Here is a 70643-nt window from a genome sequence, read left to right on the forward strand (position 1 = left end):
TTCTCCAAATCAAAGGGCTTAATTAAAAATTTCTCATCAAACTCTATTTCCACTTGCATATGCCCTTGTAAGGTCTGATCCAAACATGTCAAAGTCATCTGGTGGATCCTTCTAAGCAAACACTACCCACGTGCAAGCTGGATGTTTTATCTAAGTAAAACTTTTAGGTTGCTGTTCTGGCCTATGAAGAGAGAAGCAGCCATGCATACTGGTATGTGTGGTTTAGGTGCCAGTATCAGAAGTACATGGATATTCATTGGGATTTCTCATAGTCCTATTCCCAGGAGACTGTGTTTCTCCATGAGGAAAGAAGGTACCTAGCTGGTTAGCTACAATACAAGTTACCTAGTTGGTAAACTACACCAACAAAGGTTGGAGAGATTAGTTCCAGTATGTCTCGATGTAGGTTTGGGTTACAGGCAAGATCCTTCAATTTCCATTATAAAGAGCCACTACTATACTAAATTAAGACAGAAGTGAAAGCTACTGCAGTTATAATTGCTCCCATTAGAGGAGCCTGAGCTTCATTTGGGAGGCCAAAACATCATCTGAAAACCATAGATACAAAGCTGTCAAAATGGCATTCATAAACATGCAAATTATACCTGCCCCTTCTCTTCCTCAAACTCTCCTCTACTGAAAAAACTCTCTGTTTGCAATTTTGGGGGCAGAAATGTTAAGAAATATTTACCTGTGCCAAAGCTTACAGCCTTGCTTATAAAAGTATATCACCAAATGGCCAAGTGTAGGAGAGGTGCACAGGCATTTATACTGCAACATGACTCTTAAATGAGTCCTCTTAAATGTTTAAGATTAGTAATTCCAGTCAATTTTGTGCAACATTGATAGTTTTTCTAGTTTTTAGTAGTAATGGACAGTACATCATTACTAAAATCGTAATATTTTTGCACCTGGGCTCTTTTATGATAGTGTTACTCCTGTGCAAAATTAAATGTCAGCAAAAGAAGAGTGATTCTGAAATGAAATTTTAAATAAATGCATTATTACGCTGAGGAGGTAGTATAGTGATTTAATACGGTGACTAGTCACACCTGAATAACTAAAGAGTTTGTTTTCACAGGGAAGCGCTAAGTTTGCTAAAGCGAAGGGAAAGTATTTTATTACAAATAGGTTATCTTAGCGCTTTCACTCAGTTTGGGGCAAAACTTCATGTGGAAACTGGTATTTGACAGAAGCATAGCTAGGGAAAAAAAAAAATAAAAGAAAGGAAAAATAAGTAAAAAGTTATCAAAGCAAGGTCCCTAAACACAAAGTGCTCCGGAAGACACCCAGAGCAGGCAGGGTCCTTCCTCCGCAGCTGCGGGTCTGAGCTCTGCAACGAGACCCCAAATCCTGGTTCCCCACTCCTCCTGTGGACTGCTGTAGGCATGGAGCTAGGAGAAGGGTCAGGATGGGTCCCTTGCTTCCTGGGTAAAATGTGCAACTGCTCAGGATGACTCCATCTCCCTCTCCATGCTACACATGGTTCAACTCCTGCCGACGAAGGCTGTTCTCCACAAATTATAACTTATAGGGCTGGAGAGTTTAGTGTAGCTCATTTGTAAAGCTGCTCAACAAATGTACAGCAGGTGCTGGAGGAATGCAAAAGACTGTTGTACTTCTTCATCAAGTCATTAGAAATTTTGGAAGGGGTTAAATTTCTGGGCTATCTTCAGATTCATGAAACCTATTTCACAATTGAAATAGTGAAGGAGTGTTCAAACCGTGAGGACAAAATTCATAGTCTTTTAGGATTTTTTTCCACTTTGTCCTGGAAAAATAGCTTCCCTGCATTTTTTTGTAGCTTCCTTGTTTTCCTTCATTGCAGTTTCCTTTCAGTATTTCTTTGCTGAGTTCATGCATCAGCCTATTCATTAGATATAAGGATGAAAAAAAGAATGAAAAATAAAGCAAAAATAAGGATCTGTTCCCAAAGCCAGTGAAAACAATGGGAGTCAAAGGAACTGGCATTGACAAAACATTTTATTTTCCTCGGGAGAGTAAGAATGATTCTAGCCAAAGCTTTGGAGCACAAAGATCCCAGTAATACATCCAGCACAACAAAATGTAAATTGATGTCTTATTTAGGTTCTTACCACCTTGTTAATCATGGCACTCACCTCATATTGCGTTTGAGGAGCAGAGTGACAGTCGTTATTATTGCATTAACTGCACACGGCAAGGTCTTTTATCTTCCTATGGGATTTTAGGTTGACTACTGTAAGTACAGTTTCTGACTGCTGAAAGCTGAGGGTAACCCCTTAAAAAGATATAATCTCTCTCTTTTTTCTTTTTTTTTAAACTTTGGAAATTACAAACAGAAGAGCCTGCGATGTAGAGACACACACAGAAGGAAATGATCTGAGAGAGGAGCCTTTAATAAGCTAAATAGGTTCAGCTTAATGTACATTCTTGTCTTCATTAATTTAGCGGATGATTTTCAGAAGAGTGAGCCTCTCTTTCTCTGGTGTAGGCAAAGTGCAGCTGAACTCACCCCCCTGCTGATGTGCTATGGGTAAAATCATCTAGAAATCACTTAATCTGAAAGGAAAAATCCTCTTAGGTATTTTCCCAAAGATTTCCTTCAATAGGCTCAGCATAGGCAATCGTATAAGGAAGAAAACAGTTTAGCTGAAGATTTTCCTACAGCACAGCTCCCGCATTGCTTCGCTTCCCCTCTCCGGCAAAAGATGGCCCTCCCTCTCCTAGCTTTGACAAATCTTTTTGGGGCCGCTGGCTGACTTTTTAAAACAGTTGTTGTGTCTGCTGTGTACTGCAAGCTGCGAACCTCACAAGGAGCATCACACTGGTCTGTGCCCCAAGTAGCGTACAGCTGGAAGTCAGATTTCATAAATCAAGTCCGAGGAAATCTCATGAGAGGGAGCTGTCACATGGGGTCACGTAAATGAAAAACCAGCTCTTAAGAAGTGGGCACGTCTCAGCACATTGGTGCCAAAGCACTCCTCATTAGGAGCTGACTGAATGGCAAGAACAGCTCTGTTTCCATCCCATCTGCTCCATGGCGCTCATTCATCAACAGAGAACCACCACATGCCAACTGGAACTGGGATCCAGCAGCATGCAGGAGAAGTCGGAGAGTGAAAGAAAGCTGCAGCCTAATGGGTCACCCAGCATCCCACGGGCTGCAGAGGATGCGCTGGGGCTGCAGGAGGCAATTCAGAGTTGTCAAAAGCTCTTAAGATTAAAAAAAAAACAACAAACAACACGTATTCTAGTAAGACAATAACCCGCTTCACTTTGGCTGAGGACAATTTAATGTAAAAGAACAGTTTGCTCAGATGCTTTTTTTGGGGGAACTATTGAGGTTCTGGGAAATAGCTGCCTTTCCAGCTTGCTAGCTCTAGGGTAGTGTTGGTTTTGTCCAGAGGTTGTGGTCAGGGAGCTTTCATTCACAATTGCTGTATCATAGGTCTGGAGAGAATCATCTGGATAGGGAACTTCAACATCCTCATTGTGCTTTGAGAACAGAAAAGAGATTAATCCAGAAGAATTATCTTTAATAAATAGTGCCTTTTATCTCGCTGGCAATCTAAGCGCTGTGAACGTTGTTGCTTAACACCATCCTCACTGCAACCTACATTTTTTGGGGGAACTTGCTACCAGACATGGATTTCAACTTCCCCAGTAGCAAATTTGCTCTTGCAATTAAATACTTATCCCCTCCAACCTTGCCTCCCCTCAAGCTGTTTAAAAGACCCCCTGATTAAAAGGCATCACATTCCAATATTGATTATCCATGCAGCTTACAACAGATATTGTGCTTTGTGGTTTTAATTGTGTGCTTAACCTCTTTATTTGAAGGCTCACAACATTTCCAACTTCTTATCTGACCGCCATGATCTTCCTTCTGGTTTCTTATTCACTGAAGAATTCATGTCCTTTGTTCTAATCTGATATGGCAATATGCATGAGTTGATTTCTTTTTGGTCTGTGTTGCTCAAGTGTTAAACCATATTGGGAAAGACTTTGTACCCTTTAGTGGCTCATTTGCCTCTGGAAACTCTGCATCTGCTGGCAGTAATATTGGTGCCATGGATGGGCTAGTGAGTTAGTATTAGGCTTCATCAGTGAAGGATGAGACATTCTTCCTCCTTTCCCAGACTCTGAGTGATGTTGCTGGTCCAAATCCATTAATGTTTTTGCTACCATCCTCCAGCAATGTGGGAAAACAAAAGACAAAGACTATTCATGTCAACAAGAAATCTGGAAAAAAAAACAAAAACAGGCTTTCATAATCAAAGAAATGTTTCTGTCCTTATACAGCATAAAGCAGCAGAAGAAAAATAAAAAAGAGAAAAAATAAAAAAAGAAATACATTTATGATGCCCCAGCAATAAACATGCCTGCAGCCTACAAAACAATATCAATATAACACAGGGATCATCAACATGCCATTGTGGATGAGCAGATTGCACACTTCAGTTGAAAAACAAATAGCTTTTTCAGAATAGCTTTCAGAACTCACTGAAAAAAAAAAAAATACACTCCTAATTTTAGGCATAGAGAGCATGTGTTAACATTGCCACATGATGAATGCATGATAGTTTGCTCCAGACAACCAACCTTAAAATATCTGAGACCTTATTGTGTTATTGGTGTTTATAATTTGTACTGCAGTCAAGCCTAAAAGCCCTAGGGCATCAATTGTGCTGTGGATGGCATAAACAGAGCAAAAAGACTGTCCCTGTCCCCCAGATACTGCAGGCTAAACAAAACCTTGTCTGTCACCTGCTCTTCCCTCTCACCTATAGCTTGAGTTTTCTCTAGCTTAGGTCTTCAGCACCTAACCTCTCTAAGGTAGGAACAACGTGGTACTGGCGTGTCTGGATGGCACCCGTTTTTGAATGCTTGCTGCATAAACAGTGCACTGAGTAGAGCTTTATATCTGCCTCCTTTATTTATTTATTTATTTATTTATTTATTTATTTATTTATTTATTTTTGAGAACAGACTCCAATGGCTTTTGGAATATTTCCACTGAGACTGTTTATTTGGAACCCACAGAAATACAAACCATAATAACTAACAAATTTTATTTTCTGAGCTGTTGTGTAATTCCATTGTAATTCTCTGGAATTCTATTGAAATTCTTCTCGCAGATGCCTCTGTCCTCTGCTGGATCTGGCCAAGGAATTGAATGTGGGCTAGTGAGGAGCCTTAATGTGATGGTGGAACATGTCCATCTACGCTATTGCGATTCTAGGCAGCCAGCTTCTTTGTCAGTTCCTTTCTCAAAGGCTGTGGCACTGAATGAACCGGCATTAGACTCAAGCAGAGCATCAGAAGCCAATAATTTTTCTGTTATCTGACTTGCAAAAAATGTTTTCTCATACGTTTCTTTCTGCCATTGTTTATTTTTAAGAAGATGAAGGTCTATGCAAGGAACAATCCTAGTACTGTGGATCAGTTAGGCTTCCCAGCTTCTTTTCTTTTCCCAGGCAGATCCACCTGAAAACTAGTTGATCTCAGCTGTGTTTTAGCACATGCTTTGAATTAAAATTATTTCCTCCATGCTTTGCACCTCCCAGAGCACTCTGAGGCCAGCAGGTGGTTTGAAACATCCTCCTCTTGTAGCCTTCCAAGAGCCCGTCCACTTTTGCCTTTGCTCTTTGTCTCCTTCCAGCCCGTGTGGTCACCTGCAGCCTCTTGCTAGGCTCACCTACAAGGAGGTTTCCTCCAGTGGAAATCCTGAGGCTGCAGTTGGCCCACAATAAAGATGTGTTTCCTTCCCTGCACCAGGCAGAATGGCATTGCTGGGCTCTTGCTGTCTGGCCAGCACCTCTGCAGCTCCATCTGCCTCCCCAGAGGTGGATGTCCAGACTGCTTCCTGGGCTGGAAGCAGGACTGGAAACCCCAGCTCCACATTAGGATGCGTGTGAGCATCCTAATTGGGAGCAGGAAAGCTGTGTCCTTATGTCCCTGCTGTCCCTCCAGACCCCCAGCTCACAAAGAGCACCGAATTATCTTCTGCACTCAGGAAGGGCTCCTGCTGCTCTGCCAGAAACCTTTCAGCATGGTGCCAAGGATACTGTCGTTGAAGGAGGGAGGACATCACGGCTGAGATCTGGTCCCATGCTCTCTATGAGGAAGTGATCATCCCAGACGTGTGCCAGGAGGAGCCTGGTCTTATAGACAGGAAAGCTCTGACCTGACAAGGGGGCAGGAGCCCCGGTGATGCATGGGTTCTCATTCTCCATCATCCCTGGGTACATGCAGGAGGGAACTGCTGGGGCCTCTGAGCCCTCCTGGGCCAACTCAATGCCATAATCTCTCATCCTGAGGGATGTTAACACAAAAAATTGCCAGTGCCTTCACAGTGCAGGTGGTTTGAGTGTGGTGGTCAAGGTTAAAGATCCAGTCACTGCATCCAACCCGAGTCTGCTTTGTCACAGCCACAGGTGTCCACAGCCACAGCCAACAGGGTGTCTGACCAAGAACCTGAAAAATCAATGCACGAGAGAGCCCTCTTGCCAAATCTAACCTGAGGCTTGCATTCATTACCAGCTGTGATCTGGTAGTATGTTTGTCCCCCTGGATAAGCTCTCACTGTCCTGCACCATGCCCTGGAGCCCAGCGGAGTGGCCAGCCCCATGTCTCCAGCCTGGCCCAGGGGGCCAACACAGTCGCAGTGGTGCTGCTCCAATTTGTGCTGCCTGCTTCTGCCCCTGCCCACTCGCTTCCTAAAACTGCCTGCGAGTTGCTCAAACCCTCAAGGGAACGGTTTTGTTTCTTCACCCAACCCTGTCATGATCAATTGTTCCCACCACTTTGCGATTTCTGCAGACCGTGTGCCAGTTTTATTTCCAAGAATGCAGCCGCACCAACATTTTTCAATTATTCAGATAGGTTTTTAGCTTGTCATCGTCTTCAATTCGCTGGGAGGAACTGCGCCCGCCTGCCCTACCTCAGCTCTCGCCAGCGCTGATGTGATGACATTGGCTCTGCAGAGGTCGCTTCCTTCCCTTTCCAGCAGGACGGGGAGCAGGATCTGTCCTTCGCACGCCGCCCCTCCTGCCATGTGCAGCAGCGCTGCCTCTCTCGCTGCATCTGGTTTCAAAACAAACCCTCTACAACAGACAAATATGTTAAACCTTTGAAAGCCTCATTTCCAGGTTTCAACAACATTCTCTTCAGAAGCGAGCACTTAATGGAGTTCATTTAAGGTTGTCGAAGCCACAACTTGCTGTCAGCACTATTTACCACTTCAGTGACTCGGCTAGAGCCTCAGCTGCTGTGAGCCAGTGCAGCGCTAATAACGGAGCCCTCCTGATTTACACCAGCTGAAAATCCGGCCCAGCCTCTGCCAGGCCGACAGCCGCTGCCTCCCAGTAGCGGTTTGTGCACGCACTCGCTGCAGACAGCACTTAGAGACGTTTTTCTTCCGACACCCCTGCCTCCGCCCTATTTTTAATGTCGGAGCAGCATGGCGCAGCGGATGATCCCGCACGGAGCCTGGTGGGCGCCAGGACTCGCTCTGACAGCCCCAGCCCTGGAGTGGGCCCCGGAGGTTGTCTTAGGACCCCATTCAGGATGTTTCCTCCTCAGTCCTGGCTTCTTCTTGGGCTCTGATTGAGTCAGATCTCACCTCATGGCAGGTTCCTTCTCCTTGCTTGTTCCTAATGGGGCAGAGGAGAGGGACCTTCCTCATCCTACCCATCACACAGTAATTCCCTGTGCTTTTTCTGGGCAGAGAAGCTCAGTTCCTCTACAGCCACGGGGCTTTTAGCTCATTGTTTCCATCATTTTTACCCCTGCTCCTTTCTGACTCCTCTAAACCCGCCTCCCACAGACCCAAGTCAAAGAGCCCTGAACCTCCCCAAATCTGTCCACCCTTTCCAGTCCTACAGATTAAAATTATCGACATTTTTGTATTCAAGCACTCCACCATCTCCCAGGCTGCTGCACCGGTTAATGTCGTCTCCAGAGCCTGTAGGGAAGGAGCTGCCAGCTCCCCCAGCCAAAGCCCCCAAATGGCATCTGGTCCATCTGCTCCATGGCAAACTGGCAGCACAACAATGACTTCCAGTAAGCTGAGAAGCGGCTGGTTTCAGCGAACGAAACCGCTGCGCCTTCTGTCTTTTATTTCGATAGTAAATTGAATTTTATTATCTTTCCCCCACTTTGCCGCAGGATTGTGCCGAGAGCCGTCGTGACGGAGTTGCAGCACGGGAGGTTTTGACCCTCCCCGCTACTGGACTGATAAAATGCAGCTTGCAGCTCCTGCACGAGCCTGGCTTTAAAACAGGCAGGGACCGCTCGCAGCGAGACCCAGCCCTCCTCTTTTGGGAGCTGCCCACAGCACCCTGACACACACAGCAGCCATCACACACCGGGTGGGGAGCTGCAGTGGGTCCCAAAATTGAGCAGGGGGCACTGGGAGCTTGGGCAGGTCGATCTGGTGGCCCCATAAGGCGTCAGGAGCTGCTCTTCTCACTTTTCTGGAATCTGGGAATTTGCTGGGGAGCTATGACCATTTCTGTCATATTTTAAGGTTATTTTCCTCAAAAATAGATTTTGCTTTAATTACAAAAATCTGAGACATTCTTACGCATGCTTTCAGCAGCTGGAGTGTTAAGAAAAACATTGTGTGCATCATGAAGAAATTGTGAGAGCTGACAAGACATCTCATTTAAAAGAGAGCAGTTCCTACCAGAACATTCGTGATTTCTGAATTTAATCTTAATGTACACATCTCGCATTTTTGTGCTTTTATGAGCTAATTTTAAAGGGCATATCAGGATATTGTGCTCCGGCACTGTTTGTTAATAGTTTCCTGTCTCCCTCAAGGAAAAAATTGAATATTTCTCCTCTGAGCTTTCGCACAACCTTCTGCCAAGTCAAAGCAGAAAGGAAAAACTGTGTGCAATATTTTACTAGGCCAAATGTCGATTTGTTTTTCTGAAATCTTTACCAATCTTCCTGGCATTTAATATTCAAACAGATAGGGGGAAAAAAAAAAAAGGAAGAAAGAAAGAAAAAAGCCCCAAAAAATAGAGCTTTCATTTCATGTGGCAGTGCCGGGAACATCCACCAGGCCGTGATGCACAGAGCCGTGTTTCTTTCCTGCCTAGGAAAGGGGCAATTAAACGTGCTGGGGAAGGTGGAGAGCAGCTGGGCACAAAGGAAAGGGATGGAATCACTTTGTTTTTCTGAGCCTTTTTAATCAGATTTCATTAATCTCCGCCGAGCCTGGCTACAGACAGCATACCTCCCGTTTTGCCAGGCCTTGGCCTTGCCCACAAACGACAAGCTTTTTCCACATGCACAAAAGGCTTCGGTTTCCACGCCGCTCGGAAGGCTGACCGCGGCTCCAGCTCGGCGTGGCGCTGCTGTGAGCCCTCGGAGCCCTGCACCACTTACCAGCAACATTCCCAAGTGTTTGAGGAAAGAGAACTAGATTTTAATCCAGATTTTTCTTTTTACAGGGACAGCTCTGTACCCACAGTCATACCCACAAATACCTATTAGTAAGACTTGTGCCATACTGAGAGTAGGTCCAGCAAAGCTCAGTCTATCAGCCATGAATCCAGATGACTTCTGTGAGCTGGAGCTCATGTTGCCAGTCTCACCATTTATAAGCATCCAAAGGAGCCCAGGTTTTACTTAAAACACCATTACCCCAACAGCTTGGTGTGTTAGCATCCTCTGGGTTCACTTCTGCCCCCTGGGCATTACAGAGGGAATCAGTTTTGAAATCTTAGCCCATGTCAGGGATGTGTCTGGGAAACACAACACACCCTGTTACTAGGTTGTGAGCATCACACTTTTTTTTTTTTTTTACTTTTTTTTTTTCTTCCTTTTTTAACATATTTGTGACATGCCCAGAAGAATGGATTCTCCCAAATGCCCTATTGCCAGTGGGCTGTTGGCATCCAGTGATCTGAAAATATTCTTCCTTTACCTACCAAATGTCACTGCTGTCTCCCCGTGTCTTTCTCCTGAGTCTTTTTGCAGGGCCATACAAGCAGCAACTCCTCAGAGAGGGAGCAAGAGGTACTTGGAAGTCGGAAATCCACCCAGGGCTGCAGAGTAGGTCAGTAGAAAGCCCACATGCTGGCTTGAAAGCTCCTTCAACATATTTATTTCCATCATATAGTATAAATGGTTACTTAGAAAGAAATTTGAGTGTTAATATGCATCCAGTTATATGAGAACAATCATTCCCTCAAGAAATGCAGTTGGCTTGATGATGCTGAAGGATTCCTAAGTCTGACAGTCAGCACCTACAAACCTGTGAAGCCCCTGTAGGTGCCTCTCCTGCCTCCTGCCCATTGTGGCAGCCAGGGCAAGGCCCCTGCTGCCTTTGTCTCTACCAAAAGCCCAGCTGATGCTCTGCAGCTCCACGCTGTTAGGTTCTTCCAAGTTCCTTGGGAAGCATGGGGCAGCAGTGGGATACAGCTGCCAAACCAAAACCACTGGGGCGTTTCCCTTCCCACACGTTCCCAGTCCTCCCCCTGCCGCAGCACTGCCCCCCTCCAAGCTCAGCAGAACAGCACGATTTGAGACTTTTTCCTAAGAGTGGCCCGCGGGACCAAACCTCATCAGAGAAGGAAGGTTTTCAGAGTGCTAGAAGGAACAGGCATCACTGACACCGCAAGTAATAATTCACAACTTTCCCTTTGAAGTATGGCAAAAATGTGTCCAAATGGCAAGATGCTCCTTCGCCTGGTGCTCTACCCTTCTGAAAAGGTTTTGCTTAACAGCACAAAGACTTTCAACAAGGAGTTTTTTGCCCAGCTCAGATCTTTTCCATCTGGTGTGGTCTGTGCAGGATCCATTAATATTTTAACCTCTTTTACTGTTAGCTCGCTGAAGCTATTTGCTAGGATAAAAGAAAAAGGTGAGATTATGTTTTCCCCTCTTGGCATCCTAACACTCTTCTGTTTTTCAGAAATAATCCAATTTACAGCAGATACATTACTAAGGAGCTTCTGTATGTTAGACATAGCCAAAAAATTAGTTACAGGAAAACAAAACAAAACAAAACAAAACAAAACTGCCTTGAAAGTGTTTTTCAGCAGAAGTATATTATTTTTATTGAACTCAAAAAATACTTGCTTTCTTCCATGTCTTTTTGAAAAAAAAAAAAAAAAAGCAGTTTGGGGGGAAAATCAGTTTTAGCTCAAATCTTTTTGCTTTCTTCTAAAATATTTCTGAATTTGGCCAAAAGAAATATATATATTTTAACAGAATGTCAGCAAACTCTCCTGTACATGGATAAGCAATAAAAGGATGGCACATGGCCCAAGCAGTATGCAATCTAAGTGATCTTCGGGCATATTTGAAGCCTCAGCTACCACAGAAGTTGATTCATGCTCCCTTTTATCTTTTTTATTGTATTTTTTTTTTTGTGCCTTCAGCCAGAAGCTGGAGGATTATTGCAGATGACTCAGGGCGGAGGAAGGAAAGGTAAGGCTTACTGGGCTCTGGCAGTTGCCTCCATTCAAGAAGAGCTTTTATGGGATGCCCCAGTTGCAGCAGGAGATCAAACCCGAGCAGGCAGGGGATGGCGCCGAGCCCCCGAGTCCTCCTGCTCCCAAGGCTGGCGTGCTGGTGTGTGGTTTTCCTTCTGCCTTCTGCAGAGACACTGGGCTTGGATGCAAGTTCAGTACTTAAATCTCTCCGGGACCTGGAAACATGAGGATCCTGTGTCTGGGTCGAGCCCTGTTTAAAATCCACTGTCATTGCTTTTGGTAAATGGTGCTCGGTGCATGTTTTACAAACCACAGGGAGCCGCGCAGCTCTCCGCTGCCTTTCACTGCAGGCTCCCAGAGCACTGCACAAACAAGTACCCGAGTTTTACAACAGCTTTATACTCCAGCTTTTCTGGATGGTAGGGAGCTGACATCGAAGTGACTTCCCCATTGCTGTACAGCAAAAGTGCACAAATTTAGGGACAGGCCATAGGGGTTCTGAATTCCAGCTCTATTTTCAAAAGCAGAATTTGGTATTTCTCCACTCCTTTCTGGCAATTCACCCAAGGTTCCCATCACATCTGGCCAGAGATATGAATGATCATTCACACCACTTATTATTCTCTTTAAAATGAATGCATGAAATCCCCAAACTTGAGAGATCAGAAGAGATGCTGTGCGGGGGGAACAAGGAGAGCTCTTTAAGGAGCGACAGGTTCAAGCACACACCGAAATCAGCAGATGCAGGTGCTACACCTGTTGTGAGCAGACGATCCACAGATGCTGCTCCTGGCCTGGTGTACCCCTCTGCAAACATCTCTGAGGCTTCCCTGAGGCATTCATGTCCCGGCACAGGGGGATGCTGCTGTGGAGCTGAGCGAGGGGAGTGCTGGCAGGATGCCATTCAGGGTGAGAGGAGCAGAGCCCAGCCCATTCACAGCAAAAGTGTTGCTGCTGCTCGGGTGGTGCTCTGAATTTCTGCCCTGCCGTGGTGGAATGAGGTCTTGGGCTAAATGCTTATTAGCGATGCTTACTAATCGATAACAACATCAGCCCAAGTGGAAAATCTCAGGTCCCACACTCACAAGTCACAGCCGAGCTACTCGCTTCCCAAACCTACTTCTAAAATTAGAAACAAACAGGCCCCTTCTAAAAGCAATAAACAGCACTTTAATTGGGCTAAAACCCATAAATCTGTCAGCAGCTAGTTACTCTGCCTCCATTGTGTGACCAGCGCCTTTGAATCCCCTCCTGCGCCTTGCACCGTGCATGGTGCTGGGATCTGGAGTCAGCAGAGGCACGGTGTGATGGGCCCGGGTGGCGTGGTGTGGGACAGGGGTGCTCCCCGGCTGGGTGCCATCACCCTCGGGGTGGGAGGGAGCTGCTCATGCTACAGGCGGCCAGCTCTGTGTGTCCTGTGAGTACAGTGCCATGAAATGGTGGGTTACACCCTCCAGGTACCTCTCAAATCTGCGCCTCATGAAATGTGCATTAAAATGCATTTTGCTTAGCAAAACCAGCATGTTTTCATCTATATATATATATATATATTATTATTTTTTTTGTATGTGTGTGTGTTGCCAGTGTTTTAAAGTAAATCCCACTTGACTTGAAAAATTTCAAGTATTAGCATCATGGTTCAGGAGATTCCATCCAGCGAACAGGTACCGATGCTATGGCCACGTCTCCCCTAAAACTAACCTGCTCATGGGAAAATAAATACAGCAGCTGCTATTTCAGATTCACCAGCCGTCTTGGAGGGGAAAGAAGGGTGGCAGCCTTGTGGCAAAGGACAGGACCTGGAACTTTTTAGCACCACCCTGAGAACAAATCATGAAAGCTTGCAGAGAGGTATTATTAAGTAAAAAACACAACATGCTCACATTGCAAGAACAGGGCGTGTTTCCCCAGTGAGAGGGACATGCACATTGTATGGGCAGAGTTCCCAAAACTGAAGGAATAATTCCCAGTCTCAGAGGACCTGCAGAGTGTCTGTGACTGCGTATCATTGCGTGGGACACCTTTGTTCATCATGATGTTCTTTAATTAACACATCTGCCCAGTCTTCTACTGCAATGGCTGGGGGTTACAGGGAGCACAAAACCAGCATCATCACCACCTGGAGCTGGGAATTACTGGTGGGGTTGGGAAATGGGTGAATGGCAGCCAATATCACCCAGTGTCACCCTTTTGATGCCCAAAATACCAAGGCCAGAGGCCCAGCAGCAGTGAGACAGATCTGTGCCTTCCTTGTCCTGTTCCCTCTCCATGTGGCTCTGTTAGGACTTGGGAGGTGTCTTGTCCTCAGTAGCAGAGGGCATTCCCTTGTCCCAAATAAATTCACATAAAGAGAAGATGGAAAAAGAGAGCTGATGCAGCAGGAACTGTTTAGTGCCACCTAGCCTTCCTCAGATAAATAAAAAGAAACAGTATTACATACACATTCACAATATATATGGATACACACAGGCACTCAGTAAGGGTATATAATGCCAGCTCCCATGAGAAGAAAATGCTGGCAGCCTTTCAGCAAGCTATCCTCAACTGCTAGGAACAAGCACACGCTGCCTTTCTGGAGGTGTGTGGCACTCTGTGAATACATTCACCTCCTTCCAATGGAGTGATTGCTCTTAAAGTCCTTCAGATGCCTTTATACCTGGGTAAAATGTTGCTACAGACTGAGTGTAGGGGAGAATGGTAAATCCCACTGCTGTAACAGCTGCCATGGTGTTAGCTCTAGAAACCATGAACTGGCTACTTAAAAGCCAGAGTCTACCTTAAATAATCTTAAGATTTAAAAATAAATCACATATCCAAGACTTTATTTTTGTTCTGTTTTTAGACTCATTCACATCTGCAAGTATTTTCAGTATTTTTCTTGCCTCTGACAATTAGCACAGTTTCCAAAAGCTCAGAGTTTCCTAAGTACCAAACAGAGGATAATACTGTTGCTCCTTTACACCCCCCCAACTCTCAGGTTTATGAAAAAATCTAGTACCCATCCCAGGAGACCTGGGATGAAATCTTGACCCTGCAACGTTGCAGGTTTCTTCTTCTCTCCCCTACGTTGGCCTCCATATGCAGGAGCTCGTGTGGGGGACACAGGCTGCAGGTGATGGGGAGAAGTGTGGCCAGGGCCACTGCCGTGTGTGTGCATCACATATTCAGGCTCCAAAACACAAATGTGAAGAGAGGGGGAGATGAACCCTTCCAACAAGGAAAAATCATTGTACAAGCTCCAGAAAACACGGAATAATAACAGTAGCTGCAGACCCCCACTACTGTTTGCACTTTGCTCACTTTTTATTGCTTTAGTTCTCAGTAGAGGGAAGTCCTGAAAGAAAAAATAGCAATATTTCACTACGTGGCGCCGAGTATTTCAGTCTGAAATACCTTGGGTTGGGGCTGCTGTGCAGTGCAGGAGGGAGCAACCTTTCCTCTGCTCCCCCACAAAGCTGGTCCCCAAGTGCAGCCATGCTCTAGAAAGAAAAATAGTAATAAATTTCAGCAGCGTGCCTGTGAAAACAGCTGATTCTCTGCACCATTAAATACTCTGTATTTATAAACAAAATGGGGTTTTAGCATTTCTTCTCCTATAAAAACACACTGGAACATTTCACCACAGTTTTCTGTCACTTTAATTAGCAAGGAAAGAGGGGGAATGCCAGAGAGCAATTATAGAAAAATATATACTGTGCTGATTAGGGATCTCTTTTCTGTAGCATGGAGAAGGCAGCTTAAAGTTCACGGTAAATCTCTCCCCCTCTAATGAGATACGCCTTATCCAACCCAGCAAGATACAATTAACTCAGGAAAGAATGCAGCGGCTTTCTCAGGGAAAATAAATAAATAAATAAAACTGGGGAGGCAGAGGAGGAATTCGTGCCAAAAGGTGAAGCACAAGGATCCTGCATACTCTGGCTCTCATCCTGGTCAACTCCAGAGCCCGAAATGAGCTCACGGCCTATCCAGGATGGCTCCTGGCTCCAGGCCCTTGTGGGATCCCACCACGGAGCAGCTCTCCTTCACCTCAGCAAGGGCTGCACTCGCTCGCCTTCCCATGAGATTTTTCCTTTATTTATTTATTTATTATGCCTCTTTCTGTCCCGTGCCACTCGTTATGACTTGGGTTAGCGGAGGCAGGCCATCTCCCCAGCTGGGCGTGCGGGGCAGCCGGCGGGGCTGTGCCGGGGTGGGGGCAGCGGGCCCCCCACGCCCCTCCTCGGCCCGGAGCGGGGTCAGGGGGAAAACACCCGGAACATAAATTGGACACAGCAGGGCAGATGTAGACTGAACAGGAAGCGCTGGCCCTAGGCGAAATGAAACAGCTGTTGCCATTGTTCTGCGTTTGCAAACTCCGCACGGCTCGGGCTGCGGGAGCAGCTGGTAGCAATTACCGCACATGAAAAGAAGGGCACAGGATTAGGCAAGTGACGAAAAAGCGAGGGGACCGCTAGATTTATCACTGGCGGAGCGAGGCAGCCCCTGCCCCTGCCCCACGGGCGGGGGTCACAGCGCTGGGAGCCGCAGGAGTGGATCCAGTTGTGGGGATCTGCCCTGGGATCCCCCGGGATCCCATCTCCACTGTGCCTCGTCCCCTTCCCTTGGGTCTCACCGGGACTGTGGAGGAGTCGGGCAAAGCCCACAGACAAATTTCATCTCCTCCTCTCTGTGCAAGCGGGAAAAAAAAAAAACAAAACAAAACAAAAAAAAAAAAAAAAAAACAAGCAGACATGTCACGAGCTTTGCATTCCTTGAGAAGTTTCTTCAGCTCTTCCATATTGTCAGCATTGTAAAATAAATAATAAATAAAAAAATAAAAATCCCTCACAACTTTCTTTTTGCAAGGAATGACGAGCGTAAGAAAGGTTAGTCAGAAGGTAAAGCATGTGTTTGCCATCTTAGCTCCTGATATGGAAACCATATGCTTAAATACACCACCAAACATACTCAATATAACACTCTTTTTTATTAAAGGTGGTTTTATAAAAGCTATCCACCTTCCATCCGCTGGTGACTCCCAAAGAGGTCACATATTCCTCATTGCAACTATCAATACGTATTTGGGGTAAATTAAACTCCAAATAGACTGTTTCTGATTATTATTGCAAAGGGAGCAAGAGGCCATTTTATTTTCCCTCACTGATAAATTAAAAGAACTGTAATGGGTGATTTCTGCAACCTGTAAAAGGCCAAAACCATCTGTAACTCATTTAGTGTCACTTTAAAGAAAATTTATTTGATTAATTCAGGCAGAGCATAGAAAGAATATCGATTTTTTTTTAAAAAACTCTCTTGCTCAAGAGGAAAAAACAGCAGCAGAAGAAAACCCTGACCCAAAGTAAACATTTCTGGGAGTGAAAAAATGCTTAATGTGTTACTGGGAATGCAGAGGCTGCTGCCTTGCCCCTGAGTTAGAGGATTTTTGCTCTGTCAAGGGAGACCCCAGCATGAGGTGGTTGTAACAGTGCCCGTGTCACAGAAGGAGGAATAGGACAGAAATATGGAAAAATGCAGAACCGAAGTTTGGGCTGCTTCCTTGCCCTTCTCCTTTGGAGCCAAGCAGCAAGCCCACCAGACAGACACTTGCAAAGATGTGCACGAGATTATGTCCTTCATGTTATGCAGCCAGGAACTGCTCCCTTTTGTCAAACGGGCTGTTATTTACTGCAGCACCTGAAAAGACCTGTGATAAAGAGGAGTGGACAGAAACAATCGGAATAAACGATGGCAATTTTCCATCCTCCAAACCCGAATTGATGGTAGCAACCCAAACTTCACCACCTTTGTCTGGCCTGACAAGCAGGAAACAGAGAAAAGATCAAAAGAGAGTGGAAATCAAACAGCTTCAGATATTGAAATTCTTCTGTTTTGCCACAGGCTGTCACCCTAGCTCCACGCATCGCTCAGCCAGCCAGGAATACTCCGTGGAAAGCAAGGGAAGAGAAACAGCTCCAGAAGTTCAGAAGTTTGCTCCTCCTGAAATTTCATTGGCCTGCAGGTTACCCACAGTCTCAACTCCCCTGCTGACAATTTGGAGAATAATATTAAATGGTAACTATAATATATACTAATAGATTAATCTTTATAAGTCATGCCAAGTTCTGTGGGGCCGGGGCTTGGCAGGAGTGGTCTGCCTCAGATGTGGAGTATCTAATGACGTCTTTACTGTTGCAGGATTTGCACGTGGCAGCCGGAGATGTCATTTGCACTCTGACACAGGCTAAGTCACTTACGACTATTGATCCCATCAGAGGCTCGCACCGGGCCAGCCTGGGCCCTAGCCAAACCTTGTTTAAATCAAAAGCCGAACTTGCCTTGCTGTCTCTGGGCTGCTCGCCCCGGGAGGAGGCAGGAGGCAGGCAGAGCTCCAGCCTGCTCAGCTGGAGAGTAAAGCTCCAGGGCTGATCTACTGGAATCGTGAAGGATCCTTTCAGTGACTTCAGTGAGCCATATACCTTGGCAAGCCTGGTGCTTGGTGGGGTTATTTGCACGTGGTGATCCCATACTGACCCTCGTTCCTCTCTTCTGGGCTATCCAAAAGTCACCCATTGTATTATTTTTGTTGTTGTTGTTGTAGAGGTTGGAGTCCAAGGCCTCTGCTCAGCTCTCAGATCTACAGGGGGGCGTGTTACAGTGACCCCCCTGCAATTATTGCAGACCCCCTGCAATCGATGGCCGTTACATGCCTATACTGCTTCAAGGACCTAGGACCGATGGAGTCAGGGACTTTTGAGGATCTACATCTTCCTTACAAGCTGTGATTCATCCAGTTGCACTTACTCACCACTAACATTAGCTCTGGTGTGATCCCACGGGAAGCTCTCCATCATGCTGGGACTGACACACCATCGAGCACGTGCCTCGTCTTCCCCTGCTGAATTCCTCGTGAGTTGGTAGAGCTGCATGCCTACAGATAGCCTTGTGGCTCACTCCGCTTTGGAGATCTTAGACAAAATCACCCTCTCCAGGAGAAGGAAAGTGCTGGTTTCATAACTTGCAGTGGAAAACACAGACGGACCTTCACACTCTAAAGAAGAGCAGAAAAAGTGTAAATTTTGGTAGGACATTTACTGAGAAAATGGCAGAAACCTGACAAATACTCATAGCGATATTTTATTGTTGAAGATTTATTTTGTTAAGATACTTCTCATAAAATATGTTGGTTTTCCTGGTTAAGCAGTAGCTGTGCCTAGTTTACAAGCAATTAGAGCCACCCTAACTTACCCTGCTAAGGTCAAATCTTCTCCCCAAATTTCTGACCTTGCTGTGATTCCTGCAAGGAAAGATTGGTACTGCTTGTGTTCTCTACACCAGATATAAAGAGAAAGAGGTCCACTGGAGCAAGAGAAAACACTTTTCTTAGTGCTCAGCTAATTAGGGTTTTCCAAAGCACCATCAGAGTTGCTATTGCAGCACACCATGCACGGGGAAGCCTCCTGGCTCATTTTTGCCCAGAGCCAGTGCCTCTCCAGTGGAAGATTATTGATTTCTGAACTGACACAGTGACACAGTGCCTCGGGAAACTCTTCCTTTTTCCGTCCTCTTCTCTCTCCCTTTTTCTATTTGCTTTATTTTGTTTTGTGCTATGTGAGCCTTTAGTCAAATATCCCACATACACACTCATCACTTGGACGGCTTTAAGCACAATCCATGGGCAAGTCTGGGCACTGCATTAATATCTCTTGTTGTTGTCTCTCTGTAGATTATCCTCTGTTACTGTAATTCGTAAATTCAGCCCTTTGTGTACATGCCTCCTTTGTGAAAATGCAATATCATTACTAATTAAACAGGGTTTTAATAAGTTGGCTGATAGCTCCCCACAGCATCTAGGAATTAACCTCACCTGGGAGCAAGCTGCTGGTTGAGGCTAAAGAGAAGCTTAGATAAAGGCGGGGAAAGGAAAAGACATCAAAGTGCTAGTCACCACCAAAACCTCATCCTCCACAAATTCTAGGTGTGGAAATGTTTCTCAGCCATAGGGATCCTCCCTCCATGGATTTCCAAATAACTATAATCATCAGAATTCCCTCTTTCACCTCCCCCTGGCCTGATTATCTCATCCTTCTCATTTGAACTTGCTTGCTATGAGCAATACATTTATGGCTTCAATGCTTTATTACCTCGATCCCCCAAGTGCTTAATTAGGTTCAGATGGTGATAATTTAGCAATGCAGATCTTAGGGACAGCAGTGTCCTTGTGGTCTGCTTTCACCATCGAACAAGGTTCTGTCCCTCATCTCCATGCTTGTTTCATGTATCCAGCTTCCTCAGAGGCTGTGGGTCAATACTGGTATAAGCAGAGGACAGAGTTTTCTTGGTAGCTGACCGGTGCTTAGGATTCATGTTGGCTTTGGAAATTTAATGTTCTGCAGTCTCCAGCTATTTTTCTCACAATTAAATACACTTCTTAACAAAAAGCACAGAATAAACAAAAAAATCATAACCCAAATTAGGTGCTCTCCGAGCAGACACATCAAAACCCAGATACCAAAATCACTAATCCTTCTGGCTATAACTTTTAGGATGTTGACAGAGCCTATATGCTGAGATAAAGACTACAGTATGGATATACAGCTGAGATAAGGAGATGATTTAATTCTGAAGCAGACAAGAAGGCTACATTTCAAGGGCTACAGAGGGAATTCATCTCTCCCTGAACATATCACTCCTGAATACTAGCAATGCACCTTGATTCTTTGTTCTTGCTCCTTTTTTTTTTTTTTTTTTTTTTTTTTTTTGTCCACACTTCTTAATAATATGTTTGGAAACTTATTAAACTTACAAATCAAGACTCTGGGTTAAAGGCAACCCTATCTAAACATCTTAACATTTATAAAAAGATTATCATTAAACATCTCATAGAGAAATTCTGAACAAGTGCAGAATCTGGAAAAAAAAAAGTGCAGAAAAAATAGCTAATGTGTCTACTTTTTAATTAAATGTAAATATAATTTGTAAGGCTTATGGGTTTTAAACAGAGAAAATTTACTCTGCATAATTTCCTTTCTGGTTAACCTTACAGGCAGAAGTGGAAATAGGGTTATTCATAAGACTTCTGTAGCTATTAAGCTAGTTACCTTGGATCCACTGTTGCAGATGACTTCAACACATCCAAGATTTCACCTGAGGTTCCTAATTTACAGTGACAATATAGAGGTTTTAAGCATTAAAATGAACATTGCTAAATGCCCTAGTTTACAGCTTGTTTGGGATGTCAGCAGATTTTTCATCTTTATTACTGCAGACAGATAGCAAGGCTCTTATCTGCACATACCTCATCGGAATGGCTCAAACATACAAAAGTGAATTCTTGGTTATTTTAATGTGACAAGTAAATACAAACCAGTTACAAATACAAAGGCAGGATAAATACGCCTGACAATACGGCCGTGCCTAAATTACTGCCAGCTTAGTATTAAAAGTTCTGTAGTGGTTTCTGGTTCAAAGAGTCCCATAAAAAATCAGAGTTAATTTAAAACTTAGCCAACCATGGGAATATTTCTCATTCACACAATACAGACTTCTCTTGTGCAGGTCTGTTTATATATTTCAACTCCAGAGCAGTTTTCCATTTCAGTTCAGGAAAGTACTCATATTCAGTCCAGAAAAGTAATTAAGCACATGCTTCTCTATGTGCCTTAGTTAGACATGTGCCCATAACTTGTCATTTCACCTGTTGCAGCTTTTTGAGCCAGTTATGTCATTATTTGCACACACACACACAAAACCCAGGCACCTAATTCCTAACAAGACTGTGATGCCGGGTTATGATAGATCAAATGTTACTGAATAAAACACTACCAATATTTGTAGAGATGGTCCACTAAGCATCACTGCCCAGAAAAACTTGGAAGTCCTGACCCACCTATGGAAATCCATGGAAATCTTTCCCCTGATGTCATGAGGAGCATCACCGGTTCTCAAGAGGGAAGATGAAGGAAGGAAGGCACGCTGCCTGCAGGCTGGTAGTCCCTCACCCTGCAGAAGCACTGAAGAAGATCTGTTGCAAAGGATTACCATGCTCATCTACAGGGTCGCAGTCTGGCTGTCCAGGGAGTGTGGGGAGCACTGGCACCCCAGGGACAAGGCCCCCAGCACAGACGGGTTTCTCTGAACACTGCTCCTCTGGTGATGGGAGAGATTCTGTGCCCAATGCTGTCAGAAATAGAAGATGTTTTCACCAAATTGAGACAGCAAAATAGGCGTTCCCAGCCCACGTTCCGTCACACAATCACAGAACCATTTGGTTTGAAAGGGACCTCCAGAGATCTCTACCCTGAGCTCCCACTCCAAGCAGGGTCAGCACTGAATTCAGGCTGGGCTGCTCAGGGCTTTGTTTGTCTGAGCCTTGAGAACCTCCAAGGATGAGGATTTCACAGCCTCTCTGTGTTATTCAACAGTTGCCTGCTGTTGCTATCTACTTCCCCAGCTTTTCCCAAAACCCTGCCGCTGCTTACACACAGCTTCTAGCTCACCCTACAGAGCCAGAGCCCTGCAGAAGCCAAATAGTTCCCAAATAGGAACTGCTGGCCCTTCCCCTTCCCACACCAGAGAGACCTTTCCTGGCGCGCCGTCATACGGTTAACACATGCTGTGTCGGCCCTGCCAGCAAGCTGGGATCCAGAGCCCTGCTCCCGGCTCGATCCCATCGCGGGGAAGGGGCTGGAGCGTGGCCAGGCCCCCAGCCCACCTGCTGGGTCTCCTGCCCCCACCACGGTGTGGGACGGGCCACGAGGTGTGTGTAGGCTTGTGTCTGGCCCTGGTGCAGAGCAGGGTGCGACCAAGGCAGGCATCCAGAGCAGGAAAATGTTCCTACGGTGCACATTTTACTGCAGCCTCTGTGCCCAGAACGGGACGGAGCTGGCACCAGATTAGTCAGAGACGGAGGAAGGGAAGTCTGGCAGAGATGAATGCTTGCGGCCTTCTCCCTTCTCACCAAATATCTCGTGCTGCTCTTTCCCTTAGCCTAATGAGCTGGGGCTCCAGGCGGTGGTTTGGGATGCCTTTCCCCGAAACCAGCTTCTTTCACAACATGATGTTTCCTTCTCAGCCTGCACCCCGTCGAGAGCTGGGTCCTGCAGGCCCTGTGTGCCCTGAGCCAGGTGGGTGCCATCCCCGTCTCGTCCCTGCTGGGGAAGGAAGGGAAACCTCCAGCACCTTGGTTGTCTTTTAAAGCAAAATCTTGGCATAGCAGCATCCCGACACCCTTGTCTCTGAGGGAAGTAAGCAGGACCCACTGCAAGGAGTCACCCACCAGCCTCCCTCAGACTGATGGAGGCCCTGCTGCACAACAAAACACCTCTCTCTGCAAGCAGCAGGCAGCCAGTACACCAAAAGGCACATTCCCTGCTGCTCTCTGATCTCTGGAGAGGCTGGCACGGCTGCTGGGAGAAGGAAGAGGAGGAGGAGGAGAAGAAGGAGGAGGATGGTGTGGGCGATGAGGCCAGCCTGTGATCTGGGTGTGAAAGAACCCACGTCTGGGCAGGATCAATGGAACAGTGCCGAGGCTTGCGGCGACGGGAGAGGGAATGGGAGGGTGGAGAGGAAAAGGGAAGGAGCCCCCCTACAGCTGCTGAGAAGAGAGGGGAAGGTAAAAAGGGGACTGCGATACCACCAGGCCCACAGGAGACTCAATGGGTTGTCTCATTATTATGGTGAACAGAGAGAGCTCATGAGCTGGGAAAGATAGGAAGCTTTTATTTATATATTTTTTTAAAAGAGCGCAGCCTCTAGGAGGGTTTTTGCAGCTCAAATGCTTTTATTTTGTGCCAATTACTTATACAGGGTCTGCATTATTCCCGTAATCAGTCTAAATGAAAGTCAAACATGAAAGATTCCTAACAATGAGCTAATTGGAATGCCATTACCATTTAGATTTAATAAGGTATTTGTAATAATAAACTTGCCGCAGTCTATAGAGTTGTCTTATTCCTGCTCAGATCTTGCAGGAGTGTAAGAGTTGACATTTGTCATTCGTTCTGCAGGACATTGGATATAACCTTCAAAACGTTTTAGTCTCGCAGCACTCAGTAAAATGTTGAGGACGGAAACAAAATCTATAGCCTGCTATTGTTCTGTCCGTGCGTGGCTCAAAGTTAACAGGAATTGTGTTAAAACTCAGCAGCAGATTATATCCCACATATCTTTCTTTATTTGCAGTCCAAACATCTTGTGGTTTAGAATGAGTCACTCAATGTCCTCTTATGTAGCTGCATTCATTATTTGCATTGAGGTCTTGCTGAGGAACGTCAGGCTGGTTCCAGCACTGCGAGGTACTACACAGGCACGCAGCGCACAGGGTCTTTGCCTTGCACAGCTTAAGATCTAAGCAATTAAGTCAACCCAAATTCTATCTTCAAGCCAAGATGTTCCATCGATGGAGGTAAAAGCTAATTAGAGCTCCATGCAGACTTACTTTTGAGAACAGTTGTAAAAAAAAAAAAAAAAAAAAAAAAAATCTTGCTTACCTTTACAGGCAAGCTTTTTCACAAAAAGCATATGTAGGCTCAAAGACCTGGGCTCACTGTGCAGCCAGGGAAGTTTTGTTCAACTGTAGCTCATGCTGCAAGAGCGAGGCGTAATCTTTGTGGGTATTTCTTCACTTATAAAATAAAAGAGCTTGATACAAGCACTTGAGGAAATTCCCCTAAGTGTAGACTGACAATGCAGAGGTTGAGCAGGTGTATGTGTGCTTGTAGGAATCAGAAAGATAAAATCAAATCATCCAACAAAGACACAAAGCAACAAAGATGATACAGAGAACTGGATGCCATGGGCATAATGTAAATCAATATATTTCTTCTCCCTCCCTCTTCTCACCCTACAAAGATACCAGAGTCATTTCTCCTCCTAAAGAAATCCAACAGGTGACCAAAGGGGAAACAGAATGCTTAATGCCTTTTCTGACAACAAAAATGAATAATAATAATAATAATAAGAGTTTCCCAGTGGCATCTCTCTGCAAGTAGAAGCATTACCTATCCAATAAACTGTGCTGCCATTAGCTGCAGATGAATTATGTCCTGCTGACACTCTGTGGTCCCAGCAGCTAGCTCTGAATGATCTGACTCAACAGAAAACTTTGCACAATAGCTCAAATAAACGTCAAATCATTGGAAACTGGCAAGGATCATGGAAATTCGGAATGTTCCTTTTTGAGGACAGTATTTTAATACAGTCTGACACTGGGAATTCTGCTGAACATTTGTAACGTCCAGGAAATTCTAGGCACGGTTGGTAAAATGACCGATGCTCTTATAAACCTACTTTTTCTCTCTGCAGCACCATATCTACTGCACTCCAAAATGTTTTTCAGAAACTTAGGCCAAGAATCAATGGCCTTAAGTTAACCATATGCCTGAGCATAGTGCTGGATTGCTGGAGAAGGGCAAGAGAGCATGAAAATCAATAGCTTCCCTGGATGTTTTCACAGAAGACAGTTGGGCTGGGAGTTAAAATGAGAGCCTAAAATTCAGACATTCTTGCTCTTGATGGTCTGGTTAACCTACCTCTTCTTTTTCTGATTCGCTTTGCAGATTAGAAAAAAAAAAAAAAATATATATATATATATATATATATACTTGTTACTTAGATCACAGCAATGTTGTGAAGCTTAATTTTTTGAGAGGTGTTTTGGGACCCTTGTATGAAAAGTGCTATAAATATATACATTCTTAGTAGTATTTAATTTACTTCCTTTACAATTCCTTTGAGCCAACACATGTTGCCAAAAATGCAATATTCTCTAAGATGTCTTTTATTCTTATATCTGTCTGGAGTCCAGGACATATCCCAGCCTTATAAAGCATCCGATATTGATGTATCCGCATGGAGTGTATATATATAGCTAATACGATCAGACGTTATTTTTTTTTTCCTGCAGAAACCCAGACTTGCTCAATGTACAAGATGGACGTGCTTAGCAAATGAGGCAGACGTTCAATTTTTATTTTTATGCTCATTGTTTGCTGTGCGGCCACATGTCTCATAGAGTGCATACCATCTAACCTTTGTAGTGAATCAGACAAGGCTCCTCCATAACTCACCCGGTTGGACTCTCCAGCTCCGCCTCACTCCCTGTTCAACATACATATGTGATCACGTAATCAGGAACCGGGTCATAAGAAAAACTTTAACTTTGTCGTTTCCGAACTTCATTTTCCAGCCTTAGCTTTCCTTTCCGAGGACGTTTTTATTGAGAATACCTAGAGATGCAAAGCTTTTTAATAATAATCCCCTGAACAATCCCATCACACCGTGCAATTCTTTGTTAAGCAGCAACACTGTCCTGTAAAAACAAAGACGTCTGTACCTGTGCACCAGCCAGTATCTTTTCTTGCTTTACTGAAAGAACCCAAGAACCTCCAGGGCCGCTCCTGTTTTTCTCATTGCATTGTGTCATGGAGCACATACCAAATGTGCTTTCATTAAGTTTCCTAATGAAGTTTGTAGCAGATCTGCCCATGCAATATGAGATCAACTTTGCAGTGTTTGATAATAATAAGATAAGCCTATTCTCACCTGCACTTCTCTTTGGGGACTCTGGATGTCACCATTTTTTATATTCCCCAGTTTTTGAAGCAATGCATTTTCACCCATTTTACAACCCTGGAAAGTTAGGCTTTGTTCCTTGTTTCTATCAGTTGATCCAGTGCAGAAACCTTTTAAGTTAGTTAAGTTAGACTGGCTTACATCTCAGCAGCTGAATCTGTCTTGCAGTCTTTAAATTGAATAAACCCCAATAGCTTTTACTTATAAACCAAACAATTTGGAACTAGACTAGAAGAACAAAGAAATTTCAGTTTGGGAACAAACTGGAGAAGAACAGATAAATTGCAGCACTGGTTGTAGGACTCCCTACCTTTTGCCTCTTCAAAAGCTAAACACGTACAAGGAGGTGGCAAGCAAGCAGCAATTTACACACAGGCAGAATAAAAAAAATAATAATAATAAAAAAATAGGCCAAGGGCTTAATCTTGCGAAGACTTATGCATACTTATCTTTACACTTGTGATTAGGCCCAGTAATTTTGGTAGTACCTTGGCTCCGAGACGCCCCTGAGCATGCAGTATTAGGCTCTTGCATTAGCATGCAATATGTTAAACTGCTGCAGAGAGCAAACTCCAGGGGTGAGCAAAGTGTTCTGTGGAGGCTCGATGACAGCAAACTGCAGGCTGGGCAATTAATGCAGGCACTTCCTAAGCAGACAAGACAGATTGTCATCCCTTGCTTGGTAGAAGTTATGGTATAATGAGATATGAGCATTTACACAAGCATTTGAGGGTAATTTTATAAATCCCAGAGTCAAAAGTTTAAACCATGTAGATGACACGGAGAAGGTCACTAGAGAAGTCAAGGTGATTTTCAGGCAGCATTAAATAAAAACACACCTCAAGAAGGACATCTGCACGGCCTGACAGGGCAAGAATAGCCCGAGGAGCTGGCAGCCCCTGGCTCTGGGCAGTGATTGGCACCGTGCCTCAAGCCTGGGGTGAGAGAACCAGGAGATGCACAGAAGCAGGCCCCATTTCTGCAGCCATTGCAGCCCCAGCTCTAAGTTGTCACCATTGCTTTGTGTTTCTCCTGTCATCGTCCCACTGTCATTCCCAAGAGTGTCCTCTGCCTTTTGGCCCCCCATTACTGACAGAGCAGCACATTTCCATCCACACCCTGCGTGGCTCCCCACAAGGTTATGCATATTGCATATTGCAAGCAGAGGGCACAGATCTGAAGGCTCTGGGTGCTTATCCAAAATCCCTATGCTATTAGTGCCCTGTCCATGCTGCAAGAGGCACAGTGAGGCCCATATTCTAACTGGGGCCTCTAGGTCCTCTTCTCATATGAATAGTAATGACTGTAATTATTAATCATTAGTGTGATTATATGATTACAATTAATAATCATAATAATGAATCATTATAATTACTATACTAAATGACAAGCCCTGCTTCCTCCAGCGAGCTTCAGAAGCACAAGGAATGAGCTGTTGTGTGTATTCAGTGGGTCTCAGGCACTTCTGTACTTGCAAGCCCAAGAGGCTCTGTTTGTTTTAAGGACTTCCATATTGTATTTCATCTAGAAATCTACAGCTGCCTTGAATTGTGACCACTGGAGTGCTGTTACCATATGCAAGGGTCCTTTGCTTGAAATCCAGCAGAGTCATGAGCAAACAGAGATTGGCAAGGGGAAGGAATGTGCATATGGATATTACTTGAGGGATAGAGAGCAGATATGCCTAATATTGCATTTTTCCATCCTAGATTTACAACTGAAAGCAATTCAGTTCATTGAAGAGCATTTTCAGAAAGCCCAAATGAAATTGCAAATGTGGAGGCTGCAGACACTTGGAAGAGAGCTGGTTTGACATGCCCTGCCACTTTGCTCTTGGACTCTATGGGCATGACTGCTTTGGTGCTCTTAGCTTAGGACAAAAGAAGGGAGTGCTTAAAAGCCATTAATTCCATTTTCAAACTGCACTTAAGGAGCAGGGGTTTCTCCCATGGTGATGCACATTCCCCAAGCCCAAGTGGCTCAGAAATGCTGACTGCGAGGCTGCTGTTTTGTATGAAGTACCTGAAATGTGTTGAGCAGCACTCAGGTGCTTTGTGGCTTGTGGCAGAGGGTGTGAACAAGTGCCCTGGAGGAACCTGCTGGAGTTACCCTATATTTTGCATGGTTAACTCTGGTTACTGGGCTGCTCTGAGTCACCAAACTCCTTTCCAGGCATGAAGAAACTGATCTTCCAGTATGTAAAGTCCTCACAAAAGATTTTGTTGTTTAGGGTTAACACTTCATTGTTACCATCAGCAGGCATGCTGGAAGGGGACCACACAAGCATAATGACAGAGTAGAGGAATACAATTAATCCAATTGTTTTATTATATTTTTTTTTCAGACAATATATTTGGAAAGGGTTAGTTGACATAATTAGATTCAATGCTGGTGACTTTAAAATGTTGTTATCTATTAGTATAGCTGGCAGCATGTATTTGAGACTATGAAATTTGGAGCTATTCTAACAACTGCCATGATAAGAGACCAGTGGTGCAGTTGCTGAAAGAATTGCCATTGCCATTCCCATGTTAGTGAGCACAGTGAAAAGTATAGGAAAACTTTTGCATTGCCTTCTCAGCTGCTGACCTCTTCATCCTTTTAAATTATTTTGGAAGGGAAGGAGTAGGAAAAGGGCCTATCTATGCTCCTGTGTCAGTAATGAGCCTGCACACAGCTATCCAAATTCAGTCAGATGAACAAAACGTGAGAGCATCTGTGCAGCAGCTCCTCTGTGAGTTAAGGGAGAAACGAAAACAAACAGCTGATAGCTAAGAACATTAAAGAGTGATCATTTGGGCCACTTGCCATCAAAGAGGTGCACTTCAGGTGTGCGCTGCCTTAAGATCAATACATGGGTCTAGGGTGAGGGAAGATGAAGGACTAGTTTTATTTATAGCCCTTTTGCTCTTGCTGTTACTGGCAGGCTGGACTTTGCAGAGAGGGTTTGTGCAGGACACCGCCGTGGTACTGAGCACATCGTGCATTTGTACCAGGCATTATCCTGTTGGTTTACGACTCCTTGCAGAGAAAAGAAAAACTTGTAAGCATAGAAGAAGTAATTAAAAATTTAAGTAACTAATATGACTTAATTATAACAACTGCTCTCAGGTCTGAACTTGGAGCAGAATGTAGTCATTATTTACCATATTCTTGTTCACAATGGTTTATAGGCACTACATAATTTATGGGAGGAATAAAAGATGAAGGTGTAAATCCCAAAGGTGGGATAGTGTCTGATACTGTCATCTGCTGGCTGGAGTCAGGCAGCTTCAGGATGCTCCACTGGGACAGCAGTGTTCCCTCAGAGAGAGGCACTGAGACATCCCAAACAGGCAGCTGGCAGCAGGACTGATGGCCAATATTTTCAGCTGGGATTGGGTGTTGTTTTTTTACAGCACATGTCGAGAGGTGGTGGGAGCACATGGGAGATGGGGCCTAGGGCATTCAGAGTTTCTTCGGCCAAATATGTGGATGTATAGATGATTTAATTACCAGACTGTTTAGGAGAATTTCTAATCTCTCTTCAGCCACTCATTCTGACATCTCTGATGTGTGATACCATTTAGATTGAAAAGAGAATCCATTTAAAGCCTAAACACTCCAATTACTTTTTTAGATGCCCGGGAGCAGCTCAGAGTTCAAGCACATGATGGTCTTAAAAGGCTGCTAAATGAAAGGCAAGGGACCTGGGGGGGAGAGAAAGAATGCTGAAGTACACGATGTTTTAAGGGATGTGGTTTTCAAGCTGACATGAATGATTTTTGAACTCCAAGTGTAACCTAATACGGATCAAGGTTTCCAAACTGAGGTGTGCACCGTGCCAGATGCGGGCAAGCAAAGAACCTGGGGCAGCCCAGCTCCTACCAGGTGCTGATCTCCTGAGGATACCTGGCTGGTGCTTGCAGGCACTGGGAGCTCTCAAACCCTGCTCCCAGCCCACCTCCAGCACGGCCTGGCAGCTTGGGGAGGGGGCTGTCTGGGAAGACTTTCTGAATGCCACTTCCAAAGCTCTGGAGACTGACAGTGAGGTTTTGTGCTTCACAAGTTTGCTCCCTCGTTATAAATAAACATTTCTTTTCATGATAATGTCACAAGGCCTGAGTCTTGCTTTTTTTTTTTTTTTTTCTTTCTTCTTGGCATATCAGCAGTCGAAAGGCACACACTCTTGCCTTCTTACGCCTTTTGCCAAGCCACAACCACAAACCATCCTTACAACCCCAAAGCGCTTTTGGCAGTTGTGACACAGAACGTATGGCTCGTGTGGTAAAATGTGCTGGCGAGTTCCCTGTAGGCCCCATCCAGCCACTGCTTATGCGAAAAATTTGATGCCAGATAGCAGCTGCTGTGCTGAGGCCGCTCGCTATCACACCAATCAGCACTGTCTCATCCTTTCTTTTCACTTCCCTGTCTCCACCTGCTGTTTTCTTTTTCTTTTCCTTTTTTTTTTTTTTCCTTTTTTTCCCCTCTCTGCTTTGTACCTTATATTAAGACTGGGAGTGCTCTGGGGCAGGGACCATCCTTTTATTTGGTGTTTCTCTCCCTTGCCGCGGAGCCTGCTTGCCTGGCACAACGCTCATAGGATCAGGAATGTAAAATAAAGCAGCCGGTGCCCCGTGATCTCTGCTAGATGAATGGTGAGTGGCCTGAAAAGTGAGTGCTGTGGGTTAAAAAACACAGCTTCGGGCAACCTCTTAATGAACTTTTCACAGGTAACGAACGTAGTGCGGCTCTACCTCGCTGCAAGTATTTGCATAGCAGAGACCTGACGGGTAATTTGTTGTATTTTGGCTGCCTGCGTGTGTTGTATGTTTTTGTTTGGTAGTTGCTAATGTTTCTGATCTAAATTTCAGAGCGTGTTTATGTCGCAGGCAAGCTGCCCAAGAGACAGCCCTAAGGAAATAGTTTGCCCCAAAACAATGCCATTATGTATTTGTCCGGAACATGTCTGACAGCAAGAAACGTGCTTGGGGCTGACAGTGGAGTTCATCCTGGAGGTGAGGTCTGCAGCCTGACACAGCTGGAAAGGAAGGCCAGGCTTGGGTGTGTGTGTGTCTGCTTTACCTTTCCCTTTCACTTCTGTGTGCCACGGGACCTTAACCAACAGGTTAAGGTGGAATGAAAAGCTGTGACTGGAGCTATGTTTCCTTACCCATTGCCTGAGACTCTCAAATCTAAGGATAACAGATAAAAATCAGTGCTTACTGATTATCTGAAAAAGCTGGAAAAGCCAAGAAAAATACAAGGCCAAATAAACCTGATGCAACTGATCCCCTCTGAGGCCTCAGGTTTGTTCCTTCATTTTGACCACAGATACAGGTTATATAGTCATGTTTAGAAAGGAAAGTTTATAGTAAGCTCCCTCCTCCAAGCTCACATGGCCCTTTTGATGACTTGATAACTATTTAATTGTTCTAAATAAAAAGGGAGTTTTTTCCATGGAAAGCATTAAGGAAGCGTTGTTGAGTGACGCAGTAGCGCAGAGATTAAGTGTTGCAATGTAATTCCTAAATCACATACGCAAGTCATCTTCACTGTGACTGCACGTCCTGCTTCTATGGTTTGTCCTGAGATTGGGTTTGTGGCATTCTCAGCACTTCTGCCTTGGTACCAGGTAATGCTCAGCATGGAGATACACAGGTCTAAGATTGTAGGAAAAGAGCAAGATGCAGAATCTTATTTGAGAGCTAGATGTGATCATGAGATCATCATGCAATGAGGTTTAATCTTGCACGTGAAGTAACAAGAGACATTTTGCCACTGACTTCAAGCCAGAGCAGAAGGCTCCTGAGGAGTACACAGGAGTTAGCAACGTCCTTGTGTCCTCAGCTCCACCATTTCTCACCAAGAGCTTTTTGTACTTCAACACTTTCTCTTCTTGTTTTATTCAAGATGCAGACACTTACTTTGTCCTCTTTCTTACACCCCTGGGCCAGGGACTGTCATCTGGCTCCATCCGTAGCGCAGCCTAGCATAAGGGAACCCTAACCCTTGTCAAGGTCTGCTAAGCATTATTGCAAGGCAAAAGAATAATCCACAACCAGCCACTCCTCCAAGAAGGCTCTTAGGAGCCAGAGCATTAGAACTCCATCGGCCTGCACATGACTGCTGGGAACGGCGCGGTTGTGGGGTTCCCCTGGGTGCTGGGTGTTGACACAGCTTTAGTTGGAAATGGACACATGGGCGCCCCCGTTCCCTTCTTCCCCCCTTCCTTCCCACTCTGGGATGCCCAGTGCAAGCAAGAACCAGCAGCCGATGTGCCAGGAGCCTTCTCCGGGAGCCGCCGGGGCAGGCGGCCCCATGCCAGAGCTGGCTGCACCTTGTGCTCCCCACCCGGCCAGCCACCAGTGGGCACTGTGCGGCCAGCCAGGGACCGAGGGGACCCGCGGGGGGACCTCCTGGGGGACCCTCTGGGGGACCTGGGACAGATCTGGGGGCGGCCAGCCTTGCTCATCCTTCCCGCAGTGCGTTTTAGCACGAAGCGTCCCTCCCGTGGTGACAGGGACAAGGGGAAGGGATTTTAATATCCCCGACGCTAATTTCTTCGTGGCTCTCGGTTCAAAAAGCTGTATGCTCGGGACGTGCGGCCCCCCAAACCTCAAGCCCTCCCTGTTTCTTCCCCCCGGTGCCCCCCGGGTCTCCCCCTCTGTGCCAGCCCGGCCGTGCGCCCCCCGGGGCTCTGCCCCTACAGGCTGCCCGCTCTGCCCCTCGCGGGAAGTCTCCCATTTACCCAACCCGTAATATTTTAGCCATTACGAGCAGTTTTTTTGCAATTAAAGCTGCCCCACAGTTTAGTCAAAGACATGATTGTGCTGTTTGCTGCTGTCTCCGATTAGGAATTTAGTTGCCTAAAACTTTCCGTGCTGTCCAGCAGGGCGCAATGGGCTGTTGACGGCTATGTGCTATTTTTTCAGCGGCACTGGGATAGAAATGGGTTTGTTAGAATATTTTCACACTGAATTGCAAATGATCCCATGCAGCTATTCTTTTCTTCTCTGCAAATATTTTCCATCTCTGGTCTCCAAACAGTTAAATGAAAGACAGCCAGTAAAACGGAGAGCTCTTTAATCCTAGGATAGGCAATTGCAAACAGAATAGACGACATCAACCTCTTTATATTTCCCATTTAGGACCTGGAGGTGAAAAGCCAATATTCCTCTGCGAGATGCATCTAGCTGAGCAGATGCCGCCCCGCATATGTTCATTTCAGTGCGCTCTGCCACTTTATGGGGAGCAGTAGCGTTTACACGCTGAAGCAAGGCCCTCGCTGCCTCCGAACCCACAAAATCCGCTTCTGACCCCCAGTGCCCGTGTGCCTGCCCCTCTGCGGTTACCCCAAGGGGGTCGGCCCCGGCCCCGAGATGCTGAGGCCAGGGTGGAGGTGTCGGGGATGGGGGGAGCTCAATTTGCCAAAGGGCCACTTGGGGAGCGGGGAAACTGCGGGCTTGGGGGGGAAGCCTGTGGGGAAAGGTGATGGCAAACGGGCACGGCCCGAAAAGAAAGTTGCAGCGGGGTTTTTGTGCAAGGAGCAGAGCAGAGGGTGCTGGGGAGCGGTGCTGTGCGGGTGGGGGGCAGGATCAGCCCTTTGCAGGGGTGTCTTGGGGGGGAGACGTGGCCTCAGGGACGTGGCGGGGCAGCCCAAAGCTCTGATCCTTGCTGCCGTGCCCTCGGCAGGGCGTTTGGTCCCCCTGGGGCTGTGTCAGAAGGAGCCCCCCCTGCCCCCCTGAGCTGTTTCACCGCGGCCCCCCCCGCAGCCCCGAGCGGGTGGGCAGCGCTCAAGCCGGAGGAGCCCAGCCGGGCTCTTGCACGCTGCGTTATTTTCCATCACTCGTGTAAAGACTGGTGAGCTGATGGCTTGAAAATTCAATTGAATACCTGCCCGGAGTTGAGGATAAATATTATTTTTTAAAAGAACAATATGTAATTAAAAACTAATATTTAACAACTTAAACGCCTATCCTGTAGGAAATAACAGCCTTTCTTCGCAAAACCTCCGAGATTGACTTCGCTTCCTCCCGTAAACTGAGGCCAGATTTAATTCTCCAAAGAATCAGCGAGATCAAGGATTTCAGCGCTCAATTTACAGCTCCGGGGTATGTGGGACCCTTTCCCAGCTATCTGGGAAGGCTAGGAAATAACTCCGGGAAGGAGGAGGGGGGGAAGGAAGGCGAATTAATTCCCCAGCACCACGGTAACACCTGTAGTGTTTCCATAACTCAACGTCACGGCGGCGATCGCCGGGAGCAGAAGGCTCCCTGGCAGCTAAATTGCGAGCAGAAAAACGGCACGGCTCTTACAACCAAAGCACCGAACAACCGAACAAACGCGGCAGGTTTGCTCGTTGGAAAGGAGCAGCCCCGGCTGCGGAAATGCGCTGCGCGGAGCCCTTGGGTGCCGCCGTGGGACCAGCGGGTGCCGGCTGCCTCCTCCGTGCACATCCCCGCTTGTAGATGCCCTGGCTGGACGGAGCGAACGGCTAACAAGTCGGGTAGCTTCACTTAAGTCTTACAAAAATAAAAAAATAATAAAAAATATATAATCATATCGAGTGCGAGGGCGTGATTTTCCTTCTCCCCTCGCAGCGGCTGGGTCTCTCCCCGCGATGCCGCACGGCGGCCGGGCTGCAGCCTTCCCCAAACCCTCCCTGCTCGGCCAGCTTCTCCTCTTCCTCGCGAAATAAGAAGGGGAAAACCCTCCCGTGCGAGGCTCCCGGAGGGAGGCCGGGAGGCCCATGGAGCGCTGCCTCGTCGCCTCCCTGCCTTCGGCCCGGCCTCCGCTCTCCCGTTTGCGCCCTGCAGACGAGGGGAGCTGCGGGCAGCCCTGCCCGGGGCTCGGCTCCGCTTCCCCGAGAAGCTGCCGAGCACATTTTCAGCAGCGTCGCTCTGCTGCGGCACTCAGCAGGCTCCTCGCAGCCTCCCACGCGGAGCTCCAGGCCTTCTCCATCCCTCGCTTTGTCTGCGGGGGGATCTCCCCCTCCGCGACCCCCGCGGACCCCGGCCGGAGGCGCCCGCTGCGCGGTGCGGGTGCTCGCTGCTGGGAGCGCAGCCTGCGCCGGCGGGGCAGCCTGGCCGCCTCCTCCGACCTGCGAGAAAAAGCACTTTCTTCACCATATGATCTCTCTCTTTACTTTTATTTTTTCCTTTTTTTTTTTTTTTTCCGTAACTGTCTGTGGAAAGTGAAAAACATTCGGAGGTAGGCAATTTTTTTGGAGAGAGCCGCTGCGTGAGCGCTCGCTTGCCCATATGGAGAAAATTACCCCTCGAGTTCAGACTTTCGTTGGATTCCAGCATCAAACAGCCCAGACCTCGCAGGAGCTGGGCGAGGGGGTCACTTTCGATTGCCGGCTCAACGGCCGCAGAGCGGGAGCGCACAGGCCGGCTCCCCGGCGCCTCCGCAGCCCCGCAAAGCTCCAGGGCGAGATTTGGGGTCGGCAGCCCCGGAGCACCCCCGCTGCCCTTCCTTGCTCCAGAGGACCCCGGTCCGCCGGGCGCTCAGCGCTGCGCTCCCCCCTTGCGCCGTGGGGCTCGGGCGCGCAGCCCCCGCCGAGCCCAGCCTCTGCTCCCGCAGCAAACGCCCCTCGCAAAGGCTCTTTCGGCATGGCCCTGCCACCCGGCTGCTGTGCCCGGGGGCCTGCAGGGAGGTCTGGAGGCTGGCAAGGCGTCGGCCAAGCTGCGTAGCCCCGGTGCTCGTCCGCGCCCGTGGAGCGGGGTGCGCGCAGGAGGGTGCAGCGCTTCTGCGGGGACTCCCCCGGAGGGGCCTGACCTCGCCCTTTGTTCCTGGGGCGCAAAGAGGCGGCCAGGCGGTTTGTGAGCCGTGTGCCCCGACGGGAACGGGCAGGGAGGCGACCTGAAAAAAGGCAGTCACCCCTGCCCCAGGTGTCCCCTCCCTTACGCACCGCGCCGGGGTGAAGTTTGCCGAAACTCCTAAAAAAGCTTTAAACTTTTTTTTTTTTTTCCTCCAGGAAAGAAAAAAAACAAATGTAGATGGTAAAAGAGCCTTTAACTAGGGACTAACCTAGGGTTGAATGCGGTTGTTGGATGGAAGCATCCAACACCACGTAACGGAGCGGCAACCCGATGGAATCGCGCACGCAGTTTAAGAAACAGCCCGCACGTATTTGTGGGACATAGATTATGCACGGATAAAAAGCCACCTCGGGTCTCGGGGGCCTAAAACATCCACGGAAAAGGCTGATTTTGCTTTAGGAGCTCTTTTTAAAGCAAGCTTTACGAGTTCCACAGCGCGCACATCCCTGCAAGCCTGAAAATTTGGGAACACGTCAGCCAGGGAAGGAATTCGGCAAGGTTATGCGTGTCAAAGCAGGACACTTAGCTTTCGATTCTTAAGGTGCCACTGCAAGCAATTACGTTCTTCAAGTCCTCGAAAAAAATAAATAAATCGTGATTTACAATGAAATCCGTATTGATTACTACACTAAACGGCACTTTAACGTGCTAATATCGAAGCGCTGTACTTTGGAAGCTTGGAGAATTATCTGAGAGTTATTCCGCTTCCTTCACTGCAAACCCCTTCGGCCTCATGCGGGTCACCGGGAGGTAGATGCCTGGAGGTGGTGCCGGTGGTGGTGAGGGGTGCAGAATAAATCCCCCCGCAATGTCCTCAGCTCTTTGCAAGCCCGAATTTCGCCAGCCGATGGGCGAGAGGGAAGACAGAAACGAACGGGCCACTGAGCTAACGGCGGAGGGGAAGGGGGCTCGGGGCAGAGCTCACTTGCCGCGGGGCTCGACCGAGCTGCGGGGTCCGCAGCTGCCGGCTGAGGATGAAGAAGCGGCCCCATGGCATTTGGGGTTCCCCGGGGACTGCCCCCAGCAGGGTCAGCCGCAGCGCATGGCACCGTGCGCTGCATAAAAACTCTTCGATCCCGCAGAAGATAGCAACGACCCTCCCTGATAGCCAGCAAAACGCGCCGTGAAATGAAAAGCAAACATGCCCTGGCGGGACGGCAAGATCGGGCCCTTTGGGAGCACTTTACACCGGCAACACTAACAAAATTCAACGTCTCGAGGAGAAACTCAAAGCACTCCAATAGCAACGAAAAGTGCCGAGCGGAGCTAATGTTAAATGATAGTGCAGTTTTCTATTTTTCCTTAGAAAATTAATCTTTTGAAGAATTATTTTTTTCCTCTCCGTTTCGACGGCGGTAAATTCAGTCCGGAGCAAAGTTGAGAAAAGTTTGCAACTACAGCCCCGGCGGGTGCCATCGCCGCCGCCGGGCAAACCTCGGGCGGCCGAGCCCCGGGGCTGGAGGGGCTTTGGGATTGGAACTGGCGGGCACCGGGCAGGGCAGGAAAACTCATTTTTTTTAACCAACTCCACGCATCGGAGCCGCACAGCTCGCTCCGGAGCTGGGAAACACTAATTTGGGGGGGAAATATTGAGCCGGGGTGGGGGCACAGAGGGTGAGGGCAGCAGCTGGCCGCATAGGGAAGAGGATGGATGCTGTGCACCCCGGTGCGGAGCAACCCAAGTGCAGAGAGGGACTGCGAGGGGGACTCTCGTTTTTCCTTTGGGATCTTCCACCGAGAGAAGCATCAGGTGCAAGAGTTTTTCTGCACACACCGCTGCTCCCCCAGCACCTTTCTGCCCGCACGGGATCCCCCGGGATGCGCGGAGCCCCCTCTTGGTGCGGCCCCGGCTGCCCGGCAGCGCTGTCCCGGGTCTCGGTTGAGTTTTTGAGTCTGGTGACTTCCCATCCCGAGAGAGCCCTGGTGACAGAATCGGGGCTTTCGCAGTGGAGATGCCCTCAGGAACATGCAGCTCGCAGGGCAGCCGGGACCTCCGCGCCTTCAGCACCCGGCTGCCGGTGCCCCGCCAGGACGCAGCCGGCAGGTGGTGGAAAAAAAAATAATAAAAAAAAATAATTTTAAAACGCCCCCCTCATCCAGGAGCGCACGACGGCGTTGTCATCAACGGCGTGCAACGAGCCAGGGGGTGTGAAGAATAAAATCAAATTTAAAAAGGAAGAAAAAAAGCGCAGGGGATGGTTGGGTGGCTTGCGAGCATCCCCGGAGCTGCGGGGTTTTTGGACGGGCGCTGCTGCTTGTGGCCGAGGCTGGCCGGGACAGCGGCCTTCCGCGGGGACCGGCGACGGCCCGGGGCGCGCAAATTTGCGGCTGATGCGCGCAAAAAGGGCTCCGCGGAAGGGAGCTGCCGGCGGCAGAGGGCGCTGCCGCCCCGCGGATGCTCCGGGCCCGCGGATGCGCCGCCACCGAGCCCCGGGCAGGGACGGGACGGGCCCGGAGAGGCTTCGCTGGGGCCGGGCGGTGCGGGATGCCGGCAGAAAGCCGCTCCCCCGGCACCCGGTGGTGAGTCCCGGGGTCGCCACCCGACGCCTCGTTTTTTTCCTCTTTTGTCCCCGCCGCATCCCCCTGTTCGGAGGTGCTGCTAAGGCTGGGCCATCACGGCAGGGCCAAAATAATGGGAACGGAGAGTTTTAGGGCTGCTATCCACGCTGGATAGCCGGGCTGTGGCAGCGAGACCCCCTCGGAGGACATCCACCTGCCCGTCGGAGCCCCCGGGGGCTCCGGGTACCCGGCCCGGCGCTGCGCGGCCCCGGCTCTCCTCTCTCCCTTCTCGCAGCGCCCTTTTGTGAAGGGTTTGCAGCACCCTCGGCCCTACCTCCTGGGCTTTAGGATGCCCAGGACGGAATTAAATCGTGAGCTTAACCCCGCTAATTCACGCAAGCCCTCTCCAGGCACGTCCCGACCGTGCCACCTCTCCGCCCCGCTGCGGACACAGCTCCCTGCGAGCAGGGGAGCGGGGACGGACAAATCCAGCCTGGAACAAGAAAAGTTCCGTGCAGGCTGAAACTTTCCTCCCCGCCAGCCCCCACCCGGCAAAGTTCAGCTTGGATCAGCCCGTAAACAACCGCCTTACCCCGAGGTCTCCCGCATCTGAGGCCTTCCTCGCATTTTCTTCTTGGCTCGGCTTTTAAAAGATGAGTATTAGTTTGGAAATCCGAAGCGAGTTGCCTCTGAGGCCAGCCATGTAATTTGACTGCGAATGTAGCGCACCCCTCCCTCCGAGAGAGGCTGCCTCCAAGTGTGTTTGGAGCAGATCGGGGATTGCTGGGAAGGGAGCCCCTGCCAGATTTTCTCCTTGTAGACGCCAAGAGGACAGGGGAGAGCGGCCCGTCGGGATGCGGGGCCGGCAAAGCCCCCGAGAGGAGCTGCGGGAGCCGTGCCCCGGTGGGCACCGAGCGGCCCCGGCCCGGGCAGCGCAGGCAGCGGCGGGAGGTGCCCCGGGACACGGCTGCAGAGTGACATGGGGAACCTGGGGGATGCGGAAAATACAGGGAAACCCCATCCCGAGCCCTCTTGGTTTCTGTTCCGACCATCCCCGGCCTATTTTCTCCGTGACAAAACCAGGGAGCCGGTGCTCCCCAGGCTCTGCTCCCTGCGGTTGCTCTGTCCGTGGGCACGCAGGCACATCCATCGATATATAGGGATGTATAGGGATGTATGGATGTGCACAGCAGGCACAGCAAGCGAGCAGGGCGCGGAGCGGAGCGGCCACAGCCGCCGTACGGGGCGCGCCGGGCCGACCCGGGCCGGGCAGGGGAAGCTCCAGGTCCCTGCTCCCTCTGAGCAGCAGCTGTGGCCTTCCCCTCTCCACCCGAGAGCGAAGGGACCCCCTCCGGGAGGGGATTTCAGCCTAGCGAATATTTCCCAGGGAAGAGGGGCGAGGGAAAAGGAGCGAGCGTTTTGGCCGCTTTTCCCTGCTCCCCGTGCGTGCCGGTGAGGCTGGTTTTCACACGGGTGTAATTCCTCCCTCCCCGGCTGCCGAACTGCTCGATGCAATTTTCAAAGCAGCCCTGTGATTATCTCAGGATGTCTGGAAAAAAAAAAAAAAAAAGGAAAAAAAAAAAGGAAAAAAATAGTTGAAGGTTTTTTTTTTTTTTCCAGTTCAGATTCATTTTGCAGTCCCGGGGAAGTGTAAATATGCAGAGGAAGATCGCGTCTCTTCCTACGAGAAAGAAAAGTTTCTCTTTCTCTTTTCGGTGCTCAGGAGCCGAGATCCCACCGGGTTCAGCACCCCAAACACCCGCCGTGTTTAGGGCACTTTCTGAGCCTGGCTCCTTCCAACGCAGCCAGCCGTCTGGCGGTACCGCCGGCTCGGTGAGAGGTGCTGCAGAAAAGGGGCGAGGGGACTTGAAAAGTTGAACCTCGGGCTGTTCCCAAGGCACACGAGGGGGCAAATCCGCCTCAGCCCGGCGGGGCCGTGCCTTTCTGCGCCCGGCGGCCGGGAGGAGAGCTTCTCCCCACCGTGCGAAAGCCGCACCGCGCTGCAAAATCCCTCAGAAACCTTGAGTTACGCCTTCCCTGCGAGCACCTCTCTCACTTCGTCCTTGCCATCGCATGCACGTGTGTCTGTGGTGTCCGTAGGTGCAGCCGCCCCGGGCCGGGGAGCACATTTATGTTTACACGGAAAGCGAACTTGTCCCCGCACCGAGTGCGCGCAGCGCGGCGCACACAAAGGGAAAGGCGTCCCTAAACAAAAGGCGTAAAAACCCGGCATCCTCGCGTGCCCGGCGCTGTTTTGTCCCATCTATTTAGCCCGGTTTGCTGTCGTGTTAAAAATATCAGCTATCGGGGAGCGGGGAAGGCGACCAGAGTTCAGCTCGCCCTTTACTGGAAAGAAGCGAGGACCTTCCCGGTACCGCTTCGACAGCGATTTGGAGCCTGGTTTAATGCGGCGGAGTAACGGATTCTTTGTGGATAAAGTGGGAAGGAAAAAGAAAACAAAGTGCGTGAACGAAGGAAAGAAACGCTGGGCTGGTTTTAAGCCTCCCCCCGTCCCCTCGGTTCGACAGAAACATTAATTTACATTAGCAATTCTGCATCTTTAAGATAAATTACACAGCGGCGTAATAGATTTAAAGCACGCCAGATTTTTTATCATTAATTGTAAATGTGCAAAATACCTGCTGGTACTTCACTTTAGAAGAATGTAATTGGCAAAAATGGGAGGCTGATGAATAGATAATAGATCCTTAACTACCAATAAACAGTAAGCACCAGCCAAGAGTATTAGGATGTGATCATAATTATTCCGCGGCCCCAGCCAATGGGAGGAGGAGAACTCAGCCCTAAAATCATCCCCGGACCCAAAGGTAATCGCGAAAATCCGGCCAGGGCCGGGACCGGAGACTCGCTCCCCTGTCCCGTAGGGGAGCGCCCGGCGGGGCCCGGCTCGCACCATGCCGCTGCCCTGCGCTTTGTCTGCGGCCCCTCGCCGTGCGGGGGGGCACCGCTAACTTTGCAGGAGGAGGGCAGCCCGACCCCGCAGCGGCACACGACGCCTTCTCCGAGCGGGGCACCCCCCCGGGACGGCGGGGCTCCGTGCACACCGAGGTAACCCCCGGGGGGGCCGGCGGAGCCGCGCTGCTTTCCTCCTTCCCTCCCCTTCCCCGCACCCCGCGGAGAGATGCGGAGCCCCCCCAGCCCGCACCGCCCCCGTCCCCCTACCTCGGTCGCCCGCAGCCGGGGGCGCGCTGCGCTGCGCGGGGCTTGCGCGGGGTTTGCGCGGGGCTTGCGCGGGCAGGGCCGGGCGGGTGCCGCGCTCCCCCCGCGCCGCTCTGCGCGCTCCCGGCGCACTCCGATCCGCGGCTCCATCCCTCCCGATGGCGCTGCCCGGCGCTCGCCTCCCCTCTGACGCACTTTAAAGAGTCTCCCCCTTCAACCTCAAGGCGAGTAATAGCGACCAATCATCAAGCCATTTACCAGGCTTCAGAGGAAGCTGTTTATGTGATCCCAGCACTAATTAGGCTCATGAACTAACAAATCGTTTGCACAACTTGTGAAGGGGCCGATCACATCCATGGATTGTCTTTGGACTTAGGGAGGGAGGGGGGGGCGACCGCCTTTTCCTTGCAGGAGGGAAACTTCTCCCAGCAACTTTTTTTTTTTTTTTTCTTGTGTGTGTGTGTGTGTGTGTGCGTGCGTGTGTCTCCCTTTTGGGTACCGCTGGCTGCCGCTGCCTCCTTTCCTCCAGCCCCTGTCTATTTATGTGTGTATCTATCCCTCCTCAAGTCACTCCCTGCTGCAAACTTCCCCGGATCGCCTCCCGCGCACCAGAGAGCCAGGCAGAGATTCGCTCGGGGACTCTCGCCGCGGCAGCATGTTTCAGCCCGCACCCAAGCGGTGTTTCACCATCGAGTCGCTGGTGGCCAAAGACAGCCCCTTGCCCGCGTCTCGCTCCGAGGATCCTATCCGGCCGGCGGCGCTGAGCTATGCCAATTCCAGCCCGATGAACCCTTTTCTCAACGGCTTCCACTCCACCGGCAGGGGGGTCTACTCCAACCCGGACTTGGTCTTTGCAGAGGCCGTCTCGCACCCGCCGAACCCGGCCGTGCCGGTCCATCCCGTGCCCCCTCCCCACGCCCTGGCCGCCCACCCGCTGCCCGCCTCGCACTCCACGCACCCGCTCTTCGCCTCGCAGCAGAGGGACCCCTCCACCTTCTACCCCTGGCTAATACACCGCTACCGGTATCTGGGCCAGAGGTTCCAAGGTACGTGCAACTTTTCCTCTCCCCCCTTTTCCCACCTGCGGCCGGGCTTCCCCCGTCCATCCCCAGCCCTTCCCCGGCCCCTATCCATCCCCCGGCCCCCGGGAGCCGTCGGAGCCCGGCGGGTCGGGCTCGGCTGCGGGTTTGCTCTCGGTTTGGGTTCCCCTCGAGCAAGATCAGGGAACGGCCGGCCCCGGCTTCCCCGGGTTTTTGCTCCCCGAAAGAAGCGGGGCTGGAAAAGCCGCCAGGGTATTTTAGTTCAAACCTCCGCAGCGACCCCGAAAGCCGGGAGGGGTGCTCGGGTGGCGCCCCAGCAAGGGCTGGGACGGAGCCCAAAGAAGGAGAAGGGGGGAAAAAATAAAAATAAAAGCCCAGCGCAGGAGAGAGCCGAGGATTTGGGGCTGCCAGGAGAGCCGGGACTGAGGGCCGGTGCAAGCAGGGAAAGCCTCCGGGCTGCCGAGTGATCGCTGCCCAGCTGAGGGAAAAGAACCAAACCCAATGGCGCCCAATCAATAAAATCCCCCTTCTTTAACCCTTTGCGACCGGCAGCGTCTTCTCCGAAGGGGGAGAAGATTTCCTCCCGTAATGGGTCCAGTCCCTGCTTCTTTCGTTAAACCAGCGAACAAACAAACAAACAAAAAAAAAATCAGCTTCCTCTCGGAGGACTCCATCTGATTTTTTTTTTTAATTATTTTTTTTTTTCAAATTTTATTTGTTATTTCCCAACGAAAACAAACCACCTGCGAGCCCCCTTTTTTCCCTGGCCTTCCGCAGCCGCTGCAGCCGGGCTGGAAAAGGAGCCGCTCTCCCCGAAGCCAGGCGGACCGAGATACGAGCTGGATTATTACCCTCGCAGAATAAAATTACAGGTTTCGCTCACCAAATTATTTGTCACAGCCATCAGGCGATTGGGAAGGAGCGGGAGATGAAAGGCGGAAACGTCCCGGTGTTGAGCCACAGCCTGCTCCCAAACACACCCTCCTCCTGCTGCTGCTGCAACGATTTTTAAGGCACTTGCGGGGAGAGCCCCTCGGTGGGTTTTCCACCTTGAATGGACCGATTTGAGGAGATGCAGGGGCCAGCCGGGAGGGCGACCCCCCACCCCCCAAAAAAATACCTGTATATAAAATAAAAAAAAAAATAAAAAGGAAAAAAAAATAAAAATCCCTGCTCCGCAGCAGGCCGGCTCCGGTGGGCACACCGGGGCCTCCCCGAAGTTTGTCCCCCCCCGGGACGAGGGGGGCGAAGGGGAGAAGGAAGCCCCGGAGAGGGACGCAGGGCCCGGCGGCGGAGCGGAGCCGTGCTGGGCCGGGCCGGGCCGTGCCGGGGCCGCGCTCGGAGCCTTGCCCTGCCTCCCAGGAAATAAATAAGCAAACAAACACAGAGAGATACCGTGGGTGAGAGAGAGCAGGGCAGCTGTAGGATGAAGCCGCAGACACCGCAGCCAGGCTCTGGCCAGTTCCTTTACTTTTTTTTTTTTTTTTTTTTTTTTTTTTGCGTGTGTTTTTAATAGTGCTGCCTGCCTCATGTTTACGATTTGATTTTCTCCCAATTCTCTCCTTTCCCTACTTATTTCTTGCACCTAGTTATAGAAATAATATTTTTTTTAAAGTCGCTTTCTGAATAAAAAAGGGAAAAAGAGAGAGAAAGAGGGAGGAAGGGAGGGAGAAAGAAGAGGCAGAGCTCTCCGGCGGGTAATGGTGGGAGACCCAAATTCTTGCGCTAAAAACTCCTCTCGAGTGCTTTTGGGGAAGGTGTTTTGCTAATCCCCGTTTTGCCCTGCTGCCCAGGGAATGAAACCAGCCCGGAGAGCTTCCTATTGCACAACGCACTGGCCAGGAAACCCAAACGGATCCGTACAGCTTTCTCCCCATCCCAATTACTGAGACTGGAACATGCCTTTGAGAAGAACCATTATGTAGTAGGAGCAGAGAGAAAACAGCTGGCACACAGCCTCAGCCTCACGGAAACTCAGGTAAGGGGAAGCAGCTGCGGCCGGGGACGAAGCGAAAAAGCCGGGGGACGGGGGCGAAAACCCCGTGCAAAAACCCCGTGCGGAGGTTTAGGCCTCCGCGAACGTGGGGGCGACGTGGTTCTCGACCCCGTGTGGCTGTGTGCGATAAAAACTCGCTCGGTTTTGAGGGCCATCGCCTTCGTTGGGGTGGCCGCTGGATGTCCCGGAGCTCGGGTGCCACCGCAGGGACCCCGGCGTGGGAAGGGAGCGGCGGGGATGGCGATCCGCTGATGGCAAACGCGAGCCCCCGCTCGTTTTTTTTTGAGAGCCTGGTGTGCCCCTCGAAAATATTTACAAGTTAGGGAAAAAGCCCAGAAAACAAAAGGCGGAGGGGGAAGGAAAAACAAAACAAAACAAAACACCTCTTTGGATCCCGGGATGGAAATGCGGGTTTTTTTGGATAGCTTTGCGCTCATTTCCAGCCCCGGGTCCGGCAGAGGCGAAACGAGGAACGAGCAGGGGAGGGTACGACGATTAAAAATAAAAGCGGAGAAATTACCGATGGCAATGAGCCCCCTTCCCACCCTCACCCCCCCCCCCGCCGCCTGGCCGCGGTCCAGGGCTCCAGCGGAGCCCGCTGCGCTCGGGGCCGGCCGGGGAGCGGGGGGCTCGGCGGGCACCCCTCGACGGCCCGGCCCCGACGGCTCGGCCCCGAGGCGAGGGCGCTTTCCACGGGGTTTTCTCGTCGCCGGAAGAGAGGCCGGGCTTTTGGGGGGGTTGTTGTTGTGGTGGTGGTGGTGCTGCTGGTGCCGCTGCCGGGCTTTTGTTTTGCGCCCTTCCAGGAGGATCGTGGAGAGAGGGCTCCAGATGGGGATTGTCTTCGCTACAGTATGGGGCACTGTACTTTAAAAAAAATAATAATAATACCCAGCCGCAGCCTAGTTCAAAGTTCCCAGTAAACAGAGCGTTCTCCGGGCGGATTAAGTTGTAACACTTTTTTTTTTTTTTTTTTTTTTTTAACTCCTTTTCGTGGGGGAAGCAATAAAGAGGTTGGAGCTTTTGTTTTAAAATGTCTCCCTAACAAAACAATAAAAAGGGATCGCCACTTTTATGAGGTTCTCCGAACAAGGGACCGGTCACAGGCTTATTTCCACTGGAAAGCTGTATTTAAGGTGGTCTTTGTGCTGCTTGATTCCGAAGCTGGTTGGGGTCTTTTGTCCGGATGTCAAACCCCCAGTCCCCTACAAATGAGCTCCCTTTTGGGAGATCAGCGTGCAGAAATGAACCGTCCTCCCCTTCAATTAGCAAACTAAAAGCAAATTAAACTCACCCCTTGTTCCCCGCTCAGCTTTTTAATGGGGGACTTTTGGAGAATATGAAAATGCAGCAGAGATGTGTGTCCGGCCGGGCAGGTCTCTGTTCTGAAGAGGCAGCGAAGCGGGTTAAACCAGCTTATTAAAATGCTCCAGTTCCCTTTTCCCCCCTCGCTGGGGCCTTTATCAGGCACTTTCAGACAGAACCAGAGTTTAAACTGCTTCGGGAAAAAAAAAAAATGTTTACCTTTGGCCACTACGAGGAGTGTGGCCAGCCCTGGAGATAGCTCCCAGATCAATACTATCTGTAATTAAAGCACTGAAGTCAGCTGCCGGATGGTTAAGTCAGATTTATTCGGGGCTGAACAAATCCGGGGGGGCATTTAGGACGGCATTTAGGACAGGTTTCGCCGTCAGACGATCGCTCCTGGACGGCGAGCCCTGCGGAGGCGCTCGGGGCAGCGCCGGACGTTTTTAATTTAGGCCTTTTTTTTTTTTTTTTTTTTTTTTTTTTTTTGGTCTGGTTTGGTTTCATTTTATTCACTTCTCCAAGAGCAAGATCTCACCCTCACACCCCGTTTAGGGCCGAGCTTCTCGCTGAGCTCTATGCGCATCGCTCCCGGTGGCCGCGCCGCGCCGTGCCGTGCCCTACCGTGCTGGGCCGGGGGCTCCCGTGCGGGGGACACCCCGCAACCGACCCGGTGTCCCCGGAGCATCCCTGGGCTCACTTTCCAGCCGCTGGAGCCCCGCAGCCCCCAGGGGGAGCGGGACAGGGGGGCGCCCCGCCGTCGTGGCGGGCGGTGCGGGGAGGCGGCCGGCGGCACTGCGCGCACCCCTGCGCGGAAACTGCGCGGCCCTGCGGGGGGTGTGGGGGCTGCTGCAGGTGTCTGGAGGTGCTCAGGTGGTCCCAGGGGTGCGGGGGTCCCCGGACCAGGGTAGAGGCCAGGTAGAGGGCGGCGGGCTAACGGGCGGTGCCTTTCGTCCCGCAGGTAAAAGTATGGTTTCAGAACAGGAGGACGAAGTTCAAGCGGCAAAAGTTGGAGGAGGAAGGTTCAGACTCACAACAGAAGAAAAAAGGGACTCATCACATTAACCGGTGGAGGATCGCCACCAAACAAGCCAGTCCAGAAGAAATCGACGTCACGTCGGACGATTAAAAAAAACCCACGAACTGGCACTTTTGGACTTTTTCAAGCCAGCCACCCCACCGAGATAAAGTGTTAGAGGCTCACACACCCCGGCGTGGCGGTGCGGGGAAGGGACACCGGGATCTTCTTCATCAAATCGCCATCCCCGTCTGGGAGGGCAGCCGCGAGTGAGCGAGGGCGAGACCGCGAGAGGTGCAGGCTGGGGCACCGCTGGCACAACTCTGGCAAAGGGGATCTGTCAATCAGAGCCAAAACTCTCCGGGACGAGGTGATTGACAGGTATTCCGTTTCTCGCAGTCCACTTTTAAAAACGTAACGTCAAAAAAAAAAAATTCGGAAAAAAAAATCTTAAAAAAAAAATCTTAAAAAGAAAAAAAAAAAACGAAAAAAAAAAGAGAGAAAGAATTAGTACCACCTTGCAGGACGTTTTTTGCACTTCACAGTTTTTTTCCGTCTTTAAAAGAGAAATTTCCATAAGCAGCCAAAACCCACACCTGTTTCAGAAACTTGAATTGCATGTGTAAAGCCGTCTGGGCATAAAAAAAAAAAAAAAAAAAAAAAAAAAGGAAAAAAAGAGGAAAAATTTGAAAAAAAATACCCCGGTTCCTAAAGACAGAAATGAATTGTAATTTTTCTCCCTTTAAGACAGGTTCTGTGTGCTTTTTAATTTTATTTTACGAGAAATGTGCAGTCTGTAAACATTTTATGATAACTTCTGGCGTCAAAGTGTTTGTGAAAGCTAAATGAAGTAGCAGTAACAAAGCATAGAGTTCCTTCCCGATGGACAAACACTGGGGGGGGGGGGGGGCAGGGGAGGGACGGGGGGGTTGGGGCTGGTGATAACTTTTTCTGCCAAAAAAAAAAAAAAAATATCAAATTAAATTACCCCCCTTCTCCCTCCCCTCTCCAATTATATCCCCATCGTGAAAACGGCCGGTGATTATTTTTTACCACAACTAAAGCGCAAACCCTGCCACCAGGTTTGGCGGTGGGGACACCTCCCAGGCTGAGAGGATCCAGAGAAAAAGGACTTAAAATCGCGGATTGATTTTTTTTTTTTTTCCTAATGGCCATTGGGGCAATTTTCAAGCACTGACCTTATAACGTTCCGAGATCATAGAGCTACTAAAAAAAAAGAAAAAAAAGGAAAAAAAAAAGTGACAAATGTTTCCTTCATGTCTTCTATACCAGAATGTAAATATTTTTGTGTTTTGTGTTTAATTTGTTAGAATTCTAACACGCTATATACTTCCAAGAAGTATGTCATTGTCAATATTTTGTCAATAAAGATTTATCAATATGCCCTACAATTTGGAGCCATCTATTTCCCCCCCTCCCCAGACTTTTTCTCGCTCCGGGCGCTGGAGCCGCGCAGCGCATTCCTGCGGCTACGGGCGCATCGCCTTCATGAAGCCGCTCGCTTGTAAACAGACCTCTAAAAATAAGCCGCAGAGCCCCACTCGCCGTAAATAAACACCTTGAAAAAAAAAAAAAAAAAAGACACAGAAAAACAAAGCCAGCCCCTTCCCCGCTCGGAACCCGAGCCGCGATGGGAGGCTGGTCCGCAGCAACAGCCCGGTAGAAAGGGAGAGTGCTGCTGCAGCAGGGGGTTTCCTTTGCAGAAATATGTATTTTATTTTGCGGGAAAGATTTTTTTTTTTTTAATTTCCCTGCTCTTGTCTTTGACATCCCCTCCGCAGGTCGCTGCAGAGGCTGCGCCCCAGCCGCCCGTGTCCCCGCCGCTGCGGGAGCGATTCTGGGCTCTGCGGAAAACTCCAGCCTTAAAGACCTAGGGGGGAGAAAAAAAAGTAAAAAAAAAAAAAAAAAAAAGTTGTTCTGGGTCCTTGAGGAAACTAGCTGGTTTTCTGGGGGTACACAGTTGTTTTTTCATGCTTCATTTGCTCCTTAGCCTGATAGACTGCATTAATCAGTTTTATTTCCATTGATAGAGAAACCTCGTCTGCTCTGTTCGAGCTACAAAGAATCCTGCAAGCTTTTGTGAAAGTGCAAATCAGTTTAGGCAATTATCATACCAGGAATATGAAGGGGAAAGAGGAGGCATTGCCCAGTGGTCTCCTTTAATCTCTTAATCCGTGGATCCAGGGGGGCTAGTTGGACATAATTTAGGACAATCTGACTACCCTTTACACTGTGATAAGGCGAAGTTACAATGCATCGCGAAAATACGAGCTTTGTTAAACATCCTGCCTTGAAAAGTTAAGATTAGACATTCCGTGCACGTGTTGGCTCTATCGGGTACTATGCAAATTTTTATTTAAAAAAAAAAAATCCGATTTTATTATTTTTTTTAACCATCGCTCCCTATACAATCCCGGTGACTTTCCATTCACCGGCGCTCCAAACACGAGAGAGGCCCAGGCAGGGCTCGGACGCATGTCGCAATGCGGGTCCCTTCCATTTAAACCCGGGCTAATTATTTCGTGGAGCTATTCCCAAGGTAAACTTCTCCCGTCGCCTTCCCCCCTTCCCGAAGAGCTGACGGTGCAGGTCGGGCAGCGAAGCAGGGCGCACATTTCCCCTCGCTCACCTCGCCCAAGTTAGCCTGCGCTCCACTTCAAACCCATGCAAATGGGCAAACATTAAACGGGTCGCGGCTGAACAGCAGACTCGGGCCTTCCTAGAAATTGTTTCCCATCTTGATAAAAGGCTTATTTCTGCAGGAACCATATACTTTTTCCCCTCCTTTAAAAAAAAAAAAAAAAAAAAGTGAGGAGAGAAGAGGGAGAGAGGGAAAAAAATTAAGCGTCCTATGTAGCGTAACAGCAATAAAATCTTCAGAGAATGCCATTAGCTTTGAAAAAAAACCCTAAAAGCTTTATTACAAACCAAGCTTTGAAAATAGGGGGGATTAGGAGTCTGAAAGGGTCCCACAATGGTTAGAAGAAAAGGTTTCATGCTAATGAGGTTAATGCCCTTTGTATCTCAGGACTCCACAACTTCATTACTCCCTATCTCCGGCTGCACCAAGCGGCTCAGAACACTGCAATCCACTCCAGCTCTCCCCTGCCTTGCCTAGAGAAGGATTTGATAGCAGCTCTGTTCAAACTAGATAATTATATCTTTTCAAGTCGGAATTAAGATAAAGAAAGTGAAGCAAAGGCGGCTAGCCTTGATCCACTGCAAACAAATTTGGCGCACTTTCTAGTCTCTCTCCCCCTGCCTCAATAGGCAGGACAGTCAGCTTATTAGACCCTCATTTGCTTTATTAATTCATCTATTTAAAGTGGCAGGATTAGAGAGAGGGAGAGAGAGGGAGAAGACTAATGCGGGACAGTGGATGCCAGGCAACGTGGAAATATAAATATTGGCGAGATGCTATCCGAGCGGTGTTTAAAAATACATTTTATATTAAATAACTGCGCGGGGTGGGGGAGGGAGGGTACGTTTCGGGTGGCGAATTGCAGGCTCGGGCGGATTTTTGCCGCTTTTTCGAATGCGATTTTGGGTGCCTGCTCGCAGCCCCCGGACGGACAGATGGACGGACGGACGGGAGGAGCCGGGAGGTGCGGGGGGCTCTACCCTTGGAGCCCCCAGCCCCGGCCCCGCTGCGCCCCCCCCCCCCTTCTCCCCGCTCGGGATGCGCGGTGCGGTGCGAGGGGCTGGCGAGTGGGTGCGTGGCGGAGCCGCTGCTTGCCCCGCGGTCTCCCCCTCTGCTTTTGCTCTTGTTTTAGGTTAAATGTGTCCCCCTCCCCTCCCCGTCCCTTCCCCAGACGTGTCACCGCGGAGCAGCGGCCGCAAAGCGGTGCGGTGGAATGGGGTGGGATGGGGTGGGGTGGGGTGGTGGGGGTCCCGGTTGCGGGCCCCCTCCCCAAACCCCGTCCCCACCGCCTCCTCCCGCCCCTTCCCCTGCAGATGGCGAGGTGGGGAGGGTCAGATCCTGACCTCGACGCTTCTCAGCTTTGCTCCGCACTCGGGATCTTGCCCCTCTCGCCTTGGGGTTTTTAACCCTTTCCCTCGAACAAAGCCGGCGGCTCCCGGCCCCCACGACCACCCCTCCTCTCCCGGCTCGCCCCCCCGCACCCCTCTCCTGTCCCCCGAGCTGCTCTGGGGGCGAGGGCAGGTCCCTTCGGAGCCTTCTCTTCGGGGCGTTTCGCCACGCTGTTTTCCTTTTACCTCCCCCCTTTGATGGATCGCGCCGTTACCTCGCAGGGCTTGGCGGAAATTAGCAGTTCCCCTTAATTAGCGAACGGCCTATCTGCCCGGCTGGTAGGTAATAGGCGAAGTCAGGGCAGCGTTCCCCGATAAGGAGCATCTCCCGGCCCCTGCCCCCTTAGCCAGCAGCCCTCCTTCCCTGCTCGGTGCTCCTGCAGCTCCCATTTATTCCTGCCAAGGGCTGCAGGTGGGAATTTAGGGCACCCCCTGGCCCCCAGCCTCAACACATCCCTTCTTCTGGCGGGGCAGCTGGCTTAGTCGGGGAGCCCAGGCCGTGGTCCTCCTCTGGAAAGAGAATGGGCCATTAATCGCCAGCCCCCGCTGGCTTTTAATCACCTTGCTGCAATTAGCGCCTGTTGCGGGAGCCCTGGGGATGGAGACCGGGGGGCTGCGGGTGAGCCCCCCGCTTTCCTGCCCCTCGCTGTTCCCGGGCCGGCCACATGGCATGGCATGGCATGGCATAGCATGGTATGGCACGGTATGGCATGGCACGGCTCGGCTCTGCTCCCAGCTCTGCCCCGCGCCCCCCGAGCTCTCCCGGCTTTATAGGGGCGCTGGGCACCGCAAGCGGCGGGGCTGACGTCGGGCAGAACTCGATCCGGCCCGCTTCGCTCCTGCTCCCGAAACTGAGCCTTGAAATGAGAGAACAGCCTCTACACAATTCCCATGGCCTTGACATAAGGTACAGCGATAAATATACACCACTAATGAGCAATTACCATATAATCACCTTCCAATTAGCTCGCATAATGATGAATTAAACATTCTAGCCTGCTGGATTAGGTTTCTTACTTTGTATATTATTTACGAAGGCTAGCTTCTGCTGAGCACCAAATATCAAATTAGATAGGGAATTTTCAGATGGGGGTAATTACGCATTCACTGCATGCCCGGAGTTTTTGTCACCGGCTAAGTAAAGTGTATTGGAAGGTAGTGTCCATCCTTTTATGTCCTTCCCCTTTGATGTCTTAAAACAAAGTCCACGCTTTTCCACCAATGCTCTGCACGTCGCCCCCAGGATTAATCCTTCTTCCTTCCCTAAGGGGGGACCGAGAGAAAGACGGGCTGATTTGGTCCCTGGGACAGTTAAATAACGAGGAGCTGTCGCTGGGGACAGCCGGGGGGCTCTCAGGCACCCAGTCCCCCGGCCCCAGGGCTGCAGCGCGGTGGGAGGCTGCAGGCAGCCCCCTCCCCTGTTGGGCGGACAGGGAGAGAAAAGCTCCGGCCCCCGCTTCTCCAGGACCCCCCCCCGCGATGCTCCGCACACGCCGGGATCTGATGTCACCCTCGGTCTTTGTCACCCTGGGGATCCCAAACCAGCGAGTGCCTGGGGGTGAGGGTGGACGGGGAAGGGCTCCTGCCCCCGGGGAGCCGCTCTGGGGATGGGGGCGATGTTCCCTGCGGGGGGGGTGAGAGGGGACGAAGCCTCCCCGCAGGAGGAGAGAAGGTCTCGATGGCAGAGGTCAGGAGCTCGATGTCAGCCGGGGGAGGGATGGGGGGCGGCCGGGAGGAGCCCGGACCCTTCATCTTTTCCTAATTTGTGCCCGAGCACGGCGCGCATCTCGTAGGGAACCGCGGTGCCTACCCAAAACGTCCCTAAACGCCCTTTCGGGGGTTGTGAGGGAACCCGTCCCTCTATCCCCGGCTCCTGTTGCCCGGAGATAGCGGAGCTCCGGTCCTGGAGAGCAGAGAGCAGGGTGGGCGCCCCTCCGTCCCCGCTCCGCACCCCCGGCCGGCACAGCACCCACCCCCCCGGGGAGGCTCAGCCAACCCCGAGAGATCGGCGGTGCTGGGTTTCACCCGCTTTTTTAATTTATTTTTTTGGCCATATAATAATGTTAAAGAAAAAAAAAAAAAAAAAAAAAAAAAACCGCAGGAAGAATTCAAAACAATTTCAGTTCTGACTGCGAGCGTTGACTGAATGAGTGCTGGTGACCTGGCCCCAAACAAACTATTTAGATAAGATGCGGAAACTCAGCTGTCAAGTCCCGAGCGTCTGGAAAGAGCAGCTGAGCCCAGCCTCCGAATAGTGAGAAGGTCCTGAATTCCCTTGTTTTTGTGGCTTTCATTCATAGCTTTATCGGTAATTGAACAACCTTTTTGTGGTTTTGCTGGGTTCGCAGAGTGCGTGGAGTCCCGACTGCGCTAAGGCCGGGCAGGGGGATACAGCCACGGCTGTTATTTTATCTTTCGAGCAGCAAGTTGGTATCAGAGGCAGGGAAGAAAATGCATTCTTGTGGGTTGCGAGAGAGATATTCCCAGATAAACTCTTCTCTGATCTCGTTTATAATCCACACGATCACGGTTATTTTATTTGGCATATGTAAGCTCGAGATGTTTGCTATGACGGGATATTTAGGACCCAAATATGATTATAAAAGCCTTTTCCAGAGTGTTATCTCCTGTATCGCCAACCTTGTCCCGGCAAAGCCGCTGCCTTTTTGCAGAGGTCTTTAAACCCGACCCGTGCCTGCTTTACGTGGGCTGTCAGACTTTGTTCCTCGGAGCTACGAAAAAAAAAGAACGAAAGAGGAAGACGGGATTTGGAAGAGTAACGGCTGCTCAAATAACACTTGAAAGGGTCTTTTCATAAGAATAACGTTATTTTACTTTAATTCCCGGGGAATGCAAAATAAGAAGAAGCCAGATCTAAGAAATAGCACTGGCTAAAATCAGAAAGAAAGAGAGAGAGAGAGGGAGAAAGAAAGAAAGGAAAGGAAGGAAGTAAGTAAGTAAGTAAGGAAGGAAGGAAGAAAAGAAAGAAAGAAAAAGAAAGAAAGAAAGAGGAAGAAAAAGAAAGAGAAAGAGAGAGAGAAAGAGAGAGAAAAAGAGGAATAAAGAAAGAGGAATAAAGAAAGAGAGGAAAAAAGAAAGAGAAAAGAGAAAAGAACAGACTGAAAGGACAGACAAAAGGAAAGAAAGACAGACAGAAAGAGAGAAAAAGAAAGGAAGAAAGAAAAATAAAAAAAGAAAGAAAAGGAAAGCAAAAGAAGGAAAGGGAAGGGAAGGAAGGGAAGCAGTGTGAGAGCAGAGCCCGGCTCGCAGCGTGGCACTTGATGAAGATGTCACCCAGAAGTGTCACAGGGAGTACAGGGAAGGGTCGCGAGTTCAGCCGCGGACCGGCTGGGAGATTCACGCCAATTTGCCTTCGGCAGAGTCAAGGGCTTTCGGAAATCCGCTTTCTTCCCACCATTGTGGCGAAGTCCCGAAAGGTTTTGGGGTCGGGCTTTTTTTGCCGCGTGTCTTGGGCAAGATGCGAGCGACCCCGGCGAGCCCCTGCGAGGTGGCGGGGCCGTTCCGCCCGCACAGCACCGAGCACCGGGGGCACCGGGGATGTTTTGGGGTCCGGGGGGGGCTGCCCGACCTCCCCTGTGCCGGGTCCCCCCTCCACAACCCCGGTCCCCCGCTGAGGGACCCGGGGCAGGACGGAGATGCGACGATGGGATGCTGGAGCCGAGCCTTCACCTTGGTCACTGCCGGTTTTCAGCGCTGCCCTCCTGGGTTTCCCCCCCTCCCAGGAAGGGGGTGTCGCGGTCACCGGCTCCGCCGTGTCCCCGTGTCCCTGTCCCTGCCCCAGCCGGTCCCTGCGCGCTCCCCGTGGGATGCGCGCAGCGCTGCGGGACCTGCGACACCGCCCCCGTGTCCCCATCCACGGGACGGGACCGCTTCGTCTTTTTGGGGCATCCGGCAGAAATTCAGGCAGCTTCCCGCTCCTGCCCGCGATTTAATGAGCAAGGAGTAACAGGCAACGTTTACACCGGTTTAATTAAGAAGGGCTCTTGTACCTTCAGGGGGATCGCATCATTTAACATGAAATATTCATACAGGAGGTTTCCCGAGCCGTTCCGTTTAATCATGCCTGCTGCAAACGAAGGGCTCTGCCTTTATGCATGTATGCGATTTGATGTGGATGTCCCCGCTTTTCCATCTGCACACGGCCGGAAGGTAGCAGCTCCCTCCCTGCCGGCCCCCCCCTTCTGCCAGACTCCCCCTTTTCCTCCCCTTCCCTTCTCTCCTTGTCCCATCCCGTCCCCCTCCATCCCTTCCCTTCCCTTCCCGTCCCGTCCCGTCCCATCCCGTCCCGTCCCATCCCGTCCCGTCCCGTCCCGCCGGAGCTGTCCGCAGCCTCCCGCAGAAGGTGGGATTGAGGCCGGCCTCCCTGCTCAGCCTCCCCGCTCAGCCTCCCTTCTCCAGCTTGCTCTCCCCCCTCGCCCTCCACCGAGATGTTTCGCATTGGGCTGGGCGAATGACTGCAATTATATATTCCTATAAAAAATAAAGGGGGTGGGGGGTGGGGGGGGGAGGTGTCACAAAACAAAACACACAGGAGGAAAAGAATGTGGTGTCGCCTAATTTAAAGCAGTTCAAGTGGAAGGGCTGTCAATTCTTTAAGTAAATGATGCTGTGTTGATTCAGATGTTTCTCTCCATAATTGCTGGCTGAAGGGGAAGAGCAGCAGCTTGAAGCCGATGCAGAGGGAGGCTCAGGGCCTTGCCAGCCTGTCCCCTGCCTCCCTGGCTGGGCACCAGGTGATTGGGGTCGTGCTGTCCAGGTGAGGAGGCAGGGAAAAGGACATTTGTCTGGGAGACGACGAGCCACAGTGTGCATGGGCAGGTTTAGCCAGCAATCTTGTGTTTTGGGGAGGCAGTGCATGCAAATGGTGCCATAGGACCATAGTGCAATGAGTGGTGAGTGTGGCAGGGGTTCCCAGCCCCAGGCCAGTGATCTGGGAGTTTGCTGTCACCAGCACTCAGCTGGGAAAGGAGAGGAGAAGCAAAAGTACAGAGCAGAGAAAAAAAAAAAAAGTCTTTGGTTTATCTCAGAGTTGGTGGGGCTGCGAAGCTCCAGGAGAAAGAAAGAGTCTGGGGGAAGCTGGTCGCCCTGCAGCCAGGCTGTGACCCCATTTGCTGAGTGCAGTGTATAGCCTGTGGTTTAACGTGTTCTCCCAGTTTTTTTGGAGCTCTGTCTCCCCTTCTTTCATTTGGCTCACGTCAGGTTTGGCACCAGCCCACTGGAAAGAAGAACCAGAGGGGCTCCGCAGAGCAGCGAGCGCTGTTCAGCATCTCTGCCTCTGCACGTCCCGGCCAGAAAACGGCTGTGTGATCGGAAAGTTCTGGAGGTATACGTAGGCCTTCACCCCTCCGCTGCCTCCAGAAACTTGGCTAGCACAAACCTCCCTCCTTCATTCATAACAACGTGCCGAGGGAGCTCCCGTCCTGCTCGCACAGGCGGGAATGTTTGGGTGGGAGCCTCGGTGCAGCGCCCGCAGCCTGCGCCAAGCACCCCGGTGCTGAGGTCCACAAAGGGAACTCAAACAGGCTGAGACCAACTGTTTAAAAACAACTCCTTCACAAGGTTCCTTTGCATCTGAAGGAAGAGATAGGCCCCTGCATAGCTGAAAGGAAAACAGTAAATGATTTTTAACAGGTGACTTGGAATCACCAGTGTTTTGAAGAGCTCAGGGCAGAAATCACGGCTTGTCCCCAGATTAAAATTGTTTTACAGAAAGTGGAAATCAGATGGGACCCACAGAACTACCACCACCCTGGTGTATTTTTGTCAGCATCAAGCGGAAGACATAAAGTGTGTTTTAGTTTGCTTTATTTTATTGCAGCATTTCATACTTCCTTTTTATTTTATTTTTATTTTTATTTTTTAAAAACTGAAGGAATTACTGGGAAACTGATAAAAATGATCTTGTGTTCTTACTACAACCGTATGGCCCAGGCCAGTGTCCCTTACTGAACAGAAACAGTCACCATTTCTGAAATGGTTGCTGGGTCACTCACAAGGAGACACTTTTTTTTTTTTTTTTAATTAAGTAATTAATTACTTTATTTATTTTTTAATTATCCACAGATATTTCAAGCAGGTAAGTTTAAGGCATTTTGTTGCTGATGAGCTATTCCATCTCGCACATGCACACAGAGAAGAGTTGCTCAGAACACACTTGGATTCGAGTCCAAATCAATGAATAAATTACACAGATGGGTTTCATTGCTTCTATATTTGCTACATATAACAAATCAGCAAAAATGTTCAGCTCATTAGCTGGGACAATACAATGTTGGAAGGGTCAAATAAGAGCAAGAAAGAACTGCTCATCTTTTCCTGTGATGTGACTGGTGCTTGGCTGAACAACTGTGGTTCATATGAGACCTCTCTCTTAATATAACATACTTCTGCATATTTTGCGAGAAAGCCTGAAACATTAATACATGTCAGAATTAAAATAACTCTCTTAAAAAGGCTAAATTACATGTTTTGGAAAGTTCCAGCTATGTTCACCTCATGACGTTGTTTTGATGCAGAAGAACTGTCTTTTTTACAAGAAATAGCTGCAACCCAGTAGCAGCTAAATCGTTCCAGTGGATATATGTAGCATATCTGGGTTATATGCTACAGACCAGCAAATCTGCATGCTCTTAAATAATGGTTTTACATGCTGTCTCACACATGCAGATAAGCAAATTGTGACAGAGCTATGAAAGAGCTGTGCACATGCTTATGGTCCTTGCTCTGCACTGGCACATTTTCTTAGATTTTTAGGGTGACACAAAATACCACCTCGTCTTTTCCTGCCTCTCCATTGTCACCGTGAGTTATTAATTCACGATAAGATTGCTGTTCTGAACAGAGTCATTGGGCCAAACAGTGGGAACCCTTCCAGTTCTGGCCCAGGGATGGGGAGTGATGGAAAGGCACTGAGTGAGCTTTGCTTGAAAAAGAATGCAGAAATTTGTGCAAAATTTATGTCTGTCATGCTGAGACATACTATTGCTATTGCTATCGCTATTACCATTACTATTACTATTACTAATTTTATTTATTTCAATAAGGAGGATTTACACATCAAGATAAATGAGGCTGCCTTTGGTGTGTGCCTGGTGTCAGAAGCCCTGACATTCACTGCTGGGATGCCTTGCAGGTGACCATGTAGTGGGATCCAACCAGCCAGCGGCACAGCAGTCATGCCACTGCCATGTGAGGTGCTCAGTGTCCGTGTGTGCCTTCCTGCTTCTATGATCCTGTGGTATTTGACTCTAGATTACTTTATATTTTTGTGCAGCTGACTTATACAGGCTCTGTGATCCATACATGGCCCAGAAAATCATCTGAATGTCGCGAGGACCGTTAACAATTACGCATCTCTTGGACCATGCCTATTTAAGGAGAACCTCTCCCAGAGATACGGACCCACTGCTGGTTTGTGCTGCACCCCAGTGAACACTGGTGTGGCTCCTTTGTTTCTCACTACGTGACCATTCGTAATGCCTGCCACAGTCTCAGGGACATACACTCGTTCACACACGTTGCTTTCAAAGAGCACAGAGCCTGCTATTAAACTTATTTCCTTAGCACGTGTAAAACTCCTTTCAGAACATGAACTTTCTGATCTTTTCCACACTCTCCCTCTCTCTCTCTCTCTCTTTTTTTTTTTTTTTAAGTCTAAATTTGAGAATTCGAGTGAGATGCAGGTGGCAAATTGGCAGACTGTAATTAAAATGACTTTTTTTTTTTTTTTTTTCCAACTGTGCATAATGGGAATGCCAAGGGTCTTCCTTGGGAACCTGAGTCACAGCTCAATCAAGAAAAGGGGAACAATTTTCCCCAGGTTTTGGATCACTGCGGAGTATCTTAAGGATACCTGAAGCTGTCTCTGTGTGTGCAGGTGTTTTCAAGCTTGTCTGGCAAAACAGAAGGACAAACCTTGTTCCTCTGTATTTGTACAGCACCTAGCACAGCAAAGTCCTGGCCAGTGTCTGAAGCTGCCAGGGACTTCTGCGGCACAACTAACAAGTACATAATGCATCTGTTAGAGAGCTTGCAAACCTTTCATGTTATTTATGTACTAATCTGAACAGCGTGGGCCAGATTTTCATCTTAGTTATTCTGGAGTAAATGAGATACGGGCTTGGCCTTACATCCATAAGATCTATAGTCAATCAGTGTTTCTAATGTGCTCATCATGGAAATATCTTGGCATTGTGCGGCTGGCCCACTTCAGTGTGACTAGAATAGCAAAGCATTATATTAAGCAAACAGAACAGTTTGATTTATAGATTTGTGGTAAGAATAGTTCAGTTTTCCAGGGTGTTCAATTTAATTAACATTCTCTAGGGAAAAAACTGCTATTGTTTCCCTAACCACATGCCTTCCAATACAAAATAAACTCTTGCTGGTGTGTATGTGCTGCTTAATTATCCTAAATGGTTCCTTTTGAAAGTTGTCTATTGACCTGCTTCTACACTTCACAAGTGGAGCATATCCTATTCACTCAAGAGTGTGTGTCTACCTGCACTTAGCAAGAAAGAGATACCAGATGAATTTTAACATCGCTAAAACAAGAATGCAACCTGCTGCATGCAGCACTGGCAAGTGGCATGCGTGAACAGGGCTGCAAGAAGAACTTATAAAGCTGAGTAAATTGCAGCAGTACCCGCAAGCCCTAATGCCAGCCAGTGCTAGATGTGTGCAGATGTTGGGAGAAGGCTACGGGCTTGTGTCTGGATGTTGCTACGGGGCAAAGCACGAGAGCCAGGGGCGAGTGCATCCACTTGGCCCATGAGAGGCCGAATCCTGCTGCCGGCACTCACCCAGAGCAGCTCTGTGGTTTTTGAAGTGCTGGAGCTCAGGGGAGCAAGCTACAGCAGCAGCTGGCCCTAGGCAGCCAGGCCTTCACGCCGGCACAGAGCCTGACCCGCTCTCTCCGTCTTCCAGGCCTCTAGCTGCTTTTGGAGATGGGGCGAAAGGAGATGGTGGAGCTGCCTTGCCTCCATTTATTCCAGCGCTTAAGTGGAAACAGAACTGGGCCCAGTGAGCGCTGCAGTGTGGGATGACAGGAGGGTGAGCTCTTTCGTGTAGTTGAGTCAGTAGTGAGAGCTGGCTGTAGCCGGCTCTGACTGAACACAATAAACAATTCCACTTGCAACATGCTGTACTATTTAAGGCCTCATAGATGCCAGTGGGAGTTTTGCCTGAATAGCAGGCAAATAACAGGTCCTTATTTTCTATCGTCTCCCTCAGACGTATCGCAGCCCCACATGTGCGGCAGAGCCAGATAGCGGGACGGCAGCGAGGCGAGGGAGTGGGAGGGGAGGCCGGCGAGCAGGCCAAGGTGAGCGGAGCCGTGCCAGGGCTGCCTGGCTGGGCCCCGCTGCTCCGCAGCAGCACGAAGATGCTCAGCAGCGGTGTAGGGCACTGCGTGGGCTGGGGAACTACGCAAGGAGGCCCTGGAAATTGCTGGATTAGATCTGAGAAGTGCACGACGTGTCGCAGCGGTTCCCTTCACATTTAGCCTCAATTCGTCTCTTCCGCCGTCGCGCCGTTATTTTTTTTTCCTTTGCTTTCCGATGACACTGTCCCATTTATTTTTTTCCTTTTGTGTAAAAAAAATCCATCCGAATTCTAGGGAAAGATTAGAAATATTTTTCTCTGCTGTGCAATGTGCAAGCAATTTGTTGAATGGTCTCGGAAGATGAGCTGTGCCGCTCTCCCCTACAGTACTGTTGACTGAAATATAAAGCAACAGGTTAAAATATATTCATATGCTCATTTGTAAGATATTAAAAAGTGAAACCTGTCAAAACAACCAGAAGATTTCTTCCAAATATTATTGTATATATTTTTCATAAATGCAGAGACGATTTTTCTGAGTAACATATTTTAAACACATCTAAATTATATTAAGAGTCAAGGCCCAATTTGGTAACAAGCTGTGAGACATCAAGGGTTCTTTTAATGAAGAATTCACGCTGGAAAAATGTATGTCACAAGACATATGAATAGATGTCTCCATGATTACTAACCCTTTGCTCCCCGTGCACTGATTTATGGTTAAATTCAAATCCACCAAAAATGATTCAGATGAGGTCCTTGCCTCCAAATAGCCACTTGGGTCTCTTCTCTAGTACGCAGCTCTCAGAAACAAAGCGGCATCAGCAAAGATGCCTGAGGTTTGATTTGAATTTTGCTCTAGTTGACTGATACTATTTATACCCTGGGCTAATCAGAACCAGGGCTGTTTCATCATACTAAATGTCAGGAAAAATATATCATGCGCATCAAGGGAGAAATCTTGGCCCCACTGAAGTCAATGGCAAAACTCCCATTGATTTCATTGGGGCCAGGATTTCACCCTGAATAAAAACTCATGTTTTCGACACAGTTTAAATGGCAATGGGTTTATCTGTGAATGTTTTTAAGAATTGTTTCGGGGAAAGCTATATTGCTGAAACACAATTATGTATTTATTTAGCCTTTACAGAGCAATTGATGCTTTCATGAGCAGTGCAAAGGCATTTAAGTGGACAACCGCAAAGCGGAATACGTAAGATATGGAATTGGGCAACTTTTAGACGACATAACTGAATGCGATTCAATGTCTTCAAACACAATTTCGCTAATAAGCTCCTGGGATTGCATCTGGATGATCCAAATGAGACTATTTTTCCTGCTGAGTGACGTAGTATCTCACCAGGACTCCAGTGCAACGGATGTAAGATGTTTGGGTTGACGAGCCCATTGGACATGAGGAGGAGCTCATTCTCTCGCTGCCTTGCTCCCACGCTAACTGAACGCAGCCTCCCAGGCCTGCCAGTGCTCACCAGGCTTCAGCTGCCTGGAGAAGACCTGCTGTTGGTACGGGAGGTGGACAGCGTGTTGCTGCACGCTTTGAACATCCTCAGAAAGGTTTGGGGAAGCCCTCAGTTCCAGCCTAATTTATTTATTTACTTACTTTTATCAAGGGTTTCTTGTCTTTCCTAGTTATCATCGCAAATAAACAAGGTGTTGTAACTTATCAGCTTCTGTACTTGCAGAAGTCACGTTCTGCTGTGACAGTTCACAAGCAGAAAAATAGGCTTGTTTTCACTGGATAATTAGTTCACAGTGCACATTTCTTCAGCAGGGTAGTTAGTGCTTTGGAAAGTATCATGGAATCAAGAAACTAGCTTTGCGTTTCAGTCAGCAGAATAGCTGCTGAAAAACCAACAATGTGAACAACACTCAGTGACTGGAAAGCACCATTTTCCCCTTCAAAGCTCTTTGAAAAGATATGCTGCAATAAATGAATCTCGCTTCTTTTAAATGAAATCATAAATCTTATGTCCAGAATGTTTCCTTATTTTTACCAGATCTAATCAAACTGATTAATTTTTCACAGTTTTCCCTGAAAACCACACTGTGGCATCGCTTCAGCACTAACTGCCTATTTTGCACAGACACCATCCGTTCCTGAAATACTTAGGTTTCCTGTGAATTTACAGTGGGTCCCTTCCAAGTATTCACTAAGCCTGATCTTGTTTAAATTATGTGAATGGACAAAATTACAGCCTTTGATGCTATGCTGCGAAAACATTTAATCTATTTTGTTTTTAGCTTTCCTTTGACTGGTACAAAAAAACAAAGCATGGGAAAAAAGGCAAATCATGACTTATGGGTGAGTGGCTAGTCACATTTGGAGCTAATTTGTTTTCCAAACATTTGTACTTCCTAAGAAACAGTTTCTCTAAAAGAATAGCTCCTGGAAGTGGGTACAGTACTGGTCAGAGAGGAGGAAAACATGACATTCGATGTAGTCACCCCGATTAAGGTCCTGTCCAATTAGGTTTAACAAGACAGGGTTAGAGAACCATCCTAAAATATACCGAGGAGAGGAAAATATTAAAGAACAAAGAAGCCTCTGGTCTCAAAGGACCGGGGAAAAGAATTTCAAACCATCTTGACGAATCAGTGTAACCACAGCTTGATGGAGGGACAAAAATGGAACAGTTCTGGCTCTGAGGATTGGTGTTGAGATTAAGCAAGCAAACAAAAAAATAAATCCTTTCACTTTTAGACCACTAACCTGACTTCACGAACCAATTAGTCATGATCATCTGGTAGTTTTTGAGCATGTCCTCTCTGGAACGAACTGGTGGTCTCAATACTGGTTTCAGGAGGCATCTGACAGTATTCTAACAAAATAAGAGTTTTCTGCTTGGTTTTAGTGCTGGGCATTTCTGTAGGAAGGCCAAGGACTGTTTGAGCAAGCAATTAATAACAACCAGAAATAAAAACAATGGTTAATGTTATTTATTATTATTATTAATTCATGAGAGGAAATTATACAACTGTATGAGGATGGCAGCAATTACACAGCCGAAGGGGATTCCTGTAAAGCAAGGCTGAGATGTGAGATGCAAGCTGTGGCTGGATTAGGAAAGCATCTGTGACTGCTGCTATCTTGGCTAACAGAGCACGGATTGAACCGGGGTTTTCAGCCCTCTAGAGCTAAAAGCACCAGCCGAACGAGCCAAAAGAGTCCTACCTTTGTAGCCAGGGGCTATGTCAATTCGGACCCCTGTGGAGAGGCAATGTGGTGGGCAGGACCTGTGGCACACATTCGCCCATGGGTTACATGCATCCTTCTGGCTTGCCTACAACAGCTCAAATCCCCTTTGCATGACGACTCCTCCACAGGATGACACACCAGCTATTAAACTGGTGTCTTTCCCAGGTGAAAACATGAGCTTTGCTGAGGCTGAACAAACACCATGTAGCCACATCTCTCCTCTGCACTGACCTGGGCAGGGGCTGATAACACACACCCAACTGTGAGCTGCCTTTGCACAAGGGCTGCCTTTGCTTCTCTGTCTTCTCTAGATGAGAGAAGAGAGCTGTCAGAAAGTCCATCAGTCCTTACTCCCTCATGATCACTTCAGTAATGTTTAAAGAGAGGATTTTCACCAAATCCACGGTAAGGGTTGGAACATAACACTTCATCATTCCTGTGTTGGCCCTAAGGTGGTAATTTAAATGAGTTTTGCATTCTGTGTTGATTTATGGTGGCTAAATTAATGTAATAAAACTTCCCAGGCCCTTTTCATGTGTATTATTGATAAAAACACTCACTAAAAGAAATGTGAAAATCCATCTTTGTGAGCTTTAATACTTGATGGTGGCATCTGTTTTTCATTTAACAGGATGACTGAAATGAATGTAACTACAAAAAACTCAAACAGCCAAATGTGTACATATCATTGTGCAAAAACGGTCATTTCATCACTCACTGATAATCAGCCCTGATTTATTTGAAGAGAATTTTAGGGTCTGCCTTCCCTTCTCACTCCGGACTTGAGTTCAGTGGGAGTTTTCCTCAGGCAGGGTCTTCAAGGTCTGACCCAGATGTATCCATCTGCAACGACGCCCACTGGAAAGGGCTTTGTACATTGTAGTGGCAGAGTTAATCAGAAGTATGGCTAAAGACTTGAAGTTTCCATTCAGTCACAACCTTCTGTGATTTACCTTACCTCTAGGACATTTAGTAAAGGAGCAGAAATAGTTTTTGAACCCTTTTATGACAAAATGGCCTATTTGTAGAATGACAACATTTAGATACAGAAAAAAACCCTGCCAATTAGCACACATCACGTGTACAGATTGCATAAAAGATTAAAGAGTGAAGGTGTCTGCAAAGAGGAGCATGTGCAGTGCGTTCTTCAGCACCACAGAAGAACAGTGCACAGTAAAAGAGGGGAGTCAGTGGTGTCTGTAGGAATGATTGGGCAGTGGCACTGCAGACGGCTGGGCTGGTGATGGTGACCAGAAAAACTTACAAGAGATTCTGCACTTCTTATGTACAGCACATGGCTTTGTATGTGAATTCATCCTTGGCACGCAAACAGGACAGCACAAATATAAGGAAAATAGTCTCTCTTTGTGTGCGGTGATGGAATACCTACAGATCAATAATGAGCAAATACGGCCGGTCGCCTCCCCAGATACAGAGATTCCCAGAAAGAGAACTGGTGCTGCTCTGCTGTGCCACTTGGGGATCAGCTTTAAAGCATGGGCAGGGAAAGGCAAGGCAAATAAGAATGTTAGCCCCCCCCCCCCCCCTTTTCTTTTTTCCTCTGACAAATCTCTCCAGGTGTGACCTGAGTCTAGAGACTTTGCTGCTCTGCTGATTGCTGCCTGCTCTCTGTGAAGTTTTGAAATGTCCTGAGGAGTGGTGAGAAATGTCAGCACCTCCCCAGCCTAAACCCACCTGAATGCCCAACAACGTCATCTGAACACTTTCTTGGAACAGTTTCTTGGTGTCATTTGCACAAAATTGTGCTGACTTTGTTCTCATGAATAATGGAACAACCGTAATGGTGCTGCCAGGACAAACTTCATGCCAAATCCATCAGTCAGACAACAGCAGTAACATTACTGGGCGCTGCAGTGGCAGGTGTTCACCATCTAAAAACAGGGTGAAGAAGCCTGGGCCAGTGATCCCCTAGCTTTCCAGCAGCTCTTCTTAATGAAGCTTTCTTAAGTACCTGTCATTTCCAGTTCTGTTCAACGTGCAAAATCCCAGCTGTATGGCTGTCGAATATAATAAGGAAAAGGGACAGATCCTTAGGAATTTGGGACCTGCAACCTTCAATCAGCCTTGGGGGAGTTAGCCAGGCTCAGAAGATATCCATCTAGTTCTTACCCCAAACAAATCCTCACCATCTGCCTCATCACCCTCTGAAGCCAGTGGGAGTCCTACCAGATAATTCAATAGACATTGGCCCAGGAGTCACCTAAAACACACCTGTTCCTTACCACATAAAGTGATAAGCTGCAAAGGTTTGTTTTTTAATTGGACACTTAATACCAGCTTTGGCAGGTGATTAAACTGTGATTTACTTCCAAGGGAGATAAGAAGTAAATTTCTAAGGAATTCTGGATAGGTTGTTTAACAGCACAATAATTATACAGAGACATTTTGGAAGAACTGGGCAAGCTAAGGTAGAACGAGGCATATGGGAGTTATTTTTCTTCCCACACTCAGAAGAGTATGTGAGATTAGAAAATGACAAAAAATGAGAGCAGTGTTTAAGTAGTTAGAAAGTAAGAGATTCTGAGTGGACATAAAAATTGCCAAACAAATGTTTAATCGGGAGCCAGTAAGGAATGTGTTTCCACTCCAACCGAAATGGAAGTGGCCAGTGTTATCCAAACGTCAATGTACACAAATCAAACAATAAAGCTCAGCTATCTCCCATGGGTAAAATAAAGAGGCATGAAGTAGGGACTTGTCAGTCATCGAAGCCCTTATTAATAGCAACTGCGGCTTAAAGAGCATGGTGTTTAGTACTTGCAAACAGGAAGTTACAGCACTCCAGTGAGAAAGCAAACATTTCATTTCAGGTAAGGCAAGCATTACATTTCAGAATGAAAAAAAGAGACGGTTTGGGGAAAACAAATTAAAATAGAAGACTGCACTGAGAGCTGGGATACTAACGAAGCATTTTTGTATTTTGCAAGACAAAAATATAATATTGTCAAATATTGTATGAAAATTGTCTAACTAGTATTGGGGCAAAATTATAATGAGGAAAGAGAACAACAGCTCATACTAGTTAAAAAATGGATTTCATCTGCCACACTTGCCTGGCTTTCCAACAAGTTTTTGTTGTGAACAAAATTGTTCAATACAAGGACAAATTTAAATTGTATGCTGTGTATAGTCTGTTCAGCTGGCTGAGGTTATTTCAGGCTACCCTGTGAAGATGTCAACCACAGTCCTCTCTGCAGAACTCACTGTAAGTAGTTGGGCTGAGATAACTCTATGACAGGAAACAGAACAGTTTATCCTCTGTATCCAGACATGGACTATAGGTGCTGTTTTGAGCATATATCAAAGTGGCTGAATGTGGCTACTGTCTTGGCTAGATTATCCCTATTGAACCTTTCTTTTCCTCTACTCTGCTTGTGTTTCCACAAATAGAGCACAAAGATTATTCTAGATCCATTTTAATGAAATCTAGAATGTTAAAAGAAGAAAACCTTAAAAGAGTAGAAGAACAGTAACAGAATCAACAGATACTTCCATAGAAAGATATAGTCATTTTGAGATGGAAATATAAAATGGAAGAGATGTGAGCTAGAATATGCCTGTTAATAGAAGCTGGTGCCAAAGTACTGTCTCAGACAAAGATGTTTTGCACCTGTCTCCTGGTAACGCTAAATTAACAATTTTCACCTGAATAATAAATATTTTTGCTTAGTCCTTTCCCTGGAAATAGTGGAAAGAAAATAGTAGCATTCTGTATGCTGTATGTAACTAGGTCAAAAGCTGCAGTAGTTATAGAATAATGGCTTGGAAAGGCAGTATTTCAGGACAAGGTGTTTCAAGGCAACAACTTCAGTAGTAAGAATGACAATGGTATTTATTGCAGGAAATCCCTTGCAAGAAAAATATCTGCCTATTACAGACAGCAATAAAGTAAAAATTTTGCCTTGAGCATATTTCTTCCTAAGGCACATCAGCAAATATCTGAGTTGCAGAAACATTAAAATACCTGTAACTAGTAAGAATTTACAGTTCTGCAGAAACATTGTGAACAATACGTGTAGGTGCTTTAGAGATAAGTAGGTATTTACCAAAGATTTATGGATTATGGCATTTTGTGACATCGTAAAATGTGGGGAATCTGAGCACATGATTATTTAAGTGGTCAGCAAAAGACTCTTCTTAGACTATTAGGCTGTACCATACATCATTGCTAAGGTTATTTCCTTGAAAGGTCTTGGAAAAGGTGTTGCATTTCACAAATAGCCTATGACCTCAGGAGCCAGACTGCAAGCACCTTTTACTCCATTACCAGTTGAAGTTAATATAATTTTTGTTTTTATTTTCCCAAAACAAAATAATTATCTTTGAGATGTTTTTTTTCCAGATTGAAGCCATGACCTCAACATTACGATTGTGCTAGTGTTGGCAATCAACTTTATTTTTGAAACTGATGATTCATCATACACTCATTATATGTGATTTTCTTGTGCATTCATATAACTCATTAAAAGCAAATGGAGTTACACATACCCACTTAAAATGGGCTGAAGGAAAAATCAGCCACAGCCATTTATTGCTTTCATGTAATGTGCTTGTAGTATTTTCTGACACTGGTGAAGTCAAGACTCTACCCCTAGATTTCATAGTTATATAACATGCAGTGATATTACATGGGTTACATGAAGGCTGCTGGTGTTGCAAAACTCATGTTAGCTGCTTCTGTATGTTGCATTGCCCTGAAAGCATATTAAACTCAAGATTTCAAGACCAGAAAGAACAATGGAAATTATTTGGATCGTAGACTCATAGAATGGCTTGGGTTGGAAGGGAGCCACCCAGTTCCACACCTCCCCCCCCCCCCCCCCAGGCAGGGACACCTCCCACCAGCCCAGGCTGCACAAAGCCCCATCCAGCCTGGCCTTGAACGCCTCCAGGGATGGGGCATTCACAGCTTCTCTGGGCAACCTGTGACAGTGCCTCACCACCCCAACAGGGAAGAATTTCCTCCTCTTACCTAATGTAAATCTCCCCACTTTTAGTTTAAAACTGTTTCCCCTAGTCCTATCACTATTTGTCAGTATAAAAAGTCACTCTCCATCTTTTTGTAAGTCCTCTTTAAGTGCTGTAAAACCACAATGAGGTGTCCCTGGAGCCTTCTCTTCTCCAGGCTGAACACCTCCAGCTCCCTTAGCCTGTTCTCATAGCTCCAGCCCTCTGAACATCTTCCTGGCCCTCCTCTTGGCCCAGTCCAACAGTTCGATGTCTTTCTTGTGGATTAAGTACCGTAAGGTAATTAGGACCTGTATTTCTGTAGGTGACATATCATTTCTAAATTGCTCTTTGTTCAGCTCTGCATCCTCCGTTTTCCCTTTCACCTTCCCAAAGGACCAGAAAAACAACTCTCCACAGCCCGGCTTTACCTGTTATCTTAAAAAGCTCGAGTGCAAACAGGAACATGGGACTCCTGGTGGAATCACAAAATGGACATTTGTCAATTTATCATTTGTCTTTTTTGCCAAGAGTGGGATAGTGGGACAGGGAAAACCAAAAGGGAAAGAGAGAGGAAGTTATTGGAGACACCAATCTGTATGGAGATGCCAGTGTGGTTTCTCCTTTCTTTTCATGGAAAAGGACATCATAAGCTAAAGGAATAGCTGTTTTTTTTTTTTTGAAAACATCTGAAAAATGAAACAGCAGAGAAATCAATCAGCACAGGGGAATTGCAGCAGCCAACGAGAATGGAGGGATTTGCATATCCAGAGAGAAGCTGCTGGGAAAGAGCTGCAAAGGGATTATGCAAATCCCTGATTGGGTGAACGGTGGCTGATTGCCAGAGCAGGGGATGCACTCACTGCACTGTACCTGGGCAATGATTATGCAAATTACACACCCCCAGCCAGAGTGCAGGGCAATTGGCTAAATGAGAAAATCTGCAGTTACGCATCAGTAAGTGTGTGGTGTCCAGCACTCAGACAATCACACCTTGCTCCAGGATGGAGTAAACACGAGCAGGAGCCACTGTCATCCCTCACACAGCTCCACTGCATCCATTCAACATCAGGGTGATGGGATGGTAAGGTCCCTATCAAGCAGAAGGGTGTGTTTGGGTGGCCATTTTCATTTACAGGGAGTCTGTCATCAAAAGGATAGGAAAATGGGAACTTAAATGAGAATTTCTCCATGTTGTCCACAGTTTTCTGATTCTGGTAAAATTCTACTCTGGGTCAAAGAAAGAATGCAGTTGCCCAGTGAATGGGCTCTGCCCTTAATTTTGCACTATACATGTGAGAGATCTGCAGGGATTGGAGGAGTAATTAAAACATCTGATTTTTAATATTTATTCTGTCTTTTTTCTAGGGGTGCAATGACATACTGACTTGTAAGAAGACAAAGACTTTGCTGTGATGTACTTACATCAAAATTTAATATTCAAAAATTTATGTTCTTTTTAAAATTATTTTTATTGTCTTTATTCTATTGTGTACAATTACATGCTTATACGCATTCAATGCATAAATTCTCAAGTCTGGCATAAGAATATCTTGCTATAATTTAATTTTGCCCTGAACAGTCTTTAGTATTTTCAGGAGCTTCTTGCAAAGGGGAACCTCATGCTCATAGAACTTCATCCTCATTCTAAGTCTGAAACACCTCTGTAATTCTGGAGACAGAAGGAGTCAGAAAACTGGAAGGTGCATTAATAATGTTGTACAATTAGCTACTAGGTGGTGTGACCACTCTGCAGTTCCCACAGCTTACTGGCAGGTGGGTGACTCAGAAGCCAAGGTGATAGGCTCAGTTTAAGAACAGAATATTACTAAGGAATAGCTAGAGATGTCAGAAGAAAAGGGACTACTGTTCATCTCACGGGGTGGCACATCATCAGATCTCATTGAGATTGCTGGCAATGAGCTCAAATAGGTGGTGGCAGCCATTCAGTCACCCAGATCAGTTCTTCAGAACCATAAGCTAATTTCCTAGCAAAGCCCATGCTAGTAAGGAAAAGAGTAAGACACCTCCGTGAAGTTTTCCCCAATGAATTTTCTCCCTAATTATTCTCCTGAGAGGGCAGAATCGGTAACAGGTTATTGGGGATATCACCAAATGCTCTTAGTCCCAGGGGACCAATTAGTTTTAACAGAAGCTCCACAGAAAATTGAGGAACAAGGCTGAATATTATTCCAGTGAAAGTCAGTGTGAAATTACGTCTGGGAAAAGAATTATAT

General features: G+C 48.2%; 1 protein-coding gene and 1 long non-coding RNA gene across 6 annotated transcripts; one reads left to right on the forward strand and one right to left on the reverse strand.

The window, feature by feature from the left end:
• Positions 1-2360: 2360 nt before the first annotated feature.
• Positions 2361-41658, reverse strand: LOC106017841 (uncharacterized). 4 transcript variants are annotated; one of them, XR_002403267.4, is made up of 4 exons: positions 38886-39798; positions 18223-18465; positions 14829-14914; positions 2361-4224 (listed from the first exon to the last, which is right to left on the reverse strand). It is a non-coding gene; the product is annotated as an uncharacterized lncRNA (long non-coding RNA). The 4 variants fall into 4 exon arrangements; XR_003498000.3 differs by lacking the exons at positions 2361-4224; positions 38886-39798 and adding exons at positions 21304-21593; positions 41477-41658 and having other exon boundaries at positions 14241-14914; XR_003497998.3 differs by lacking the exons at positions 2361-4224; positions 38886-39798 and adding an exon at positions 41477-41658 and having other exon boundaries at positions 14241-14914.
• EMX2 (empty spiracles homeobox 2) lies at positions 41116-48241 on the forward strand. Of its 2 annotated transcripts, none has more exons than XM_027460281.3 (4): positions 41116-41362; positions 42041-42519; positions 44307-44491; positions 46773-48241. In XM_027460281.3, the coding sequence occupies exons 2-4, from the start codon at positions 42129-42131 to the stop codon at positions 46938-46940; spliced, it is 744 nt and encodes a 247-aa protein (XP_027316082.1). In that variant the 5' UTR covers positions 41116-41362; positions 42041-42128; the 3' UTR covers positions 46941-48241. The 2 variants fall into 2 exon arrangements, with proteins under 2 accessions (XP_027316082.1, XP_038037240.1); XM_038181312.2 differs by having other exon boundaries at positions 41240-41362; positions 42003-42519.
• The last annotated feature ends 22402 nt before the right edge of the window (positions 48242-70643 follow it).

The sequence above is a fragment of the Anas platyrhynchos genome, chromosome 6 (assembly GCF_047663525.1).
Source record: "Anas platyrhynchos isolate ZD024472 breed Pekin duck chromosome 6, IASCAAS_PekinDuck_T2T, whole genome shotgun sequence".
Taxonomy (NCBI): Eukaryota; Metazoa; Chordata; class Aves; order Anseriformes; family Anatidae; genus Anas; species Anas platyrhynchos.

Bases quoted from the DNA above. Each gene is read 5' to 3' on its own strand.
- EMX2 (XM_027460281.3), top strand. From the start codon at position 42,129: ATGTTTCAGCCCGCACCCAAGCGGTGTTTCACCATCGAGTCGCTGGTG. The intron at 42,520-44,306 runs GTACGTGCAACT...CCTGCTGCCCAG, and splicing joins TCTGGGCCAGAGGTTCCAAG to GGAATGAAACCAGCCCGGAG. The intron at 44,492-46,772 runs GTAAGGGGAAGC...TTCGTCCCGCAG, and splicing joins TCAGCCTCACGGAAACTCAG to GTAAAAGTATGGTTTCAGAA.